This window comes from Acipenser ruthenus, chromosome 28 (assembly GCF_902713425.1).
Source record: "Acipenser ruthenus chromosome 28, fAciRut3.2 maternal haplotype, whole genome shotgun sequence".
In the NCBI taxonomy this organism is placed as follows: Eukaryota; Metazoa; Chordata; class Actinopteri; order Acipenseriformes; family Acipenseridae; genus Acipenser; species Acipenser ruthenus.
In genome coordinates this window covers 4,884,613-4,949,103 of record NC_081216.1, presented here as the reverse complement: position 1 = coordinate 4,949,103, position 64,491 = coordinate 4,884,613, and the positions used below count along the sequence as shown (strand labels likewise).

The 64,491-nt window shown below is 39.2% G+C and overlaps 1 protein-coding gene across 1 annotated transcript; it reads left to right on the top strand.

Annotated features, from left to right (window-relative positions):
- Nucleotides 1-9,027: 9,027 nt before the first annotated feature.
- kcnj19a (potassium inwardly rectifying channel subfamily J member 19a) lies at nucleotides 9,028-56,130 on the top strand. Its single transcript, XM_034057164.3, has 3 exons — nucleotides 9,028-10,138; nucleotides 39,429-39,645; nucleotides 47,790-56,130. Exons 1-3 carry the CDS (start codon nucleotides 9,473-9,475, stop codon nucleotides 48,392-48,394), a joined length of 1,488 nt encoding a protein of 495 aa, XP_033913055.1. The 5' UTR covers nucleotides 9,028-9,472; the 3' UTR covers nucleotides 48,395-56,130.
- The last annotated feature ends 8,361 nt before the right edge of the window (nucleotides 56,131-64,491 follow it).

Here is a 64,491-nt window from a genome sequence, read left to right as displayed (position 1 = left end):
AAGGTACATGAAGTGGGCAAGTACTGTCGAGTTAATACATATTGTGACAGAAAAAAAAGGCCAAAAGTTTGGAAAGTAACTGAAAACAATAATTTCATACAGTATATAAAAAGTGAAATTTATAAAGCCAGAAAAACAGAAGCCCTAATTATAAACTAGCATGAAACAACTCAGCACCATAATCTTACTTCTTTCTTCCTGGTGTTTCTTGCTGTACTGTTAGAATTACTTTATTCTTTTTTTGTTATTTACTTCAAAATAGGTCTAGAAAGTTATTTGTTTTACTTCAAGTAACAATAATTGTCAAAACTATAGGAAAACCTTTGTACGCCAGATTTACTTAAAGTATTAGTTTTTCCTCAGTTGCACCAGTTTCATTTCAAAATGATTTGACTCAGCAGCAAGATCAAACAGTTTGAAATGGGGTTCTAGAAACCAAAATTAGTTTGCTCTAACTGAAAAAAATTAATGATTGTCCAGTTTGAAGGCAGATAGATGCTGGTCTATGGTTTACCATGCTTTCACTGTGCTTACTACCAGAAAAGGCAAACAAAAAAAAGACTATGCTTACTACCATTTTCTGTGGTTTCACAAGGAGACATCCTTTTGTTAACGGCTTGATCCAAACTCTTTGCATTTGCAATAAATATAGCAATAAAGGTCGCAACCTTTGACACCCATGCAAGTCTCTTTATTGGGGGAAACTGGATTAGAGAAGGGTTGCATTGTAATGTATGATGTGTCTTTTATTGTAACACAATAGTATTGATGAGGGCATTGAGAATATCTATGAATGCAAAATGTGATTTATTTTTAAATAAATATAATATGGATTAGATATATGATTGAATATCAATTTCCAATTTCCAAGATTTAAATAATTTTTGAGGTATAAATTGTACTGTATCCAAGGAAAATGTCTGCTATGTTTAAGTGTTAGCCAATACAGAAGATAGAAATCTATGGGCATTTTTTTCCTGTGGAAAGCAGCATTATAGAAAATGAGTACAATATGGTAAAAGCAAAGTGTAGTCAAGCCTGCTGAAATCATAGTGAAAGCATGGTAAAGCATAGAAAAGCTTGGTAAACACTGTAAAAAGATTATTGAGAAAAAATTGACAATCAGGTGTTCACCAATAACATGGCAAAATATGTATTAAAACACTGTAGTGTTTATACAACAAAATGCCTATTTTGCTGTGAAACTATAGTATTGCATTGATTACAATAGTGTTCATTAATAAAATATATTTTAAATATACAGTGTACTGTATTGTACAACACATCACAATTGGTACAGGTGACACGTGTTGCTATTATTTTGCCCAATATCTGTATATCATTTTTTTACAAAGACTCAATCAGTAAACACTGTCCATTTTAAATATGCATTCATCCATGCTGTGTCTGTCTAAGTAGACACTACAAAGCTTTTTTAATATCAAGAGACTGATGACTGGTGTTATAAGCAAAAACAATTATATTTATAAATATTTTTAATCTAAGCCGTAACTATGATTTAAGAAAAATGCATGCATAAAACAATGCATTTTGTTTGTGAAAGCATTCCCGTCAAGACAGATAACCTCAGGAATGATCCCTTGATAGCATTTAAAATCAAATATATGAACTGAACTTTGAAAATGCACACTGTAATGAGCAAAAAACTAAGTATCTCAATTTAGTTTTCTCTGTAATCAGAACAAAAATGTCATTCTTATATATAAAGCTGTTCACATTCTACAGTGAAAACAGTGGGGGAAAAAAACAACTTAAAAAAACATGAAACATGAAGTGGCATTTTGATGGCTAGACAGTTCTCTTACATTTTTATGATGTTTAATATATTTCTGATTTTGTTTCCCCAAGGATTCATATACCTATAGTTCCAAGTGGTACAGCTCTGTGCTGGGTAAAATAACCGTTTGTAGCCATCACCATGGCAACTGACATCACATTGAATTAAGACCACTTCTCTTCTGCTCTTCCTTGCTAAAAGCTCTTCTGGAAGAGGTAGTGACAAAGCAGACCCTACCACTCTTCCAAATAAGGCAAAGGAACTCATCCCTAGACTATCAATTGAGAATCGGGCATCCAGTTGTGACATTCATTATCACAAGTTGAGAGCACCACAATTAACATTATACAGGGTGTTCCATAATGCAGGGATCATACGCAATATCATATATTATCATATTCAATCCCAGAGCAATGTACTTTACCTAGATTGCTCCAGTGAAAACCCAACTGTATAAATGGGTAATTGTATGTAAAAATAATGTGATATCTGTATAATGTAAAATAATGTATAATGTCAAATAATGTGATAGCTTGTAACAATTGCAAGTCGCCCTGGATAAGGGCGTCTGCTAAGAAATAAATAATAATAATAATTATCACTGTTTGTTTTGATGTATGGATTGTAGCCATCCATTATTATTATTATTATTATTATTATTATTATTATTATTATTATTATTATTATTATTATTATTATAAGTTAACAATAAAATCTTAAAATCAATTATATACTGCACAGGGAGCCACTGTAAAGAGGCCAGAACAGGGGTAATATGTTCACTTTTCCTGGTTTTAGTCAGAATTTTAGCGGCAGTATACTAAAAAAGCTGCAAACGGGATACCAATCCCAATTGCATTACAATAATCAATTCTAAATTAAATAAAGGTATGCATTACTCTCTCGGCATCAGATACAGAAATAATTGGTCTAAGTTTGGTTATATTTCTCAAATGTTAAAAAGATACTTTAGTAACTTCCCTAATATGAGTCTAAAATGATAGATCAGAATCAAAGATGACCCCCAAACTCTTCATTTCTAGTTTAAGTTTTGATGTGAGACTGCAAGGGTTGAGCTCATGTAGTCCCACATTTCCTTTTAGTTGGTTCTGTGAGCCCACTAGCATAACCTCTGTTTTATCTGAATTCAACATTAGAAGATTCTGTGACATCCAATGCTTGATGTCTGTAAGGCAAGTAGCTAATAACACCCAGGCAGTGTACAGTGGCTCTCAAAAGTATTCAGCCCCCTTGAACTTTTCCACATTTTATTGTGTTACAACATGGAATCAAAATGGATTTAATTAGGAGTTTTTGCCACTGATCAACACAAAAAAGTCCATAATGTCAAAGTGAAAAATAAAATCTACCAATTGTTCTATATTAATTACAAATACAAAACAGAAAATAATTGACTGCATAAGTATTCACCCCCTTGAGTCAATATTTGGTAGAGGCACCTTTGGCAGCAATTACAGCCATGAGTTTTGCACATCTGGACACTGCAATTCTGCACATTCTTCTTTGCAACATTGCTCAAGCTCCATCCAGTTGGATGGGGACCAGCAATTTTCAACTCTTTCCACATATTCTTCATTGGATTGAGGTCCGGGCTTTGACTGGGCCACTCCAGGACATTGACCTTTTTGTTTTTAAGCCACTCCAGTCTGGCTTTGGCTGTATGTTTGGGGTCATTGTCCTGCTGGAAGATGAATCGTCTCCCAAGTCCCAGGTCTCTTGCAGACTTCAGCAGGTTTTCCTCCAGGATTTCTCTGTACTTTGCTGCATCAATTTTGCCCTCTATCTTCACGAGCTTTACAGGCCCTGATGCAGAGAAGCATCCCCATAGCATGATGCTGCCACCACCATGCTTCACGGTAGGGATGGTGTTCTCAGGATGATGTGCGGTGTTAGGCTTGTGCCAAACATAGCGCTTAGCGTTGAGGCCAAAAAGCTCTATTTTGGTCTCATCAGACCATAGAATCTTCTTCCACTTGGTCTCAGAGTCTCCCACATGCCTTCTGGCAAACTAGCCGAGATTTGATGTGAGTTTTTTCAACAATGGCTTTCTTTTTGCCACTCTCCCATAAAGGCCAGTTTTGTGAAGCACCCGGGCTATTGTTGCCGTATGCACAGTGTCTCCCAGCTCAGTGGTTGAAGACTGTAACTCCTTTAGAGTTGCCATAGGCCTCTTGGTGGCCTCCCTGACTAGTGCCCTTCTCGCCCGGATACTCAGTTTTTGAGGATGGCCTGTTCTAGACAGATTCACAGTTGTGCCATATTCTCTCCATTTCTTAATAATGAACTTTGCTGTGCTCCGGGGGATATTCAATGCCTTGGAAAAGTTCTTATATCCTACCCCTGATTGGTGCTTTTGAAGAACCTTATTCTTCGTCTTCATGATGTAGTTTTTGTTAGGAAATGTACTAACCAACTGTGGGACCTCCCAGAGACAGGTGTATTTAACCTGAAATCATGTGAAATACCTTAATTGCACACAGGTGGACTCCATTCAACTAATTATGTGACTTCTAAAGACAATTGGTTGCACCAGAGCTTATTTAGGTGGGTCATAGCAAAGGGGGTGAATACTTATGCAATCAATTATTTTCTGTTTTATATTTGTAATTAATTTAAAACAATTTGTAGATTTTATTTTTCACTTTGACATTATGGACTTTTTTAAAATTATACTTTTATGTTGTATTTTATTTATACTTTTATGTAATTCATGAGTTTTTGTTCATGAGTGCAAACATCCGAAATGCTAACAGTATATTACATTTTAAATATTAAATATTTTAATGGTTATAGTAAAATTAAACATCCTTGTTTTAAAACTATCAACTATTAAGATGATACTGAGAGAGATTATTTGTATTTGGTTTTATTACTGTCTGTATTACTATCACAGCTCTGACTCCATTTCTTTAATGACTTAACGTAAAAAAAAAAAATAGGTTCCGTCTATTCCACTGGGATTAGAAAAAAAAATGTAGCAAAGTAGTGTTGGCAGACTGTCAATCAAAACACAAATTCCCAAATCACAGCTGACAGATTGTCTATCTGGAGGCGGGACGCAGAGCGAGCGCTCTGGCAATAGGTCAGTGTTAAGGTAACGTCATTGCTCTCTACAGAACGATATCTACTGGAAGCCATAATAGTGCACAATTGTTGTAAGTTTTTCGTTAAGTATGGAAAACTACAAAGCGGCATGTAATTCAGTATGTTAATGTAGCATTATTTCCGCAGGCTTCTTCGACTCCGTGAAGCAAAATGATTTAATTATATAGGGAGACGCAAAACTTTGGGCCCATAGCTGTACTACCAATTCACTGTATTCTCATAGATAAATTACAACTATACATGCAGTACTGGCAAAATACAACAAACGTAGCATCAATTTACGATGGCCTGTACTGGCTTGTTCACAGTCATCTTGAAATAACGTTAGAATGTTTTGTTGAAAATTAATATGTTTTTGACCAATTCACAGTTAATATTAGCGCCGGCACTGGGTGGGGGTGGGCTAAAAAAGATTGCTAAACACTTTGTGTGAGTTGGTGAAAAAAAATTGTCGTCGGAGGTTGGCTGGAGACCAGCAGCTTGCTTTCCCCATTTGAACAGAATGGCACAGACTCAGCCAGCTTACTGTCAATGGTATTTTTTTTTTTATTTAAAAGAAATATGACAACAGCACTGAACACTCAACAACACTCACCCTACCTAAAGTCGCAGGAGGGGGTACAACAGCGCTCCCAGTGCATAATAGTGGCACCAACATCACAATGTACCTCTATGAATTCCACTGCCATGATCAATGTCTAATGTGGCATCCACATGTTTGATGTGCGTCAGTTTGTTGGATGGCGGGTGGGGAACTGCATGCAGGGCAACATGAGGGGAAGTGTATATGTATGGTAAATCTTGAGACACAGGTGCATGACAGAAGGACTACCAATAGTGCTGTAATGAATGAACCTATGTCCTAGATCTAACTTTCTGTTGTAAGGAATTGCAGATGTTCAATGGCATAATACAGTCTTTTGCAAGGGAGGTAAGGATGATGGGCTGGCATTAGCATTCATAGTAACATGGATAGGGGGAATGGGAGCACTTTAAGAACAGGACACATCACTGTGAGAGGAGATTGTGGGACGTTGTAAACCAAGCACTGTCGTCTCCGCCCCTACAACTATCGCAAAGTACACTAATGTTCTAATGTTTCATACACAGCTGCATTTTTTCAATTTCTAATTCCATTACTGGAGTTGTACATTAAAAATGAAACCATTCACTGCCTAAGTGTTTTAATATCAGGACATATTAATGATACATATCATTTTCGCATTTCTATTTTTGTGTTTAAAAAACAATCAATCTGAAAAACATTCCCCATTATGCCGACTGGGCTTCCTTGGTTTTTGTTCCTATAAATTTAAATTTCTGTTTTTATCATGAACACGTCTCATTAATGTAGTGGCACCCCAGATGTTAAATAATACATAAATAAATCAATAAATAATTGACTTAGAGAGAGAGAGAGAGAGAGAGAGAGAGAGAGAGAGAGAGAGAGAGAGAGAGAGAGAGAGAGAGAGAGAGAGAGAGAGAGAGAGAGAGAGAGAGAGGAGAGAGAGAGAGAGAGAGAGAGAGAGAGAGAGAGAGAGAGAGAGAGAGAGAGAGAGAGAGAGAGAGAGAGAGAGAGAACAGGCATATATTCACCACATATGTCCTCTGGTGCATTATACACCACAAACAACAATTCAATTACAACTTAAAGTTAAACTAAAGTTCCCTTTCAATTCAAAGATGACCGCCATATTGAATACTTTTGGGATATGCCTTCTTGTCAGGTATTCGCTGAGCATTTTATACCAATAGGCCCCTCCGCGGAGTGACGTCCTTGGTCCCGCCTCACCGAGATAATAAATAGTCACTGAGCGGAGATCTCAGACAGGTAGGTAAAGTGGTGAGTATTACTCTAACCCTTTTTTCCAGTTGTGATTAACTCTTTAGAGCTTCTTCTGCGAGTTTTTGTGAGTCCCCTTGCAATTAATTGCTGGAAGTAGGCTTGCCACGTCCCAAGAATCAGAAACTCAGCAACTGAAGGCTGAGCTAATGCATACGCAACTTCGTTTCATTTAAAAAAAAAAAAAAAAAAAAAAAAAAAAACCTTTCTTCATCAGCCTACATTGCTCGGCGATTGTAGCCTACTTTGTGCCTTTGACCACATGATCTAGCGCCTCTTCTCTTTGTAGCCACACTTTTGGGGGCACCTTTTGAGGAGGTGGAGGAAGAAGAAGGAAGAGAATCATGTCACAGCAGAGGAAGAAAGAGTCACTGCAGGGACAGGGGCAGGCACTGCAAGGGGAGGGGCAGACACAGGAGGAAAACAGGACGAAAACAAGGAGCTTAGAGCTCACTGCAGGGAAAGGAGAGGGCACAGGAAGAGTTACTTGTGCACACAACTTGCCACCAGGGCTGGTTCAGGGCTGTGGCTGTAAATATGGGTGAGTCATTGGCCACCAGGTTTTCTTCAGGTTTGCTGCACAGTCAATGTTGGTTATATGATAAGAAAACGTAAAACAAAGTTTATATTTTGTCAGTTCATTCAATCACTCAAATGTGTTCAAAAGTTATATCAGTAGGTCGACCCCCCCCTTTTTTTTTTAAAGACAACCAATGCACCTTTATATGAAGGGTAACTACTCACTATAGTTTTATAATTTCTTAATTGTATTTTTTATTCTGACGTACTCCTCCACTCCAATGTCTATCCCACCAAGTCCCACCACAGTGTGCACATCCCAGGTGAACAGGATCCGTTCTTCAGTGGTGGACAGTGGAGAGCAGGGCTGGGTTCCATCAGCTTTTGTACCTTGCATCATTTTTTCTGATGGTGGTGGACCCTTGTGCATTTTCTTTTTTTTTTGGAATTTGGTCCCACACCTTCTTTTGTGGGCCAAATAAATCTGGTTTGTTTTTAAGAACTTCCTCCACCAGGAATTGTTTTCTTTCTTTTTTCTCCATGTAAAGGTACTGGGGGTTGGCTTTTTCCAAGTGTGAAGAAGACACCTCACCCCTCCGATTGCAGAGCATTCAAAATAAAACTTTGATGAAACACTCCCCATTTAAGAAAAAAAATGAAAACGCGAATTTTTCGGAAAACATTTCTAAAGCAATTCTGAACACCTACACTTTGATGAAATTCACGCTTTGTCTTGACAGTTTTTAAAACTTGTACGTTGAATGCTCTGACAGGAAATTCACTTAGTGTTCTGCATGCCACTCGACAGAAGGAAAATCAATGTTCAGCGACTAGTTTGCACAGTGAAGACCCAATAGCAACGCTGGGACGGCAGGTGGCAGCAATTCTTTCTTTTTACAGACCGTGTTCAAATAATTTTCTTCATATCCCAACTGAATATTACAAGCATTCAGATAAGTATCAAATTAATATATTTTTGTTATTTTTTTTTCTCAACGATTATATTTATTTGTGCATTTAATGCTGTATCAGTTGTGTTTCTATTTATCCACACATCAGTGAAAAGCCAAATAGTGCATTAGCAAGGTCTCCATAATAAGGTGTTTATTAAAAATAACAAGCACTACCCAAATATTTATTTTCTATTATTTTTATTCAGTAGTCGTTTAACAAACCTAACATCATGTTTTTCAAATCACACAAAATACATATTCGTTTAATTGCAGCCCCTTTTGTGTTGCGCATTCATTTTGTTTTAAAATAGAACCAATTTGTTAACTTGCCAACCACCCGTTCATTTAAAAAGGAGTCAGCGATTTTAAATGAAATGTTTTTTTTTTAAAGTTTATTTTACAATCCTTTTTACATTTCTCAGCAAGAAATTAACAAAGAAATACAAAAAATAAAATAAAAAAAACGTATTGCCATAAGCAACATCTGATACAAACGAAACAAAATGACACATTGATTATTTCTTTTTCTGGGGCGACAGCTGGTTTATTCATATTCAAAGTATTCACCGTTGTTCCTTAGCCCAGCAAGTGGTATGCTTATTATTTATAGTGTTCTATATTGTTTTCCTTTCATTTCAAGCAATGTGTTTCCATGCAATTCCCTTTCCAAAACATTGGGAGACGTAGCTTTCACAGGAGAGACGTGTTTATAGGCAGCTCTTTCTGCTGATTGGTTTGGAGGTGGTCCCTTACAAGCGACCCCCCCCCCCCCCCCCGTACCATTACAGCTCGGATGCAGAGCGGTTTCTGTGGTATTGTCATCTCTATAGTCACTGTAATCGTTCCTCTTCAGAAAGAAAGCACCCTCAATACAGAGCACAACCCGAGAAACATCTGATACAGAAGAAAGGGGAGCATTACACTACGGGTACTCCTAGAGAAACACACACACAGTCAACAAGCAGGTGATTTAAGCCTGAATCAATAATTAAAAAAAAAAAAATCTGAGTTGTGGGAAGAAGAGCTGGTGAAAAGCAGGTGGAAAAAGAAGTAACAACACTTTTACAACTGTTGTGCTATACAGACTCTGCTGATTATCTTATCCAGTTTTGCGTTCATTAAAAAAGTAATGGATGCATTGTTTTCTAAGTGGACATATTAAGTGTAAATACAAGGACACGTTTTGAACTGGTGTGGTGGGGACACCTGCTTTAAGCCCTAACAACTGAAGGGATGTCAGCCTTAAGGAGAAAATTTGGTGAAGACTACCAAGTTGTAAACACCTCCAGAGGAACGACTTACACCCCACCTGCCAAGAAGAAGCGGCAGAGGTTTGTAGATAAGAACGGCCGCTGCAACGTCCAGCACGGCAATCTCGGGGGAGAAACCAGCAGGTACCTATCTGATCTCTTCACCACCTTAGTGGACCTCAAATGGAGATGGAACCTCCTCATATTCATCCTCACTTACACTATTGCATGGCTGGTGATGGCTTCCATGTGGTGGGTTATCGCCTACATCAGAGGAGACCTATACCGAGCTCACGATGCTAGCTACACCCCGTGTGTAGCCAACGTTTACAACTTCCCCTCGGCGTTCCTCTTCTTTATCGAGACTGAAGCTACCATAGGCTACGGCTACAGATATATTACAGAGAAATGCCCCGAAGGCATCATTCTCTTTTTGTTTCAGTCTCTGCTGGGCTCCATTGTGGATGCGTTTCTCATAGGCTGCATGTTTATCAAGATGTCCCAACCTAAGAAGCGAGCAGAGACGCTGATGTTCAGCCACAATGCTGTAATCTCCCAGCGGGATGGCAAACTCTGCCTGATGTTTAGGGTTGGCAATCTGAGAAACAGTCATATGGTTTCTGCACAGATCAGATGCAAACTTATAAAGGTAAGAAGACGGTTTTCTTATTTATAAACATTTTACATATGCAAAACTATTTAGCATACAGTCATATTGTATCGTCCAACAGTGTGGAACACACAAATGCTGCTTCACATGACAGTATTTCCAGAATGGTCCACCTTACATATACAACAAAACAGACTATAATGCAAAACAGCATGCTTTATTGTATATTTAACACACACACACCCGTTTAATATGGTACAGTACAGCATTTGAGATAGTAGATGTGTAAATATGAATGCTGCATATTATAATATAAATTGTGGTCTGTTGCCATTGCTTGTCAAGTGTAAATTACTTCATTTAAAGTTACAAAACTAGAAATAAACACTGCAGGTATTCAATACATTTAAGTACAGTTGTTTTAATAGGTACCATTTTTATATTGGTTCACTATGTATACAATAGGATTTGTTTCCCTATGGTACTGCTGCATTGAAATAGAACAACATTGCAATAATACGTAGGGATGCAATGTGTTACTATATATTTTATTTTATTTAGAAAGTGAACTGGTTGCAGTCTTATTACCACTGAGCCCCAGGGTTTAGAGAATCTTGAGACAGTTTTTGTTCTGGTCATAGGGACAATAAGAAGTCACTGCTCAACACGTCATAAATCATCGCTAGGTCTGTGTAAAATGAGACAAAACTCCATGCCATTTACTCTATATTCTCATAATACTCCTCGCAATCTCCAAAATGTAATGTCTGAGTTGTTTATTTCTCATTTGGGAGTTTTAATGGGTGCTAATTACAATTTGAGAATCTAGATTCTAGCTCAATGTTGTTATTTTGAAGAGAGGTTTGATAGAATTACATTACATCTCTCTCTCTCTCATTATATATATATATATATATATATATATATATATATATATATATATATAATCGGTCCAAATAAGAATGAAATACATACACGCACACACACACATTACAACAATCTAATCATTTCTTCATGTTGAGTTCATGCCAAATAAGTGTATCAATTATTTTGAAGGGTATTCATTAAGCAGCTGAGCTCTAAATGATTCACCTGGACAATAGTGGATAGCCATAAAATTTCTGTGTAGTCCAACTATCATCTATAAAGTGGATTGTATTGACAGCGCTATGGATCTGCAGTAATGAAACGATACCGTTACAAATATTGTCTGAATTAGTTCTAGATGAATATGTTGCTTTTTTCAGTCAATAACTCGGGAAGTGGATGTGCTGTGTTTAGGTTAACAACATTCTGCATATTGCTATAAGTCAAATTAATATCCAACAGTGAGATAATATAGGTTATAAAAGGGTAACACCCCGCTGTGAGTGAATGTAGCCTATATTATGGATAATGGCTAGAACATTCAGTCTTCCCCAGAAGAAAATATTGCTACGATTTTACATTTTACAGCCAAAGCCTTCCAGTACTTCAAAGGCGGAAGGTTTTAAGTAAGGTAATTGAGATTTTTTTTTATATCGAAGTAACACATAAAAACATTATGTTATTAATGAATACCTAGTACAGTTGAACCTGAATTAACCAGAAAATCTCAGCATTTGTGTTTCCTTATTCAAGGTGCCACTTCTTTTGTATTGAATAAAAGAACATCTTGCTTGGGGTTTACCGTCTGCTAACAGCAGATTACTGCTTAGTTCAGGGGGCTGTCTATACAAGTTTGACAGGAATGTATTTATTTATTTATTATTTACAATTGACCCTAGGATTAAATTATATTATGGCGCTGCTACCCCTTATGTGACCTTTACCAAATAACAAAACATACAAGGTGTATTTTGTTATAATCATTAACAATGAATACAATTATCAATAGCTGTGAATTACTTATTTTAACATCCATTTATATACAGTCCAATATAACTGCTTCTTGTATACAGAAGTTAATAAAGCAGATTTTCCATTTGAAAAACAACGTACAAGACCAAACTTTACAAATGCTGACTGTGTGTAAATATTCCCTTGGTAACAAGCATTGCTACTTAATTATTCCATATATATTTGTATGACTGATAAAGTTTAATGTTAAACAGCCTAGTACACATATGATGTTATTGGTCAAGATATCTGTGTGTCAACATTTTATTATTTATATATTCCAAAGCCACTATTCAACATCACTTAGGGCTTGTGAAGTGTGACACACAGATATAGTATTCTAAGTATCTTGCATGGTGTTTTGATTAGATTGCTTGAAAGGGTTTGGAACTTGGAAGAAAGCAAAGCGAGATATTGTTCAATGCCAACTTCTGACCGATAGAAAGAAAACAGGGGTATTTGATAGCTGTTACCACAACCACGATTTCTATTCAAGTTCTATTCACATATACTTATCTGGTTGTAGTTTCACTACACGAAACCTAATTATGAAGTAGTCAGAATTCTTTAGATTAGTTCTACCCAATACATTATTGTTAACTGTCTGGTGTATGCCACTAATATCTTATGATGAATGGGTGGGTTCAATAGTGTTTTTTCCTCATATTAATATATCATAGTATTCTGTATCTATCCTCCCAAATATTTAGAGGGTACGCCCTAAATATTCATAGAGTACTGTAGTTATTTCAGAAATGAGTAACCCACAAGCCCATGCAGGATGGTCTATGATCATCCTCCTGAGTGGAAGTACAAAGTGTGGAAAAGAAAGTGTGTTTGACGTAAATTAAGCAGCAGAATTCTGAAAATTACTTTCCTAAGATCGATTTGCCTGATCATTCTGTCATTGTGCTTGAATGAGTGCAAGATTTGTAGCTGTGTGTTTATATAATAAGCAATGCAGAAAGTATAACAGTCTATTGTAATTTCATTAGCCTTTCCTAATTTATGCTTATAAATGTGGCTATGTGTTTTGTAAACCCTATGTTCATAGACTCCTTTAACATGGCTTATTACCATATGGTAGAGGAAAACAGTGGGGTAGGCAAGTGGGAATATGTTCAGTTTCTGCTGTATTTTGACTATACGATTTCAGTCAGTTTAAGCTGGTTCACTACAGAATGTATATTAAAAATGATCATCGCAAAAAAGAAAATAGGAGGCACTTTTTTACACAGAGAATTGTGAGCGTCTGGAACCAACTCCCCAGTAATGTTGTTGAAGCTGACACCCTGGGATCCTTCAAGAAGCTGCTTGATGAGATTCTGGGATCAATAAGATACTAACAACCAAACGAGCAAGATGGGCTGAATGGCCTCCACTTGTTTGTAAACTTTCTTATGTTCTAAAGGAAAATTATTCGGAACTGCTGTATTTGTCCCATCCCTAGTGTGTATATTGTAATGCTATAAGAATGAGCCTTCAGTAGATTCAGAGCCAAACTCAATCTTATTACACTAATAAATTATCAAAGACAATCTGCCAATTGTTAACTACGACCTACGCCGCTAAAACTAATTAATTTTTTTTAAGGAATCCCAGGGTGGAACTATTCTGTCTCTGTTTATTCGCTTCTCTCTCCGCTTCACAATAACAACAAACACTCTCAATCACTGGTCTTTAGCCCCAGTTAGTCCTGTGGTCTGTGCCTGTCTCCCATAGGCTGTTCGACCGATGTGAAACACAGTCCCTCCTACTCTAAGCGTTCCTGCACTTCACAGACCTCACAAATGTTACAATATTATTATTATTTTTTTATTATTAATATTTGGTCCAGCGGCCAGGTTCGTTATAGCCAAAGGTTCGTTATAACATACTTGCCAACTCTCCCGTATTTGCCAGGAGGGTCCCGTATTTTTTACCCTTCTCCCGGGACAAGCTTTCTCCCGTATTTTAAACTTAATATTTTGCCAAAGTAATTTTGTTTGCTAATTTTTTAAGTTCTAAATTATAGTGCTATTAGCACAATACCGGAAAATGTCTGTCATAGTTTAGGACCCAGGGGAAGCCAGTGGAAGGCAACACATGCGCGTGTCAGGGTTGGTAACATTGTCGAAGCAGCTTTAGGAGGCATGAGAGCGCCCGGGCCAGTGCTGTCTCTCGGCCTACCGCTTACAATGGCTTCCTGAGATGTAAGTCCTACTCATCAAGTATTCTTGTAAATTCCAATCCTGCTGTAATACAATACTTAATCTTTACTTTAGTGTAACTAGTGTTTTTAATTGTTACAGTCATATCTGATTAGAAGTTATCTTTTACAAAGTACAATAACACTATTTTTTATCCATCTTCAAGCATTTCAAGTTGTTTTTCATTCTGTGACACTGGAAATTATTTCAGCTTCTGTGTTTTTAATTTTAAGATTTTTATTTGCAGCGATGAGGTTAGCAGAGACATTTCCACAGCTGAAGTGTGATGTAGACAGATTGAGAGTTGAAATGATTGAGTTCCAGATAAGACAGGACAGATATCCCCAAAGAAGATTCTGAGGAGTTGTGGGAAAACAAGCAAGATTTGGCACTTGTCATCATTAACCCTTTGCGGTCCATTTATTCAGCACGTCTCTGGCATGTCAGGTCCAGTTTATTTTCACACGCACAGTTTATTTTAGACGCGCTGTTTAAAAGTATTTTTTTTTCACAGTAAAACAGGTTTAACCCTTTGCGGTCCATTGTCGGACCTGGTCCGACATTGCAATTATTCCTATCAGGTCCATTGTCGGACCCTGTCCGACATCATTATAGAAACGCAAACAACGGGTTTTAGTCGTTTTTTCTCCGGAAAAAGCCGAGAAAACCATTCACTGGCTGAGTGGGAGCTCTGCAAATGCGAAGGGTTAGTGAAGGCACTTCTTTGCATCCCTCACAGCAATGCAAGCAGTGAGAGAAATATCAGCATGGTTAGGAAGATTGTGACTGAGAACAGGATGAACCTGGATAACTCTACTGTATGTAGGAGTGGGAAAAATAGCCGAATATCCGAACAAATATTTTTTTACATGTATTCGAACACGAAAATAAATAAATTTAGTACATAATACATTGTGTATGTTTATTTTAGTACTAGGCTACTGTAATAAAATGTTATTGTCTGCTGCGAGAAATTACATTGCTGAATTAAAATTAAACCAGAAGGGAGTGATTCACCCGCTGTTAGACAGACAAAAACTTTGATCAGAACTGACCTGGAGAATCGTTTCCTTAACAATATCAATCCAACCTCTGTGCAAGTGCTAACAGTTGCATTCGATCCCCGGTTTAAAATGCTTAAGTTTCTTTCTGATGTCCAAAAAAAAAGAAACCAAAACAGAAACTGAGTCCAGATTACACGCATGCAACCCAGAGCTGGCAAACACTGCCCTACCTGGGGTTTCAGGTGCTGATTTGGGAAGTGAGACAACATCGGCATTGGCTTCCGTCAGCAACACTGATGCAATTACCACAGAAAATACCCGCTGTGGCCAACAGAAAGCAGAACACGACTACAGCAGTTTATTTGGGGACATAGGTGAGGAACCGGACACCGTGGACAACCGATCTGAGTACGATATTTTTTTGCAAGAACCCAAACTATCTGAAACAGATAGTTTTCCAACACTGTCCCAATTTGCAAGGGAAATGTTATGCATCCCGGCAACACTGACCTTGTCAAAGTTTTTTTTTTCAGCAGCCAGTAACACCGTTACAAAGAAGAGGGCCTGCCTAAGTGCAGAAGTCGTAGACGCAATTCTAATAATGTTTTTGTTTAAATGTCATAGGCAATAAATATACTTCCTGAGTATCTAAGTATACTCCCTGGCTTTTTCTAAATTTCCAAACGAATATCATAACAGATATATTTATCTCGGAAGATAAAAAAAAAATAATAATTCGTCCCACCACTAACTGTATGCGCTCTACTGTCATGCAAAATTAACTACCCTGAACCAGCACACAAATATTGTCCTTCCAGCAAAGTACTGGCTGCTCCCAAATCTGCAACCTATGCTTACAACCAGAGCCTCAAGGGCAGAGAGAATGTTTGAATTTGATGGCTAACATATTTACTCTGTAATAAAAGTTTAAATTATTTTTTTTTATTTTTTTCACAGTTATTTTAAACTATTAATTTTTTTTTCATAAAGTAAACATTATTTGAAACAGTGCAGTGCAGTCCGGGTTTGATGCTGGCTGAATAGCGACAGCTCCTGGATATTTAGCCATCTACAAAGACAAACACAGACAGTTAGCGAAACAAACAACACACTTAACACTCACTCTCCTTATTAATTATTTCTGTTCTCTCAGTGGGACCTTTCTGTAACCATAGCGAAGGAACAGATCACTGGGGCCACTTCCCGTAAATAAAATACCTAATCATGTCTCCTCCAATCCGTGACTGACACATCGCCTACCTCATTCAGGCGCTGACTTCTGGTATTGTGGCCCCGCCCCCTTCCTTGCTGACTGGCTTCCGACTGACCCTGGAATGAACTGCCCAACCATCCATTCCGGGGCGCTCTGCTCCGGCTCTATAGTGTACTTGCAGGTCGGGAGGGAGATTGTTGATTCATTCGCTCTCTGTCACAGTGATGCAATGCGATTCGTTTACTGTAGTTTAGCATTATAATTCTCAAACCTAATGAGTGATTGTGACAAAGTGGTTAGTAGTGCGCCGGTGTAGAGGTGATGCAATGCTCAGTAATAACAATCCAACAACAGTTCAATGGTGAAAATGAAGCTTTATTATTTGCTTAAATAAAGCCAAATAATAACATGGGGTTCAGTCCCGAGACAACAGTAATCACTAGAACAAGACACACACAAACACAAACACGGTCACAAGTCATAATGGTGAAGTGTACTCCGGGTTTGTTTGCTAGCTGTATAGCTACAGCTCCCGGAGTTTAGCCTTCTATAAATGACAAACGTGACAGTTTAATAGAGAGACAAAACAAAACACCAAAAACTCATGGTTTCTTTTTACAACAGTACGTCATTTACAGGTCATTGTTATACAGCGCCCTCACAGATCAGGAGGGAGATTGTTGACTAGGATTCAGTCACTCTCTGTCACATACGCGTACTAATTTGGCCAATCGGGTCGTTGAAAATGAAACGAGAACCAATGAATTTAAAGAAAATAGTATGCGTAATAAATTATCCAATTAAAAGTTGCCTTACATCTGAGACGAGCATCAACCAGTGGTTTCAGAGCATTAGAAATCGCTTTAATTCAGTGGTAACCCCACTGTAACTAATATACAGTGCATATAGTAAGTATTCACCCCCCTTGGACGTTTTCACAGTTTGTTGTGTTACAACCTGAAATCTTGATGCATCTAAATGGGATTTTTTTTTCCTTTGATTTACACAACCTACTCAACACTTTGAAGAGGCAAGAGACTTTTTATTGTGAAACAACAGTTAATGAAAAATAAAAAAAACTGAAATGTCTTGGTTAGATAAGTTTTCACGCCTCTGAGTCAATACTTGGTAGAACCACCTTTGGCAGCGATTACAGCTATCTTTTGGGGTAAGTCTCTACCGGGCTTGCACATCTGGATCGTGCAATATTCGCCCATTCTTCTTGTCAAAATTGTTAAAGCTTTGTCAAGTTGGATGGGGATTGTTGGTGGACAGCAATCGTCAAGTCTTGCCACAGATTCTCAATCAGATTCAAGTCTGGGCTTTGACTGGGCCACTCTAGGACATTCACTTTCTTGTTTTTAAGTCACTCCAGTGTCACTTTGGCTGGGTGCTTGGGGTCATTGTCCTGCTGAAAGGTGAATCTCCATCCCAGTCTTAGATCTTTTGCAGACTGAAGCAGGTTTTCCTCAAGGATTTGCCTGTATTTAGCTCCATCCATTTTGCCCTCTACCCTGACAATCTTCCCGTCCCTGCTGATGAAAAGCATCCCCATAGCATGATGCTGCCACCACCATGCTTCACAGTAGGGATGGTGTTACCTGGGTGATGTGCTGTGTTGGGTTTGCGCCAGACATAACGCTTTGCATTTAGGCCAGATAGTTCAGTTTTTGTTTAATCGGACCACAGAATCTTTTGGCACATCTTTTCAGAGTCTCCCACATGCCCTTTTTCAAATTCCAAGGGGGATTTTACATGGGCTTTTTTAGAAATGGCATCCTTCTTGCCACTCTTCCATACAGACCAGATTTGTGGAGTACCTGAGCTATTGTTGACACATGGACAGTTTCTTCCATCTCAGCCATGGAACGCTGTAGGTCTTTCAGAGTTGTCATTGGCCTCTTGCTGGCTTCTCTGACCAGTGCCCTTCTTGCCCAGCTGCTCAGTTTGGGAGGATGACCTGCTCTAAGCAGATTCTGGGTGGTGCTGTATATCTTCCACTTAATGATGGACTTGACTGTGCTCCAAGGGATATTCAGTGCTTTTGAAATCCTTTTATATCCCTCCCCTGATCTGTGCCTTTCCACAACTTTACCCCGGAGTTGTTTTGAAAGCACCTTGGTCTTCATGGTAGTATCTTTGCTTTGAATGCACTACCCAACTGTGGGACCGTACAGAGACAGGTGTATTTAATCTGAAATCATGTGAACCACTTTTATTGCACACTGATGGACTCCATTTAACTTATTGTGTGAATTCTGAAGGCAATTGGTTGCACCTGAGCTTATTTAGGAGTGTCATAGCAAAGGGGGTGAATACTTATCTAATGAAGACTTTTCAGGTTTTTATTTTTAATTGACTTGTTTTTTCTTCCCCCCCCCCCCCCTTCTGTTGTTTCACACATTGAAAGTGTTGTAGGTTGTGTAATCCCATTTAAATACATCAAGATTTCAGGTTGTAACACCACAAACTGTGAAAACGTCCAGTTGGGGGGGGGGGGGGGTACTTACTATAGGCACTGTATAATGTTAAATGTATTATTAATAGCATTTTAATTAAATTATACCTAGGCTTGCTAATTTTCGATTTTAATCTGTAAAGCTTGTTAAACGTCGAATTGCCAAAAAATGAGAGTACGACTGAAATAAATGTATATAGGATAAACGTTGGTAAAACCACTCGCTATTTTTTATTTACCAAAAAATAACAATTTAGAAATCAACTGTAGTTTGTTTAGCTTTTATACTTACTGTCTGTCCCATCTCCGTTGCACTCTGAATGGCTAGGGGTCGCTGTCAATCATCTCAGTGATCTGTTAGTGTAGTTTCACTGTCACTCTCATTTCACCCAGTTCTGAGAGATCTCGTTGACTGAAGCAGCGCCAGAATGCTCTCATTCGTTTAAATGACTGTCAGTCATCAAAGCACCAACTTTTGAAATTAGCGGGCTAAGGTGTAGGTAGGCTTTTGCTAGGTATACGGTGACAGTTACTAGTTTGATTTGAAAATGGGGCACAAGAGGAAAACAATCCCCTGACAGACATCTCCGCGGCAGGACGAAGCTGGCCCGTCTGCCTTCCCTTCCAGTGACTCCAGCTGTGCTGAAGAATAAGTGCAAGTTAGTTCTGTTCAGCTATCTAATATTTTGTTCTGTGCATATTATTTTTACTCGTAAATTTATGCTATTAAAGTCTGTGGAATACACTTTTATATGCTGCATTACCTACAGTTTATTTGAGACCATTTTTTTTATTTGTGTAGGATCTTTATCTTTAAGGTATAGCTTCGCTGTGACCAAACATTATTTCAATTAGAATGTTGGTAACCATGGTTTTGTTGCATTTTGAATATGAAAGGGGCATCGCTAAATGAGACGTTTTTTCAATGGCATAAAAGCCTTTTTTTTAGCATAAAGTTTGATTTCACCCATTCTCTGCCTGAATTGAAAATAAAGATCATAAAAAACCCAGTAAATTCTTTCTCAAATATAAATCGAATAGTAGCAAGCCTAATTGTAACAAATCATGTTTTTATTTACAATAAAGGGAAAACATAATACATGTTTTCATTTGGGCGACACAGTGTATGTTCCCTTCATTGTAAATAAAAACGTGATTTGATATAATTTAATTAAAACATAAATAAATTAATCATGGTTTTTTCAGTATTCTGTAAATATTTTGTCTAATAGTTAAAAAGTACAGTGCTTATAGGGCTGTCTTGTTTTTAAAAGATATCGACACGGACATTGTATACAAACCAATGGATTTCCATTACACGAGAGTAGATGTTAAAACTTCATGCTGATTTGAACTCGGCTCTCGCCAAGATAAGCACCAACTAAGACGTAGCTTTACAGTAAACTAATGTGATCCATATGTGTCTCCATCTATTTACGTTTCCTTCCATATGATGATGTAGATATCCTTCTGTCTGGTGTTAATGGCTGAAGTGTAATGCTGGCTCCAGGGATCAGCTTATTTTGCCTCCCTGGCGCATCAGCACACACAACGGCTGCGATGCTGGCTCCGGGGATCAACCACAGTGCGGCCTCCCCAGCGCATCAGCATGACAACCGTCTGGATTGAGCTAAGTAGGGTACACCTCTGGGGTTTTCAAGTGGGCACCTTCCATCCTCAGTGTTTCGTCGACTAGCCCACGACACCTCAAGAGGGCTCGACAGTGATTCTGGTGACCCAGCATCGCCCCCCTCCGTCCCCCACTCAACTCAGCCCAGCTTACTTACCTGTACATCAGCGTTTCTTTCTTTCTATTGTGCTTGAGATCCCCAGCCAGAATCTTTCCGTCTCAACCACAGCCACTTGCTGCTCCTCTCTGCTGCTTCAGATAAGTTCTTCACTGTGCGACGCAACTCTTGGCCACTGAATCCGACGTCTCTGAGAAGCCGGGTTGTAGAGTGTGCCACAAATCCTCGACAACCCACTTCCACTGGGTAAACCCGGACTCTCCATCCTCGCTGTTCCGCTTCAGTGGCTAGTTGAGCATACCGCAGTTTCTTCCTCTCATACGCCTCATCTACAGCATCCTCCCATGGCACTGTTAACTCTACCAGGTGAACAAGGCGTGCTGATCCAGACCACAAGACAATATCTGGTCGAAAGTTAGTGATGGCAATCTCAGGTGGAAAAATAAGCCGTTGACCAACATCTGCCAGCATTTTCCAGTCTCTAGCAGCTTCCAGTTGTCCTGGGCGAGGATTGGTTTTAACACCTTTTCTTGGTGGTTGCTCTCCTGGGCGGAGGAATGTTGTCTTTTGTGTGTAATGTTTTGATGGAACAGGTGGCAACTTATTGGTCATGTTTACGCTTGTCTTCCAATGCTAAGGCCAAACATCGCAGCACCTGGTCATGGCGCCAAGTAAACCGTCCTTGGCTAAGAGCCACCTTACATCCTGTCAAAATGTGCCTTAATGTTGCAGGTGATGAACACAAAGGACATGAGGGATCCTCTCCTACCCAGAGGTTTAGGTTCTGTGGTGATGGGAGAACATCATATGTTGACCTGATGAGGAAACTGATCCTACTCTGTTCCATTGACCATAGGTCTTGCCAGCCAATCTTGCGTTGTTCCACACTCTCCCATCTCATCCATTCTCCCTGCTTGGCCTGGGAAATGGCCTTTATACACCTCATCCTCTCCTCCTGCTTTTGCACCTTGTTGACTACCAGCTTCCTCCTTTGAGCTGGGGCTGCCTTGTGCCATGTAGGAGGAGCTGAACTGAAACCAAGACCCCCTCTTCCATGCTGAACTTGCCCCATGATATCACCAATTCGAAGGGCAGCCTTTGCATCTTCCACAGCTTTCTTTGCCGCCCACTTTCTTCCAGTTTTCAACACAGGTGCTGCCTCCCTTACGCATTTGTCGCGTGACTCTACTAATGTCATTTCCAGTCTGACCTTGGCTCACTTAAACTCCTCCGTTAGAGCAGAGACTGGTAGCTGCAATAACTTATGTGAGTTATATACAGTGTGTGTGTGTATATATATATATATATATATATATATATATATATATATATATATATATATATATATTGTAGCAACTTCATAGGCTGTGTAGAATATGCATACAGTACTTTGTAGCGGGACAGTATGTAAACAGAGACAAAATACTGTAAAGTTAATTCCAAACAGGGCGGTACCTGTTAGTGCTTTATTTACATGTCCATCCAGCATAGGATAGTCGGTGAAACAGGCAAAGGTTCATACACAATCCAGGGTTTTCAAAACAGTCCAGGTATTAAGCACACAGCAGGCAGTCAAACAATCCAAGGTCAATAACAAGTAATCCAACAATCTCAGTACTCACTTCCTGTAGCATACTACTCTCCCAACTCTTTTCCCCCTGGTACTTGCCTGGGCCTCCCTTTTTATCCCCCTGGGAACGCCCCTTTTGATGATGTGGCATTAAAACTAGTCACTTCCTGTTTGGCAGCCATCTTGCTTCCGGTATGACTGAAGCCAGAATTTGCCATCAAGACTGCCCTAATGTATCTCCCATTTTTCACCAATCCCCTCATTATATCACAATATATATATATATAAAAGAAAAAGGTAATGTAGGTAAATATGAATAATTGATAAAAAAAAAAAAATTCAAGCTGAAGAAGGACGTAGTCCAAAACATCCTGATATTATAATTTTTTTTATCAATCACTATGTAACACAATTTTTGTTCCTGGGTAGTAAGTGTTATTTCCTAATTGCTTATGCCTCAAAAGTATAGAAACTGGCTATTATTCCCCACAAACTTTGCTTTTGTGACCAGGACAGTGATATTTTGAAATTTACCTATTTCCAATGAGAAAACGGGCGAATTTGTGTCTTTTCGTTCACATAGTCAGAGAAAAACAACATATGAATCCAAATTAACATGTATTTATACTAAAGTATAATACAAAAATGACTACAAAAGATTTAGAAGTGAGTAGTTTTTCGAGATTTACGATTATACTGGAAATCACTTTCACGAATCAGCCCCCAAATGTAGTCTCCCATCATGTTCTCATTATACTGTCCTTGGTAGCGGCGTTCAAAGTCCAGTATATCCTGATGGAAGCGCTCGCCTTGCTCCTCCGAGTACGCTCCCATGTTCTCCTTGAATTTATCAAGATGAGCATCAAGGATATGGACTTTGAGGGACATCCTACAGCCCATTGTGCCGTAGTTCTTCACCAGAGTCTCAACCAGCTCCACATAGTTTTCGGCCTTGTGATTGCCCAGGAAGCCCCGAACCACTGCGACAAAGCTGTTCCAAGCCGCTTTCTCCTTACTGGTGAGCTTCTTGGGGAATTCATTGCACTCCAGGCTTTGACCTTTGCCTCAGACAGCTTAGGGAAGAAGTCTTGAAGGTACTTGAAGGCTGTCGGCTCCTTATCTAGAGCTCTGACAAATTGTTTCATAAGGCCCAATTTGATGTGCAGTGGTGGCATCAGCACCTTCCGGGGGTCCACCAGTGGCTCCCACTTGACGTTGTTCCTCCCCACAGAGAACTCGGTCCACTGTGGCCAGTCCCGCCTGTGGTAGTGCGCCTTGGTGTCCCTGCTGTCCCAAAGGCAAAGATAGCAGGGAAACTTGGTAAAACCGCCTTGGAGACCCATCAGGAATGCCACCATTTTGAAGTCTCCTATGACCTTGATGCCATCTCAGAAAAATGCAGATATGTATCCACTTAGGCAGCTGGAACTAAACTGAACTGGTGGGCTTAAGGCCCCTGTATTTATACTACTATTCATATTACTGGAAAGTTCTAGAAAGTTCTAGAAGTTACTCCAAGTTTACTCAGCACTGAATCTATCTGGAATGTTCTGGAAAATAGGTAAATTTCAAAATATCACTGTCCTGGTCACAAAAGCAAAGTTTGTGGGGAATAATAGCCATTTTCTATACTTTTGAGGCATAAGCAATTAGGAAATAACACTTACTACCCAGGAACCAAAAAAATAAATAATTTGTTACACAGTGTTATTCACATTTTTGTGTACCTACATTACCTTTTTCTTTTTGAACAATGTAATTTAGCAACCATGTTTTAGTGCCCACCTGGCAAGTCTTTTCTGTGCCTGCCTGACACACAATTTATGCAGCAATTTTGCTTCAACACACAAACAATCACTGACATCTGCCAACTTCTTCAGGCTGACCTGGAAGGAGACATGCGGAGAGCACACTGTTTGTCTGCAGCACTAAGGGTACCCGCTGCACTAACATTTTATGCCACTGGCGTGTTCCAACGTACTGTGGGTTACTGTAAAGCCATAAACGTTTACGATCAAAATATTTGCCAAATCACACCCATAAAACCTATTTTGCTCCAGAAATGTTGGCTACCTGTTGCAATATATGAAGTATGTATTTGATTTTGTGCCAAAAATGTTTGTGTTTTTTTTCTTTCATATGCGAAAAACACATAATCAAAGGCTCGCAAATATATTTTTGGCTTTACAGTATACTGCAGACATGAGCCAGTCAGCTGTGCATTGCGAGATGTACTGCAGCTTTAGTTTTAATCCATTTCCCTGTCTCTCACGAGCTACAACAAAATGTAAAGCAGGGTTTTCTTGGGAGGTATGTGTTTCCTGGTGTCCTGGGAGCCATCGATTACACACGTGCAGCTGAACGCTCCAACACAGAATAGGCACCTTTACATAAATCATAAAGGGACATATTCTGTCAACATGCAAAAAGTGTGTGATGCCAACCATCCTGGCTCCCAACATGACTCATTTAGACTCACTAATTCGCAGGTGGCAGTTGCGTTTCAGTGGGATGGCAGTCTGTCTTCTTTATTTGTGTTTCAAAATGCCATGTGGTCACTGTCGCAGATGCACAGGTCCTCTTAAAGGGCATGTTGAATCCTTATTGGTTGTGACCTTACTCCCCCCCACTGTGCTTTGATTGGCTGGGTGCATGATTCGCTATTTGATATGCATTTGCCCACGCATGAGACCCGACTTCTAAATCACGTTTTCGTGCGCTATCGCGGCAGTTCCCTAACTCTGTCATTTTTCCCATTGCGAAAGCGGCTGCGCAGATATTTGCTAAATAGGGCCCATAGTGTCAGTCATTTCTTGAGTACCCATGTGACTCAGCTTCCACAACAGAGCTTATTTTTTTCATTCCTTGAACACTTCTAAGATACCTCTGTATGTAAAACATCTGGCCTAGTTATAAAAAGTTTGCTTCAAGGAAATTATTTCTGTGTTATTTTGTTAAATATAAGAGATTCCTTGTAATTGGAGTATTTGAAGCTGTCTGAAATGCCAGAGTTCTCTTTTTAAATGTAAGAAATAAAGAACATTGTGTCTTTTACACTAAGTGTTGCGCTTTCTTACCAGTTTTATTTGAATTTTACAGTCGGTGGCAATGACCTTTGAATACACTGGAATTGGAAATATTTAAACAGCAAGCATTCCGCAAGCTGTAGCATTATTAACTGTGTATTAGCCTCTTATGCACTTTGCACTTGCAAAAAAATAATTTGTCAGTCATTTAACATGTAATGGACATAAGATCCAAAGTATCGCGATAGTATTGAATATCATGATACTGTGCATGGTATCATTTCGATGCTCCCTAAATGAGATATCACAGAACACTAGTCTGTTGTGTGTGCTTGGAAAGGGCAGACAATGTAGTGGTGGCTGAAGCTGACATTTGAAAGTAAAAATGCTTCCTTTGGAATCCGCCTTTGTTCCAAAGCATTCCCGGCACAGCTCACACTTCAGTGCCATCTGTTTGGATTGGGAGAGAGACTTCAAAAGGGAAGACTGTTGTCATGGTTTCAGAAAACTGCAGGCGAAAATCAATAATTACCTGTGTAGCAAACAAAACAAAAATTCTACTTGCTGTAGTACCTGGGCTTTCAAGGATATTCTTCATATGCTTATAACCCAGTAATTTTGCAGTTTTCCCATGCTTTTATACTCTGCATTAATCTTAATTTGACATATGTTTAAAGATGTTTACCATACCTTTCTGGGCTTTACAATGCTTACCTATGCTTATCTTTAAGTTATAATGGTTATTCTCAATGTCTTTACCTGGCTGAACTTGCTATCCGCTTGTCTTCCGAATGCTTACTGCCTTGCACTGCATAGACTTCTTCATTCCATTTAATCATAGTACAGGTGTTACAGGAAATAAGTTAGCATTTGCCTTTTTGAGCCTTTCTACACATGCGCGAATCTTAGAACTAAAGGCAAGGTTAAGACGGCACCATTTTGTCTGTGAACTTCAATTCGGAACAGACTATTATTGCGATCTTTCCAGTGTGTCTAGTAAATTGTTTATTTCTTGTGACACTGGTATATAGTGAATAGGCCTAGGTAAGATACACAACATCGATTTATTACCTTTTAAGCTCTTTAATGATCCCATGGTACTAGGTTAGCCTTGTATGCAGTCAAAATTACAATAACAGTTAAAAAGAATGAACTGGCTAATTTCCCTCTACTATATTATATTTAATTTGAAAATATTCTCCAACCCCCATAAATGGGAACAAGATAACCCTGGAAATTAGATTTTGCATATCTGAAGATTTCTCTTGTATCTTCTAATGACTGACTTCTCAGTACTTTCAAAATTAAATCAATAGAAAGTAATAGAGTCAGACTTGAATCTGACTTTCAAATGACCTGACTCAAGTTCCGGCACAAAAGTGTCCACTCGACTCCAGTCATAGTCTTTATGATAAAATAAATGAAATGATCAGTTTCGTTTTCAATAATCGCAGCCCTTCTTCTGATGAGTACAAGTCCTGCCTCTTCATGAGTGAGAGGAACACGTGACAACATAGAGACAGAGAAGAGTGTCAGCAGCATGAAGGTAAATCAGGAGTACCTGCAGTCGTCGAGTTCACAAGAACTATGGAGAAGACAAGGAGAGAAATAAGCAGCGTGCATCGCGCCAGCACTGAGAAATACCAAACTAAAATAAACTGTGTCTAAAATAATTGAAATCGTTTTTTGACTTTTTTTTTTATTATTTCATAACAAGTATCAATAAGAAATTAATTATTTGGTGGGTCAATCAATAGTTTTTTATTTAAGTAAGGTTAAAACTTAAATGTTGTAGAAAAATAGGGGTTTAGTGTTTGTTGTCTGGTTTAATGCGTATTGCTATAAAGTTATACTATGTTTTAAAAATAAAAAAATCACCGTTTTAGAAAAAAAAAAGAACAGGCAAAAAAAAGCTAAAAATTTTTTGCTAAAATAGTTAGTTGTTTTTAAAATCCAACACTACAACTTGCAAATCCAAACTTATGTACAAGCTTATAAACTTTAAATTTGCACACACATTTTAATGTAATAATGCACTGTACAAGAAATGAACACACAAAACAACCCTCTGGAGCTTTAATAATTGTATTTCTTTGTAGCCTTCTACAACCACCTTTTTTTATCTGAAAATAACAAATAGTACTTGTAACACATTATTATGCCAAACTCTTAGCCTTTCAAGATACATTTCTTTCTGTAATATTAAGCAAATTAGGTTGAGTTTACTGATTTTGAACTGGAGCATATATGTGCAAGTATGCAATGGTTTTAAAACTCTGATTTTGCCTCAGTTGCATTACTTGGATTGTTTTCCTTTGTAACTGCTGTGTTTTAAGGCCTAGAAGCAATACCGCTTGTCAAATATCAAATTAAATGCCACAATTTCCTTTCATATGTATCTGAATAAAACTATCAGGGAGTTTCACTGTTGAGAAAAAGTGAAAAACACAGACTGCCATCAGTAAAATTGTAAATAAATGGTTAAATGCATTTTTTTTGCTTTGTGGTATCCATTACTGTACATCCAAATTCAACTGAGCATAGGTAAACTTTTCCAAAATGATCCATTTTGTAACAAATTATGGGGCTAATACTTAATAGATGAATACATATATTAATTTGGCGGTAATTAGTTACCTAATAAAGATTCTGATTATAACTCTGGCTTGAAATATTCTATTTATGTAAACGTGAACACACAGCGAGTCTTGTTTATTTTTTGTGATCTAGTCTTAAGTACACTGTGGGAGGATTATGCCTCACAATTAAATGCTGCATGTTCAATCTTTGCTATAAAATTAACTAGCTTATTTCAAATGACAGACATTTTTTTTTTTTTAGAACACTGCATTGTTTCATAAATTAAGTGACTGGCAGGTGCAATCAAATAAAAAATAGTTGACTTGAGCTTTGTACTATGGATTGGTTTAAAACCAGCTTGAGCTCGGCACCCCTGCATGTTGTTGTCACTAATAATTAACTAGAATGTGTAAGGAAAATCTCTATTCGGCAGTACTCTGTTGGAAACTATTTTTCCCCATCCACAACTATATATTCAAGTACAGAGATGTTTTGTCTTCTGTCTTTAGTGAGTTCAACTGATTTGTGGTGACAAAACATAGATATATATTCATTCTGTCAACTACAAGGGCCCAATTCTTAAAGTTCTTTACAGGTGGTTATTAGCACTTTTTTCTCTATAAGGAAAAACACATCAAAGTAACCAAACTACAAATAAATAACATTTAAAGAGCAACTTGGTAAGGGTATCTTACCAAATGCATCCTTATTATTGTTAAGCACTTATAGCATGTTCTATTTCAGTCACTAAATCCTCAGAAAGGGCCATCCTCAGAAGTTAAAATCACTCCTCTGACCTCAACAGAGCTTGTATAATGCAGTCTGCCTCCCACCTGGTGCATCAGATGAACATGTCCCCCTGCAAAACTCTGCCTCTAATAGATGGAAGTAAGATATACCATATAGAACAGTGAGAAATACTAGATTTGCTCAATGTCACATTTTTTACTGGTTTATTTCTTATGTCCACTAGGACAGGGGTTCCCAAAGTTTCTTGGCTCAAAGCCCCCCACCCAACATTTAGATTTTGATACCATTAGTGAGCGAGGTTCTTCATTTTACTGGTAGAAGTACTTCTGCTTTCATTATATTCAGTGTCATTTCTCGGACATTTGAGAAACTGCTCCATAGTTACTGTACTCAGTTGTACATTGACTGAGTGCAAATGCATAAATCTGCCTGAAGAGGTAAGTGGGAACGGTATGGTTTATTTATGTAAGTGGAAGAAAATATATCAAGAACTTCTACTGAAAAAACATACATCTGCATTTTCCTTGATTTATTTATTTTAATAATAAAAAAATGATGTTATAATTATAAAGTGCATTAATATAGTTGCCTATTTTGTTCTTACAATAAACCCCTTTTGTTGTATAATGGTACACACTAGAGATGAGTCAATATACTGGTGTTGCAGTTTACTGTGGTTTAGGTTACAGTATTGATACCTTGCCTGTTACATCGCAATTATTGTAATTAAGATACACAACAGTTAATGCTATGTTCATGTTCCTGTTAACAAAGTGAATGAAAAGGTCATTTTCATATGGTCTTGCTATACATACAGTAATCTCCGCATATAGGAACACCTCCTAAGAGAACACTTTGGCTAAGAGAACACCCTTGTGGTGAAACTGATTTTTCCCATTGTAAATGCTCCACCTAAAGGAACAGGAACTTCGCTTAAAATCTAACATCTTTTTGGCACCAGTAGCAATTTGTTCACAACTGATACAGTACTGTTTTGTAATCTGATAACTCATCATCATCAAACTTAAGTTCAAATGGTTTATTCAATCTTTTCAAAACTGACTTGTCATTGCGAGAGTGTCTTGAGGAACCGCTTCGATTATCATTGCCTCGTTTTGTAATCTGATTTCCACGAATGCACCTCATCGGTACAAAGTGGCATGTAAACAAACAGCGAAACGCACCGCTGTTTCTCTTTTTACAAAAAGTCGGAAATTGTTCGAGCTCTTGAAAAAAACCTGAATCAGACACAAGTCGGCAATTCATTTGGTGTTTCCTGTTCTGGTGAGTTGCTTCACCATTCTGTTAAATCATTTTGTGCGTGTCTTGAATATTGCTCTTGTACATGTATTCATAATTAATCTAGAGCTGCTGCATTTTGTAACATGTGTAGGGGTGCTGTGTTAATTTAGTTTGATAGTTTATTAACGTTTGTTTGTTACTTTAGTTTATTAAAATACACTTGCTGTGACAGAGTGGTTGCAGAGCACAGGTGTGGTGACGTCACAGGCCAGGAAGCAGTACGGACACACAGGCAAATGCAGGTCTTAAACTGCCGTAGCAGTGTATTTAAGAACATAAGAACATAAGAAAGTTTAAAAACGAGAGGAAGCCATTCAGCCCATCTTGCTCGTTTGGTTGTTAGTAGCTTATTGATTCCAGAATCTCATCAAGCAGCTTCTTAAAGGATCCCAGGGTGTCTGCTTCAACAACATTTATTATTAAAGAATAATCAAAGTAAACCAAACAAAACAGATTCTTAAACACAAAATGAAAATGCATTCAATTGTTTACAAACCTAGACATACCAATCTATGTTCTGTCATAGAGATACACACAATATACCATATTAACACAGGGGAAAAAAAACAAACCTTAAGGTAGTCTCCTGGAACGGTACTAATTGATATTTCAGCTTGAATACATTTTATTATCATGTCAAAAGTTTGTATCTGAAAATGTTGACACTGATTATTATGATAGGCATCTTCATATATTCCTTTTTTTATTACATGTGCATTTTCCCTTGCTCGCTTCTAAGCTCTAAGAGTTTTTGTCAGTTTCAAACCCTTTTATTTCCAGACCCTTTCATGAACTGAGAGACTTGTGTTTTCTATATTTCCTAGTGTGTTCTAGACACATCCTGGCATCCTACATCCTTGCCTACCTGAAACACTGACATTTACTTCAGAGAGCTTAAGATGTGATGGCAATTGCTCAAAACATACATTATTTCCCAGAGGATATTGTTTTGTTATCTTTCTAGTCCCTAGGATATTAATTTACGATGACGGCATCTTTCAGTAACAATTGGGTAGTGTCTGAAAAAGGGCAAGATGTTGACTAATGAGACAACCTGCCAATGATTTGTCTAAACAATAAGACATTCGCTTATGCTCCTTGTTATAAAAGTAATAAAAGGTAAGGGAAAGTGGCACTGGCTGTAGGCAGGTGTTGTATGGCTGGAGACTTCTGCAATGCAGACATAACTTTCCTTGGATATCCAAGGACATTCTTTTAGTGTCAAAGTATTTGGCTGGCTGCAAAATCATTAGGCAAGCAGCTGGTTGGGCAGGAAAAAATACTGTGGGTGTACAGAATTTCACATTGCTGAGATGAAATGACATAGAGAGTACAATTTGAACGAGAGGAGGACATTTGGTCCATCAGTGCTAGTTCCTATTTGTTGATTGATACCCAAAACTGCCAAGTTGGGTCTTAAAAGATTCCAATGATTCAGCAGCAGCAACGCGACTTGGTAACACATTTAGTACATTCTCCACTGTCTGTAAAATGTGCTGTATACCCTCTGCCAATTAATTACAATTTGCTCTAGGTTAACTAGATTCATAGTTTTTTTTTTTCTTTGCAAGACAAATGTGCAGAATGCATAGGAGCATTTAAAATGAGTTTTAATGCAGGAAGCTGTTTTTGTGTTTTTCAACAGTAAATTGGACTGTAGGACTGTCTCATCTGCAGTAAAACCACACTGTAATGTGATTGTAAAATCCTTATGAGAAGCCATTGGTTATGGAACGACAGGCTCTACTGCTTTTTCTCAAAGATGAATAAAATTTAGTGTCAGTCACCGAACCTCTTGCAATGTTTCAATAATACATCTGCGTGATGAATGTGTATACTTAGCCTGTTTTAATTGGCCCTGAGGTAATACTCTGGTCTGCAGATTTGTTCTTTTTCATTGAGGAAGTTATTAAATTAGAATAAAAGATAAGGCCATGATCAGCATTTTTTCCCCAAATGGCAACTACATCTATAATAGACTACTGCATATATAAACTGTGTGCTTCATATCTTCGGTATACAAAAAAAAGAACACTAGACAGATTTGATAGGGTTTTTACTCCAAAATATTACAAAAAATTGTAATTTTACAAAACAGGCAGTAAGCTAAATAGTTCAATTAGATGATTAAAAAGTGATCCATAGGTGTTTGTAAAACACATTTTAGTTGTATTTATTTTTTTACAAGAAACAGAGCAAAATGTATTTTGAAGACCTGAGAAAATATGTGTGTGCCCTTGTGGCAATGTGCCCCGCCCCTGTGTGTATTTTTGTGTTTTATGTTGTATGTTGCGTGTGTTAATGTTGGTTGGTACACGGGATATAATGTGGGTAATGAGCATGAGTATTTAAAATGTATAATTGTATTTAGGCACAGGGATTGCACAGATTTAGTTCACATGCTGGGATTCAAGTGAATAATTAATTGGTAATTGAATCCCAGCACAATTGTATATATAGATGCACGTTTCATTCACTCGGGGGTTGTGTGTTCGTGAGTGGAGAACGGGTGAGAGAGAAGGAGAAAATAATTGCTATTGCGTGCTGGAAGCACCAGCGCGGTACTTGTTTGTGTCTGTTTGTCCACCCTGTTTGTTAGTGTCTATTCGTTTTGTTTGTCTGTTTATTTTGGCCTCAAGTGCCGTGTCCTGTTTTCTGTTTAAACCTTTTATTTTATAATAAAACACTGAGCTACGCAGCGTCTCATTCTCAAACCGAGTACTGCCTGTCTGTGTGTGATTCTTTCTGGTCTGACATCATCCCTGCAGCTAGCCTGTCACAGCCCTGTTTTAATATTCTACTCTCAACAGCGGCAGATACATGGCTTTTACAATCATTTAAAGATGGCCTTTAAAATGTATTTATTTTCAAATAAAAATACCTTTTTTTCCAGTTGAAATTCTTAAAAAAAAATCACTTCCAAAGATATTGTTTTAATACGTTTGGTGAAAAACAAAATCTTCGGTTTGAAATGTTCTTTTGTGATGTCTTTGTGTTTGCTATAGCAATCATAGCCTTTGTTGATGACGTTTATTCACCATGCCATCAAATTGCCAACAGATTTTTCTGACCAGATTTTCTAATGAAAAGCAAATGTTAAATGCAGCTAAGCAAAGACTATAATGATGTTGATAACAAAACAGGCACATTGAAATATAAAAGGATACAGTTGAGGCCTACAGTATGAGGGAGTACAGTTTTAATTGGGTCTCTTGGATTTCAAGAATATGAAAACCAACAACAGAGCATGGAAGTGTCTGTCTGTATATAGAATGCCATATGGAGCCTTATTGTAACGATTCAGTGCTGAGAATTTAGACCCAGCACCATTTATCTCATTTAAACACAAACTAATTAGACCATGCTTGACAAAAATGTCTACAAATCTGTTCAAATACAAATTCAACATATGCTACACCTATTGCATTCTATGAGAATTTAGATTTTTTATTTGCAAAATTATTATTATTATTACAGTAGAACCTCATTGATCCGCGCCCTGTTCATCCGCAACTTCAATTATCTGCGGTCCCAACGAGTTTTATATGAAATACAGTACATTATACACACACGCACACACACACACACGCACACACACACACACACATAAAGATGCATGTGTCAGTCTGAACGCTGTGGAGTTGACGCCAAACAGCAGCGCTACAGATGCGAGATTCACGTCTTGGTATGAACAGCAGAAGGATTATGTAAAATTTGTTCTCCTGAGGCAGTTACTTAGTGAAGCCCAGCAAACATATTTTGCCTCACTAAAACAAAAGTTATGATGGACTTTGTGAAGGTTCAAAAGAACGACTTGCAGCAGTGAATTGTTTACTGTTACAAAGAAAATAAATTCTGTTGGTACATATTTTGTTGAAATGTAAGATAAGTTTAAATACACAGCAGCCTTATTTATTTAGTTTTAAAAAAATAGAATTGTATTCTTTGTTTGAATTCCCAGAAAACTATCAACACTTTCCTACCATTATTTAATATTAATGTGTGGAATAAATGAGTGATAATAGAATACCTTGTGATCAGTGGCAACTCGTGGCTTGAAAAACTGGTGGGGCACCCCCCCCCACCCCCCAAAAAAAAAAAAAAACGAACTAACGAAGTGAAACCGCGCTCAAACACGATGCCTGATTTTAACCATTTTTATGTAAACATTAAGATGGCTTAATAACATTACCAGATCTTTCATCATAAACAGTTCTATGCCAGATTGTCACAATCAAGAGAGCTGCAAACAACACTTTACAGGCAAGGGTCTCTTATCGACAGATAGCTGCACCTGCACTAAACTGAGCTTTGAAATGGAAGTATCGTCACACTCTTGTGCTGTTAATAACATTCTGAACTACAGAAGAGTCGGGTTCGGTTTCTGTTGATGTCTCTGGCTTTGGTGGTTTAGATTTTTTTTGTTGTAGAAAAACTCCAAACGTTGCTGTCGTTGCGCGTGGATAAACTGAGTCCCACTGTATCATTATTAGCAGTCGTAGTGGTATAGATAAATACCGCTTGCAATAATATAGTTCTCCTTTACTGGAATTAAAAATGGGGATCACTGTATTTCTATACTTTTCATCCATTTTTCTTATCTGAGATCTTTTTTTTTCTTTTTTAAAAGTGTGAAGACGATCAGTGTGAAGACGACAACACAAAAATGTACCTTCTATGAAACCAAATAGGAAATTCCAATCAACATTCACCAGCACAGGAGGATCATTAACCTTTTTATCTTCGTCTTAATTGGCTCAAACAGCTGCAGGGGTTGTGTGTTTTAACTCAGGTCCCTGGTTGCAATTACTTCTCATACCAGGTAATTAATTTGGCTTGGCTCCGGGAACAATAGCACCTATGATGCTGAGCCATTTGGTTTGGCTCACAAAGGGTAGGTTTTAGTAAGGGGTGCGACTAGAGTTTGAAGCGTTTAAACATGTTAAAGTCTTAAACTTTGCAAAAGTTGTTGTGGTCAAAAATATTCAGAGCTTGATTAACCTTAGGGCCTCATTTATGAAGCGTTTACCGTATGCAAAACATGATTACCATTTTCAGTTCTGTTCCCGTCCTATTTACAATTCCCATTTCCATGCCTCATTTGCATTGCATTAATGATGTTCTGCTCTGTTCATTCCGCTCCACTCCTTGTGATTCCCGCTCCGGACCCCGCTCCAGACAAAAATAGACACGCTTCGCTCACATGGTATTAAAAAAGATATATAATAATAAGTAAATAAATAAACTAGCTGTTTTTTTCCCCAATCTTGTTGCCAATTGCAGATGAAAAGATGTAATGTACATTCAGAAAGGAATACTATTTAATCATCCTTATTATAATCGCATACTTTGACCCAAGTAAAAAAAAAAAAAAAAAAATCCCCAACTATGACCAGCAAAGAGTGAGTCGACGGGGCTGACGGACCACCCTGTACTAGTGTATGTACTATCCTTAAGAGTGCAGAAAATATAAACCGTGTTCACAGCACTTTATTGGTGCATAACCGTAGAACTGTATAAGAACAATAACCGCAAGCAGATGGACACACACACGGATGACGTTTCTCACATTTTTATATGACACAAATGCAGCTCCACAATCGGGAGAATATATATCATAATGAATTATAAAGTGCCACGTCAATCATGTTGAATATTATAGTGTGCACGGGGGAAGGCAGCAGTAGGGCTGGTAGGTGACGTAATCACACACAAAGACATAAGCCAGATATACGCTCCTTGCAAGTGAGCCGGCTCTTTTGTACAGCGGTATCAGCGCTATGCTTTAGTGCGAGAGATCCCGGGTTCGCGCCCGCCCTCCGCCTGTGTGTGGATTGCCTCGACCTGTGTGACGCGCCTACCTGCAGGAACCAAGATCGCTACAATATAAAAGAAAAATAAAAAGCTTTTTAAAAAAACGCAATTCAAGTCTGCAAAACATAAATGTGCCTAATTGTGGTTTGAAACTTGAAAATTAATGGTTACCATGCACAGGCATGATGAAAAATACTGTAAAGTGACTGCATCTGTATTTGTCGCCTTTTTTTTTTTTTTTTAACTCTTTTGTGCAAACATCATGGCTGAACAGATATTTAAGAAAAATAAAACCGTGCTCAGTTCTTCTCAGTGCTGTAAAGGAGCGGGCCGAAAATGTCCCCTCCAGCAACTATCCTGCTCCACTCCCCCGCTCCATATACTATTGGCTTGCTCCGCTCACTGTCTGGGTGTTCCTGTGTGTGAGACTGACAGCTGAGACCTCAGTCAGAACTGTGGCGCAGGCAGGGGGGTGTGGCCACTGGACTGCGTGTTCTGTGTGTGTGTGTGTGCGTGAGTGAGTATGATTGGTTGTTTATATTCTGTTAATGTTCGTTGTTAGGCATGCTGGACCTGCATGGTGGTGCTAGTAACCTTCATCCTAGCCCGCAAAAGGACGCTCACAGAACTGTTCCCGTAAAGCGCACAAGAGTGGAAATAACTATATGGGTGGCTCTGGTTGGCTGAGGGGCGATAACAATGTATCTGTTCATGTTTATCTGTTCAATCTGTGTTCAGCAGTGTGGAGTAGTGGTTAGGGCTCTGGACTCTTGACCGGAGGGTTGTGGGTTCAATCCCCAGTGGGGGACACTGTTGTTGTACCCTTGAGCAAGGTACTTTACCTAGATTGCTCCAGTAAAAAACCCAACTGTATAAATGGGTAATTGTATGTAAAAATATCTTGTAACAATTGTAAGTCGCCCTGGATAAGGGCGTCTGCTAAGAAATAAATAAATAAATAACTCCACCAAATAGGGGTGTTTATCCACTTTCTTATTTACCACTACAACAGTGATGCACGCAGTGTGGAGTAGTGGTTAGGGCTCTGGGCTGTTGATCAGATGGTCCTGAGTTTAATACCAGGACACTGCTGCTGTACCCAACTGTATAAATGGTATAAACCATAATTTTTATGTAAAATAACTAATTGTAAGTCTCTTTGGAAAAAATGGGTCAGCCAAATAAATACATTATTATTTTTATTATAAATAGGCGATAGCACTATAGTATAAGGAAGCTGAAATCCTTTGTTTGGTGAGTTTGGACCTGTGGACCTATACTGTGTTTTGGAGTCTGGAGTGAAGGCTTTTTTTGATTGGTTACAAACATTCCTGATATATAACATTTCTAAACGTGTTTAATCATTAATAAGGATACCATTTTGTCATGGTACAACTACAGTATGTAAAAATCAAGGTACAGTGAGGGCTAAAAATAGACAATTTTACAGAATGGTCACATCTAAGATTTGAACAAAAAAAATGTATTAATATAACATTAATATTTTAATATTTGTGCTAAATAAACATGTTTAGGAACAGGAATATGCTTACCTTTATCATTTTAACATGTATTCCTTGTTCGATATAAAAAATAATCTGAAAACTGAAATTGTATTTTTAAAATAAATGCTCTGGTTGTAAATTAAGAATTTTACAACAATATACTTTTCGTTAATGTCCCAGGTTTTGGATCATCAAGGGTATGCAGAGGTATATTTTCTGCACAGAAGGCTTCAGCTAATTTGATAGTTAAGTTTCTCCTTTACAGCTGCTCACTCTGTTTTGATGAAATTGATTGGGATATTGCTCTGCTACTTGCTTAGAATTTAATTTTGCCACTTTTTTTGTAGGTTTGTGTACCTATTCACCTTCATTTCACGTTTGCTAACTGCTTTTTTGCTAACTTTGTACTGCCGCCAATTCAAAAGACGTGTATGGCTCACTTCCTATTTTTACGCTGTATGGATATGTTAGGTTACGGATGTAACCCTGATTCCCTGAAAGAGAAGACGACCACCAACAATACTTTTGGGAAATGCCTGCCACTGGTATTTTATATCAGAGCTGCCGATAGGCCCTTCCGGGGAGTGACGTCCTCGGTCCTGCCTTCCGAGGGAACAAATAATCACTCCACAGAGCTCACTTCCTCTTTTGCGACCAATGCGACTTCGCAGGTTGGTGGTCGTTTTCTCTTTCAGGGAACCAGGGTTACATCCATAATCTAATGTTCCCTTTCAATTCAAAGACGACCACCAATAATACTTTTGGGAAAAGTATACCAAAAGTGGGGGAGCGTGAACAGAGACAGCAGGCAAGGGAGACTCGAGACTGCAAAACAACAGTTAGCGGTGCGGTGCGAGCGTGCAACCTCAAGGACCCTTGTGCCTAATGAAGAGGGCCCATGCTGTAGCCACTCCTCTGGTGGAGTGCGCTGCCACCCACCCAGGTGGGGGGAGGGCATCATTAGTATATGCAGTCGAAACTGTGTCCACAATCCAGTGAGACAGCCACTGCTTTGAGAGGGCCTGGCCCAGGGTCCTTACACCATAACAGATGAAGAGCTGGTCAGAGTGACGCAGAGCTCTCATTCTGCCAACATAACATCTCAATGCCCGAACTGAGCAGACAGAGTTTAGTCCAATCCTCCTCCGAAGAAAAAGGAGGGGGATGGAAAGCCGCTAGTTCCACTGACTGGTTTACGTGGAAAGCTGTAACCACCTTAGGGTACGTGACGATGTTTTGCATAGTGGTTAAAGAGTAAGTAGCGGGGTTCCGAACTATGTAGCGTTATACGTCCCCACGTGTTGCTACAACTGTTTGAATAACGTACCTGTAATTTTTCTTTTCATTGTTAACATCCTGACAACTTTTTACACTTCTAACTTTTAAAGTATGCTTGAAAGCTCTTTTCAAAATTGCCGCACTAGTGCACTGGGGGTTTGAGATCTGTCCTCTAAATCACAAAAAAAAAGTGTAAAAAGTTGTCAGGATGTTAACAATGAAAATAAAAATTACAGGTACGTTATTTAAACAATTGTAGCAACACGTGGGGACGTGTAACGCTATATTTTTCAGAACCCTGCTACTTACTGTTAAAGACCCTCGCTTGTGGTGTGCAGGGCCACGTGTTCACGCCCTTTGTTACACTTGCCATTCCATTCAATTCAACAGGCTGAGGTGCCAATTCATTACAAAATCCCAGTCCCCAATTGGTTTGGATTGGCAAGAGTCTGCTGTATAATGAAACCTAAATTACTCGTAACCAAAGGGACCAAACAGGTGTGCATTAATTTAAACTGTATTCTGGGTATTTTGCACATGACTGCAAAGTTACTTTGTCAAAAATACTGGAACATTTATACTGCCTTATATACTTTCTATATACAGTATGTTCCCTAAGTGTGTGCATGTCTTATCATTAAATGCACATGGTTTTCCACATGATCAACTTGCTAATGCTCATCACTCTGCAAAGGAAAGTGGCAGCCACAATATTCTCCAACTCCTCAGACATGACACGTTGCACAGCATTAGTACTGACGCTAATATTATTATCATTCACATACTTATATATTTTAAAGTCAGGACCAGAAACCTGTAGATTTGAATTGTATTTGTATTAATAAGCACCTTCTTCTGGCTTAACAGACTGCTCTAAGAACATTGAATAACTAAATCCTATTTGCACTGTTAGGTTAACAAATAAAAGGGTTAATTAGGGGCTTTTTTTAATATGCACTGGGATACACATATAGATATACTATTCACTGATTTATTCTTCTATTTATTTTTCAGTCAAGACAAACTCCCGAAGGGGAATTCCTGCCTCTGGATCAATGTGAGCTCGACGTCGGCTTTGGGACTGGGGCGGACCAACTGTTTCTCGTCTCCCCCTTAACGATCTGCCATGAAATAAATCCCAAGAGCCCCTTCTTTGATCTATCACAGAGATCTCTGGCGAGCGAGCAGTTTGAGATTGTCGTTATCCTTGAAGGCATTGTCGAGACCACGGGTAAGGCTTGATGCTTCCATGCACTTCTTATTTGGAACAGCCCATTGAAAGGGGCTCAGAAAAGGGCTGCTTCATGCCTGTGTAGTGGTAATAATGTCATTACGCACACAGACAGACGGTGACACTGATCTCCATAGGGGCAGAAGCAAATGCATTAAAAAATCAATTTCCATCATGTTTCAAACAGATATACTCCTGTTTCCTTTGTAGTCTTAAAGTCAAGTGTGGTTACATGATTGTGGGTGTTAAGTTCAAAGATATTAACTGCAGTAGCCATTCTTCTTTTGTGTTAAGGGCAACTCTTTAACAAAGCTATGTGGAGGTGTGTGTATTTACATTGAACTGGGCAGCAACCAAGGGTATGGATGAACAAATAATGTAGTGGTCCTGGGGGGTAGCCCCCACTGAACGACATATACGGCAAGCGCTACCTCCACTATTAGGAGGGTCCCGGTACAGTCTGTGTGCTACGCCTGTGCTATACTTTCGCAGGATTTATAAAATCCCATAAAGTAACCATAATCTCAAACAATAAATAGTCCTGGTTACTCATAAAGCGACTTCTTGCCAAGGTTCACAAACACTTCCTGGTTTGTAGTTGAGCGCAAGGCTTTGCTGGCTGCCTGCCAGCGGGCTAATTCTTTGTCTGACAGATCAAACTGGGCAACGCCTTCACTGAGCCACTTCACAGCACGCATCTCCCAGCGGAGCACGCATTCCTGAATGGTCGGGTGCTCTTCAGGGTCCGCCCCTCAGCCAATCAGGGACTTTGGATCTGCCAAGCTCCCAACCGAGCCTCCCTGCTCAATCGGTTGCTTGGCATTGCTTACGCAGCAACACGCATACGCCGAGAAACCAGTGACAGACCACACGCTATCACAGGGTGTTAACATGTTGTTGTTTTTTTTTTTTTGCTTCTTTTATTATTATTTATTCATTTAGCAGATGCCAAGGCGACTTACAGAGAAAAAGGGAGAATTGACCACAACATTTTGATGAGGAAAACTGAAATAAAAACCATTGTAAATTAATTAGGTGTCAGTTTTTATTTTAATTTAAAACTTCTTTTAAGCCCCCTGTCACAAAGACGGCCGGAGTGGGTGGCGTCAGACCAGAAGCAGGAAATAAACAGACAGAGATGTGTGGTTTGGTGAAGCTGAGCGAATGCTTTCGCTCAGCATTTAATAAACAGAACAGAAAATAAAAGGTTTGAAACAACAAAACACAGCACACGGCACTTGAGGCCAAAATAAATAGACAAACAAAACGGACTAGACAGTGCACAGACAGACGAACAAAACACGGTGAGCAGATTTTAACTATTATTCTTTACACAAATACCTCCGTCTCCAATCCCGTTCTCCACTCACCGAACACCCAACCCCGACTGAATGAAAATGTGCATCTATATATACTGTTGTGCTGGGATTCAATTACTAATTAATTATTCACTTAAATCCCAGCACGTGAATTAATTCTGTGCAACCCCGTGCTCACATATTACATTTAACCAGCACGTGAAGTGATTTGTGCCCTCCTCGTGCCTAAATACAAATCTACCTTTTTAAATCACACGTGAAACACAGACCCGTTTATATCCCGTGTACCAATCTATACACCAACATTAACACACGCATGCAACATACAACACATAATATGCACACAGGGGCGGGGCACATTGCCACATATACCCCCCCCCCCCCCCCCCCGTGCAAAGCACACATGGCCTCAACGGCCACCTCCCCCTTAAAAATCCAGCAGTCCAGGACAAAGTCTCGGGCTGGGAAGGGAGGCTTCAGTGGGCCCATGGCTGGCCATGCTGTCAGCACCCCTGCCGGTAGTGGCACGGCTGACAGCATGCTGGTCCATTCCTGCAGCGAAACTGCTGCTGGGGAAAGTGGTCTCCTGACGTCTCCCCCTGTCTTTGTAGCCGGTAGCTCCCTTTGGTGGGGCTCCGACCACAGTACTGCCGGCAGCGAAGAAGCTGCAGTGGGAGCAGGTCTCCGGACCTCCCCCACGATCTCCGGCAGCGAAACTGCTGCAGTGGGAGCAGGTCTCCGGACCTCCCCCACGATCTCCGGCAGCGAAACTGCTGTTGGGGTTGATGGTCTCCAGACCTCCTCCCCCTTCTTCGTGGCCGACAGCTCCCCTTTCTGGGGCTCCGGCCACCGTACTCCCTGTGGTGGAGGTACGGGAAGCAGAGACAGCTCCTGCTGTTCTGCTTCTGGCGGTGGTGGAGGCAGATGCAGCTCCTGCTCCTCTGCTCCTGGCGGTGGTGGAGGCAGAGGCAGCTCCTGCTCCTCTGCTCCTGGCGGTGGTGGAGGCAGAGGCAGCTCCTGCTCCTCTGCTCCTAGTGGAGGAAGCGGCAGCTCCTGCTGCTCTGCTCTTTGCGGTGGAGGCAGAGGCAGCTCCTGCTCCTCTGCTCCTATTGGAGGAAGCGGTGGAGGTGGCGGAGGCAGAGGCAGCTCCTGCTGCTCTGTTCCTTGCAGTGGAGGCAGAGGCCATGGGGCTGATGCTGGCCACTCAGAGGGAGGCTGTGGCGGTTGGGCTGGTGTGCGCCATGCTCCCTTCAGCAGCATACATAGAGGCTGCTGGGGGACACCAGCATCCTGCCCTTCTCCCCCCCAGAAAAATTCAGGGGGTTGAGCCTGTAACTCCTCCCCTTCTGGCTCTTGGGATGGCAGCGATGGCTCCTCCCCCTTTAGCTCTCGGGATGGCAGCAGCAGGTGAACCAACAGGTATTCTCCCTCTGCTGGCAGCTTGGGTCCTAGGGCTGTGGAAGCCCCAACTTCCCTCTCTTCGGGCTGTGGATGCACTGACTCCTCCCTTTTGGGCTGTGGACGCACCGACTCCTCCCTTTTGGGCTGTGGACGCACCGACTCCTCCCTTTTGGGCTGTGGACGCACCGACTCCTCCCTTTTGGGCTGTGGATGCACCGACTCCCCCCTCTTGGGCTGTGGACGTTCGGGCTCCCCCCACTCAGGCGTAGGACGTTCTGGCTCCTCCCACTCAGGCGTAGGACGTTCGGGCTCCTCCCACTCAGGCGTAGGACGCTCAGGCTCCTCCCGCTTGGGCTGTGGACGCTCAGGCTCCTCCCGCTTGGGCTGTGGACACTCAGGCTCCTCTCGCTCGGGCTGTGGACGCTCAGGCTCCTCCCGCTCAGGCTGTGGACGCTCTGGCTCCTCCCGCTCGGGCTGTGGACGCTCTGGCTCCTCCCGCTTGGGCTGTGGAGGCAAAACCAGCAGGCATTCTTCCTCTGCTGGTGGAGACGGGGACAGCAGGCATTCTTCCTCTGCTGGTGGACCTGCTACCTGGGCTGCTGTTCCACTTATAACTGCCTCCAGGTAGCTGAGGACCAACCCCACACCTTCCTCCCAGGTGCTTACGGTCTGTTCCCTCTCATACGCCTCCCATCGCTCTCTGTCCATAAACCGCAGGAACCGGACGGCTACTGGTATTGACTGGGCCTCCAGCCCAGCATTCTCCAGGATCCAGTCCCGCACTTTGATGGCGTCTTCTGCCATTTTTTTTCCCTCTTTTTTTTTTATCCAAAAATGCGGTTCCTGCTCTGGCCTGAGTCCACGCGTCACAAAGACGGCCGGAGTGGGTGGCGTCAGACCAGAAGCAGGAAATAAACAGACAGAGATGTGTGGTTTGGTGAAGCTGAGCGAATGCTTTCGCTCAGCATTTAATAAACAGAACAGAAAATAAAAGGTTTGAAACAACAAAACACAGCACACGGCACTTGAGGCCAAAATAAATAGACGAACAAAACGGACTAGACAGTGCACAGACAGACGAACAAAACACGGTGAGCAGATTTTAACTATTATTCTTTACACAAATACCTCTGTCTCCAATCCCGTTCTCCACTCACCGAACACCCAACCCCGACTGAATGAAAATGTGCATCTATATATACTGTTGTGCTGGGATTCAATTACTAATTAATTATTCACTTGAATCCCAGCACGTGAATTAATTCTGTGCAACCCCGTGCTCACATATTACATTTAACCAGCACGTGAAGTGATTTGTGCCCTCCTCGTGCCTAAATACAAATCTACCTTTTTAAATCACACGTGAAACACAGACCCGTTTATATCCCGTGTACCAATCTATACACCAACATTAACACACGCACGCAACATACAACACATAATATGCACACAGGGGCGGGGCACATTGCAACACCCCCCCACCCAAACAAAATTCCTAGGCGCTGAGTTTTGTTTCTGCCACTACATGTAAAAGCTGCATCTCTTTGTTGCTCATCAGTTTCTGTCACAACGGGCCAGAAACAGAACAATGTGTCATGTGCTGGCTGCCTACGTTGGTATTAACAGTGTTATGGCAGGTTATTCTAAACTCCTGTAAAAATATTGAATTAACCAAGATTTTTTCACACTTCTGCACAACAGAAACCTTTTGTTTCAACAACAGTGCAGAGATTAAAGAGACAAACATTCATTATCACTTTAAAGGGAACATTTCACACCACTTCATTTCAATTTTCCATTGAATAAAAATCCTGTAACATCAATTCAAAGTGTCTTTTGAAGAGGTTAATCAAGTTGACAAGTAAACATTCTAACTGAATATTCTATTAGTTGTTAATTCTATCAATTCATGGTCGCATGGTGTGCAGGGTTAGTCATACAGTCAGGGGAGTGCATGTTCTTTGCTGGGGATTCCACAGAGAGCATCCCATTGATTTTGGCACCCCTGCTGGCTAGGCCCCTGGTAATCTCAAGCGAACACCTGCAGGGCTGGCCTTCGTTCTTCAGAGGCCGGTAGCTTGTCAACAACCACTGCTATTCTCCTGTGTTTAAAGAGGCAATTGGCTTGGTTGTGAGATTAGAGGACACCCACTGACCTTCAATTCTTGTGATCTGTGGTGGGGAACTGGTGCGGTGAGGGAGCATAATTGTACATTCTTAATTGAGCAGAAAATCAAGGGTTAAAATAATAGGGCACTCTAAATTATCATATAAATAAATAAATATGACTGTGCTGTTGTAATATATGTTTTTCATATTAAAAATACACTCATGATATTCAAAAGCAACAGCCTGTCACTTTTCTCAAGCTTTCATTTTTTTAAATGTGTAAATAGCGTTTGAAGTATGAAAATAAATAAATCTTTCATCACGTCAGCGATCTGCATTAAAGCTCTTGAAAGTCACTTTGAATACCATAAAGTACAAACCAATGCATAATTTGTTCTGTTTATAACTCTGATTTAATATTAATACTACATTTGGCACATACCATGGTAAGTGTGGTGGATAAATATTTTATCAGATACTTTTAAATACAGATTCATGAGTCACAGCCAATCAAAATACACGGTGCTTCCAGGGCAAATCTTAGGCAGCATCTGTCATGACAGCCAAACATGTTAGTGCTTTTGTCACTGTTAACACCACAGACAGAAAAAAAAAATATGGCAGCAGTGCCCATAGTAAGTTTTACCAGCTAACCCTTGACGTTTTGCAACCCAGCATTTCAGGATGTACTGTGATTCTATTGTGTCACTTGAGATACCACCCCAGATAGATTCAATAAGCTAGAACTTCTGTCTTTTCATCTTGATCTAGATTCAGCAGAGTAGAAAGCGCTGAGATAGTACGTCAGCTAAGTTGAAATCACTTCGTATTGGACTTGGACCTCCTGATTAGGAAGCTGACACACTGTCTGCTGTGCAAAAGAGAGGCTCCTCTAGCAGAGTGGGCTGACATATCTATGTACTGTAATTACTATTCATCTCACTTAGCTACTAATGACTGACATGCTTTGTACCCAGTACCCTGGTTTAACCCTGAAGACACTTCTAAGTTAAAATGACCTAAGAAAAGACATAGAGACATCCTTAAAGTAAGGAAAGCACTCCGACACCTTTCTTTAACCTAGTGCAGTACCAGACATGAGGCAGGATTTTCAAAAGGTCGTATATGATTTTGGCATTTTCAAGTGTTCGTTATGCCTATTTCGTTATGAAATAATTGTGTTAATGTGATTTCCGAAATTGATTTCCGAAATAATGTATTTCTTGCGACTATTCCTTTGGAGTTAATTTGCACTTGGAAAAGGAGGGTTTTAATTAACGAAAGAGTATATAACTCACCTTGAAACAGAAATTGAACAGACCGCGACTGTGACGCTGACGATATAGACAGAGAGTGCACAGGACCTGAGTTAATTTATTACAGACTACCTAGATAATGCAATATTTGTAGTTTTGAAGATATTTTTTAGCTTTTTCTATACTGGTTATGAATGAGATTTAGTCACTTGTTTTAACCATTTGTTTAAACATATTTGTAATGTTGTCAGACTCCCCCTACACTTTATGTACAATGTACAAATTCACCTTCACACGTTTGTATGAATATAAAATGTTCTTATAATACTGTAAGTGGTCGGTGGCTACTTCTAATCATGTGGAGTATATTTATCATGGAGGCAAAGAAAATGCATGATTAGAGGAGTTCACCAAACAAATAATTATAAACAAATTGTGTATTGTGTTAGGTAGCTCTATCGCAATTTTAAAAGCTTAATATATATATATATATATATATATACACACATATATATATACACACACACACACACACACACATTATATATATATATATATATATATATATATATATATATATATATATATATATATATATAATGAAGTGCTACATACATGGTATACATGTATAATAACGAACAACTACAAACACCCCCCCATCCAAAAAAAAAAGGTATTTATATGTGAAGTGTTGTAAATAAATGTACATTCTGCTTGACAACATTTTAAAAGTTTACAAATTATACACAAAATAAATATTCCCAGTATTTTTCATTTCCATTTGGCTGCTGCTTGCAGGTGAGAGCGCCGTCTCGCTGTACTCTAGTAGTTTCCATAACGGCAAATTCTGCTTCCATTCATTTTTCTTGATCTTGTTAACATGCATTTTGATTAATGAGTTCCCCTTATCTAGTCATTGAGACAGGAAGTGATGTACGTGATCTGTTTTTTAAAGAAATGCGTTCATTAATGACCTCATCGACTCAATTTCAAAGCATAACATATTCATTTCATTAACAAATTTAGTTTGAAAAGCACTTGCTACTAAAGCTGTCATTACTATACCGCAAGTTTGATACAATAACACTGGTTTTATGAAAATACTTACTATGTTTACTATAATACATTAACGGCCTGATTTACAGAATGTGTTGTTGGTGTTCGTACCATTTTGTACCATATTAGTGCTTATACCCTTCTTTAGCAAAGGATTCAACCCACAAAGGTCAGTCTGTGCATTTCAATTTATGCTATTGACACGTTTTCTTAATAGCGCTCCATGAATGCATTCTGGGTGTTCCCTTGGTAATTATATAATCTGTGCAATCCATGAAGGTGTAAGACCTCAATGGAGTGTTATTAAAACCAGAAGAAGTCAGCTTTTAAAAAATGAGGTATTAACCCCATTCTTAGACACGGGAGTAGTAGCAAGAAATCTGCCATTCTTTGGTTACGTAGCATGCATCAAACAGCAAGAATTAGGGTTTTTTGATGTACATTTTCCGCAGCATATAGGAAAAAAAACAAACATTTAATTTCAGTAAATGATTAGTCACTCACAGAAAATCATACACAGCATGTAATAATACATTTCACATTACTATTGCTTGAAAGTAACAGAAATACAACTCTAAAGAAAAAAAAGGTATATGTAACTCATATAATAAACCTATAAGAGCCATTTTAAGTTAAAGCAAAGCTTTTTAAATTCAAGCTATATTATCTCAATGTGCCTATAACCTGCTGTACTGAAGGTAGCATGTGGCAATTTATTTGAAGGAGATAATAGGGTGGGAGTCCCACTATCATGTTAAAAAGGGTGGTATTAACCCAAACGAATTGGCTGATCAAACGGTCTAGAAAAATTGCCATTAGGATGTTTGTGAATTACAGCGGAAGCAAGGAGTAAAGTTTGGAGGAGTAATAAAACACACTTCCAGTCTTAAAACGTGAATCTGGCCCTAAATGTCATACCTGTAGTGCTTAAATAGTTGTTCTTCAAGGCCAATTCTTAATAGCAACACAGTTAGGATAATATCCCCTCCTTGTATTCCCACAGGAATGACGTGCCAAGCCAGGACCTCGTACACAGAAGATGAAGTCCTCTGGGGTCACCGATTCCTACCGGTCATGTCGCTGGAGGAGGGATTTTTTCGAGTGGACTACTCCCAGTTTCACATCACCTTTGAGGTCCCCAGTCCTCCCTACAGTGTAAAGGAACAAGAGGAGAAGATGGCCCTCCCTTCACCATTGACCACCCCTTCCCTTGGAAACTGCAAGAACCGGAGGGATCGGTTGTTCTCTGTAGATTGCATTGACACCATCGAGGAACAGGCCAACAAACTGCCCAGCAAGCTCCAGCGAATGAGCTCAGGGAAGGAGGATCTTCAGAAAAAGGTCCTTAGGATGAGCCCCCACAACTCCGAGAAGACCTGCAGCACAGGAGACCTTCCTCTGAAACTGCAGAGGATAAGCTCTGTTCCGAATCACAGAGATGTGGAGGAAAGACTCCATCTTAAGGCGCTCAAAGGTAATTCAGAGCCCATGACTCAGTCAACAGGAGACCTGCAACAGAAAATCCAGATCATTCAAAGCGTTGGGTCAAGACCAGAAGACAACTTGCCCCCCAAGCTTCGGAAAATGAATTCAGATCGTCTGACCTAAGCAAGGGCACAGTATTAGTAATTGATAGACTGCATACTAGACTCGCAGCCTTACAGCTATAGAAATATTTTCTGGAAACTGTGATTTATCTATGTAGTTGCTTAGCGAAATTCAAGGACCACGGTGGTAGGGGTTGTGATATGAGACAAGGGGGAGCCTGTGTAAAACTCTTTCAGCACTGTTGAACAACTTCTCCATTTACTCCTTAATGTGCATGCTGGAGATATAGACGTGTTCATCTATGGGGAAACCTTTAGGCAATCACACCCAATTGAAAGGATAAGGGACCTTGCAGTAGAGTTTTAATGGGTTTTCATTTTGTGTAACTTATTTAGAAATAAAGGCAGGTCTGCTGAGGCTTTCAGTTCTGTTTTAGTGATAGTGACAAGGCAAGTTTAACACACTTACTTTGGTGGCTGTTGTGCAGCCTGTTAAGAACACTCCAAAAAATGGATACTGAAAACACACCCAAAAAGTCTGAGTTTTACAACATGTTTTTCAAAGCATGACAGTGGCATTGCACATCATAGCCAGTAATTGCGTACAACTTTTGTAAACCTATGTGTGGTAGACATTTTGTGCTTGATTTATACACCTAATTCTTCAACCTTTTACCAACTCTGTTCATCAAAGGCCAATGTCACACATTAACAAATAGGGGCTTTGCTACTATTATTATTATTATTATTTTAAATTTATTAAATGTTATGAAAAAGTGCCATATTTCTGAGTGTTCCAGGTGATGACAAGAACGTCACAGCCTGCAGATGTACCGTCATATCATTACTTCAAGTTACAATCTTGGAATTCTAACTGCAGCTGGGTGTTCTAATACAAAAAACAAACACAGTAATCATTTTAAACCATTTTTAGGTTAACAACTAGAATACGCACCTTATCAAGCAATACCTGCTAGATAAAGTATCTTGACTTTGGTTATACTGTCACAGTGGCCAATTATCTTAAAAGATATGCCGCCTTCTGATACTAGGCTTAAAAAGCAGTTAAAGAAGCAAAATTCACTCCCAGTTGCAAGTCCTAGACAATCTTTAAGTGCAAGTATTTCAAATTTCTTCTCAAGATATTACTAAGAAAATTAAGATGGTCAAATCATAATATGGAGACCCATTCCTATCTGAAAAAAAACAATTTTTTCGACTTATGACAAGTGCTGTTTGATATTTATCAGCCTCGACAGTTATTATCTGAGCACAGATGAGTTCGTAAAAAGGGTCAGCTAATCACATATTCAATATTGATGGAAGTATTAACAGAAAAAAATCAACCAGCAGCATGCCCTTTTAGTCAATCACTAGTCTGTGCAAGCAAGACTGCTTATATTAGTATTAAAAAGAGTACGTCCCTTGGAAGTAATTCCTGCAATTATAATTAATAACTGTATTTGGACAACTTCGGAGCTATATTGCATCTCTAACGCTGTGATCACTATTAATGCATGGTTTAGTTTTACATTTGACACTTGTTTTATTATAGGATAACTATCAGTGAGTATTGTAGAAACATTGCCTACAGTGTAGCTGTTGGTTGCAATGACTTATGTGACCCACAATTGTATTTTTATAAAAGGCACAAGAACAGATGTTAGATGTTCTAAACCTACAGGCAATCATCAAGTGAAAAGGTTTGAGACCACACTGTATGGATGCCCAGCCATTTGTGAACACTGTATTAAACTTCTAAAACACATTTTGTGTGTCAAACTCATTGCACATGCCCATCCACAAATGGCTGAGCTTGTAGGATCAGTGGACAAATGCACCACCACTTTCAGAAAACATGCATGGAATAGATGACTCCCATTCTCATTTCACACATAACAACCGGTTTGACAGTATAACATTTTCGACCATTGAAACTCAAATTAACAGGTATAGAGGATATTCCATTAAGGTTCATGGAATACTGTATTTATTCCACAAATGAGGATTGTCTACAGTCACAAGTAAAAATAAAACAAAAAAACATAGCACTTCTTGTAAACTTGGTTGCTTTTCTGCAAGGAGAATCCACCCCTAACCAACACGTTATCAGCAAGCGCATAAAGGCTCTGTGGTGTTATTCTCCCATGTCGGTACTTTTGTTTTGGTCTCCACCTCCTCCGCAGGTAGCCGTCGAGCACCCATGGACGAGGTGTCTCCGGCCAAATTTATCTTTCATGGGCCATGAGCACCCATCACAGTGCATTAAATCTTCTGTAATTGCAATCATTCATTCACTGCAGATTCTCCAAGCTGAAATGAACAATCATGGAGCATTGTATTTATGTAACAAGTACAATATATGAAAAATAAAATATATTTAAAATTGTATTAAACAGCTTATTTCATAGAATTTCTTTCTTTAGATCAAGCTCTGCATCTGCTTAGAAGTGCAACGTAATTTGGAAGAGTGAGATTTTCCCACTCAGGAACGTTGAATTCAAATATGAAAAATATGAAATGGTATTTAATTGTCAGTATCAGATTTTCTTCAGACCATCATCATGCCCATTTGTAGTACATGTTCTGTGACCATGATCACCAATAGACTGTCCACCTGTTTAACCTTGACTATCCGTTGACAGCCATTAATTATAGTTGACCCATGGAATACAATTCTATTAGTAGACCAGCTAGAACCAGTTCAGGATTTACTATGGAAGAAGCTTACTCTTAACATACACCTCTGTGATCTTTTGGTCAGACTAAAAGCATTAAAAACACATTTCAAGTGACCAAAAACATACAGTGCATGAAATGCTTGGTCTGGTCAAAGGAAATGTGTTTTTTTCACACTTCACAGTAAACCTGGACTAGAGTGTTGGAAGGGAAAATAAATCCTATGACTCCCTGAAGTCCCCTGAAGTGTGATGCTTTTTTTAAGCAGTAATTTGAAACAAACATCGCAAACATCGCATTCACAGTTCACAAAATGGTTTTCTTCACTGTTAGTGCTTTGGAGATCGATGTGAAATTGGTGACATTTAGAAAACAAAAGAAACCATGAAAATGATAAAACACTAAGCATCGCACAATGTGAAGAAAACTTCAAAATGTAATTTCTTCTTGCAGGATGCTAGGGTGTTCAATTATATAAAAAGTTCAAATGAAATCAATCGAAGGCATTCAAGAGCAAAGCTAGAATGTTTCACACCTAAAACAAAGGGGCTTCTGTTTCAAGCTGTTGCCTATTACTTGCACGGTAGACTGAGCTTTTGAATAAAGTGCAGCTCGGCATGTTGTCAAGGTGATAAAGGCAGCAGGTTGATCATTGGCCAGTGTGACATTGAGATTAACAGTAAAACATCAAACATCAGGGGAACATAAAAGGCAGTATACCTCCAGCCATATATCTCCAGCCCTTTATCACACACACACACTAACAAGCAAAATGAAGAGCGGCATAAAGAAAATATGTATCTGCATATAATGTTTTTTTTTTTTTAAATCTACAGAATACAAAATTATAATTCGTTTTCTAAAAGTCTATAAATACAGAAATGTGTGTTTTCATAGGGTATTTAATAAACCCTACCAAGAATCTGCATATCTTATTATATGTGAGCCAGCAAATGAACACACAAAGTACAAGGTAGAATTTAATCCAGTTATTTTGATATATGAGATTAGATATCTTGATTATAAATGTCTAGTTCACTGAAATGCACAACTTGCTCTGCTTGTAAAACACAGGGATTCCCTACAGAAGCAAATGTGCTGTCCTAGACTGTTTCCACTTGATTAAAACCCCATTGAGCATGCTTAGGATGAATTAGGACAGTGGCCAGACAGCCATTTAACATAACACATACATTTTACCAACCATCGATTAGTTCTGCGATGTGTGAATTACAAAGTGGATATACTTGATACTGTTGGTTTAATGATTTTACATAGCGTAATTTGAAGATCCTACACAAATGGTATAGCTGTAAAATTGGTATATATTTATATTTAAAGTATACAGTAGTAGTGTAATTCTATAATGTTATATAAATCAGGGCTGTTTGATGGATATAGAAGTGGGGTATCCCCTTCATGGCTCTTAATGGGTTTGAAAAGGCTACTACGGCAATCGATAGTCTTTGGTAGACATGAGTACAATCAAATGCAAATAAACTGATGTTGTGTTTAAACATGAAACATCTTAAATGAGCTGAAACACACTGAAGTATTTTGCAGTCTGGTTATGGCTCTTTAAAATGTTATTTAATGTTATAGTGTTGTTATATATATATATATATATATATATATATATATACAGTGGAACTTCGTTTATCCACGTGCTTGAGGTCCACGGATGTGTGAAATCCGCAGATAAGTGAGGTGTCATTGTGTGTGATTAGAATGCAGAAACTAATATTTACTGGAGATGTATGCAATACAACATGGGTTCTTAAACTATGGGTCGCGGCCATAGCAAAGACAATCATTGAGTTGTGGATTTCCTATCTGCAGCAAGAAAACTTAATGCTAAAAAAGCCAGAGGCCAGAGCATGAAACTGAGCCCAGTATAGACATGCTGGCAGTACATTTCCAAGAACCTCGCTGCTCCCATTGAGACCTGTTATTACTCTCTTTGATTTGAATTTTTACTTAATTTCTATTATAGGAAAAATAAAAATAAATAAATAAATATGAACTGGATCCCGAGAAGGCAGTACTGTTTTGGGTCCTAACATAGAAACATTTAAGAACCCATGCAATACAATATATTACAAAGACAGAATAATGTTTTAAAATTAGTTTACTTTGACTGTGTTACTACTAGCAAAATCAAAAAGTGATACACCTCCAACCCTCCTAGCTTTTGTTACCAAATAATAATAATTATAATAATAATAATACAAAATAAATATAAATACTACAAAGCTACAAGATCATAAGACATTTTATAATGGGAATAAGCTATATGGCCTATCAGAGCTCACAATTTTCCTATAAACTAAGTTGTGTATGTCTAGCAGCTAGAAATATCACAAATATCACAAGGTATTCACAAGGTATTTGCATAATATTAAATGGTAGATAAGTGTTGCTAGTTTTCTGGGATTTCAAACTGAAAATACAATTCTGTTTTTTTTTTTTTTTTACTTTAAAACTAAATAAACAAGTCTGCTGTGTAATTTTAACTTTTCTTACATTTCAACAAAATACGTACCAATAGAAGTATTGTTTTTTTTTGTAACAGCTTTTTAAAACAATTCACTGCTGCAAGTCGTTCTTTTGAACCTTGATAAAGTGCACCATAATCTTTTGTTTCAGTGAGGCAAAACATGTTTGCTGAGATTCACAGAGTAACTGCCTCAGGAGAACTAATTTTACAGAATCAGCATCCTTCTACTGCTCATACCAAGAAATTAATCCACCCATCTGTAGCACTGCTGTCTTTGCGTCGATTGCGCAGGTTTTAGACTGACGCATGTGTCGTTACGTGTGTATGTGCGCTCAGCGGGTGGTAAGTCTACATTGGCAATAATGTACTGTATTTCTGAGATAAAACTCGACAGGGAACCACGGCTAATTGAAATCACGGATAAAAGAGGTTCTACTGTATATACAGTAGACTCCACGTATAAGAACACCTCCTGGGGCTCCTGAGTGGCGCATCCAGTAAAGGCGCTCCATGTGGAGTGCAGGATGCGCTCTATAGTCTGGACGTTGCGAGTTCGAGTCCAGGCTATTCCTTTGCCGGGAATTCCTCAATTGGCCGAGCGCCACCCGGGGGGAGGGAGGGTTAGGTCGGCCAGGGTGTCCTCGGCTCACCGCGCACCAGCGACCCCTGTAGTCTGGCCGGGCGCCTGTGGGCTTGCCTGTAAGCTGCCCGAGAGCTGCGTTGTCCTCCGACGCTGTAGCTCTTGGGTGGCTGCACGGTGAGTCCGCAGTGTGAAAAAAAGCGGTCGGCTGACGGCACACGCTTCGGAGGACAGCATGTGTTCGTCTTCGCCCTCCCGAGTCAGCGCAGGGGTGGTAGCGGTGAGCTGAGCCTAAAAAGAATTGGCCATTTCCAAATTGGGGAGAAAATAATAAAAATAATTGGCAACGACTAAAATTAAAAAAAAAAAAAGAACACCACCTTCTAAGAGAGCACTTTGCCTAAGGTCTGTTTCACCCTTGTGGTGAAACAGATTTATCCCATTGTAAATGCTCCAGATAAAGGAACAGGAACTTCACTTAAAATAATACTTCTTTCACCATGGGTACAGTAATATTTTGTAAAAATAACGACTTTGCGAGAGTATCTTGAGGGACACTAATTGGTTTATTAAATCTTTCCAGAACCGCTGTCATATCATTGAATTGTTTTGTATTCTGATTTCCATGAGTGCATCTCATCACTACAAAGAAGAAAATCTAAACAAACGAAAAAATGCGCCGCTGTTTCTCTTGCTACACAAAGTTGGAAAGTGTTTGAGCTCTTGAAAAAAAAACTGAATCAGACACAAGTAGCCAAGCAATTTGGTGTTTCCCATTCTGGTGAGTTGCTTCACCATTCTGTTAAATAATGTGCATGCCTTGTATATTGCTGCTGCATTTCATAACGTGTGTAGGGGTGCTATGTTAATTTAGTTTGAGAGTTTATTAACATTAAGTTAACCCTAAGCAATGGCCATTATTTTTGCCTCTGCCATTGTGATAGAGTGAAACACACCTGCCAGCTAATTTCACAGTACATTGCGATTTAAGCTTTTTGACCGTGTTGTTTTGCTTTAGTTTCATTAACGTTAGTTTGTCTACTACTTTATTATTATAGTGTATTAAGATACACTTGCCTATTGTTTTGCTTTTACTTATTCAGTTCATTTCATATGTTGATGCACGTGCGTCATGACAAGTAATACATATGTATGTATGTATGTATTTATTTATTGATTCATATTGTGTCTGGTGGCTAACTGTCTTAGAGAACATTTCAGCTATAAGAACACTTTGCTTGCTTCCCAAGGGGTGTTCTCTTAGCCAGAGACTACTGTGTGTGTATAGTGAAATATTCCACTCGTTTCAAGTTCTTTTGCACCCTTTAAAATCAGACCCAGACACAGAACGGTACTTTTTAAAGCACTTTTGTGTAGTTTTATTATTTAACTCCCACATGGTGTACTAAATTATACTAAGTTTCTAAGTAGATCTGACGGCTATGTCATTTACCGATTAAAAAAAACTCTGTTGCACAAAGAAAAAGGTTTCACACAGACTGCCCTGAACAAACATTTTCATTATTACCTATAACATGCCACTGCAATCCGCTGATATATATGATATTTCTTTTAATATAAACAGGATTGACGGGTGTATTACTTTTGCTGGTCAGTATATTTATATGCAAACACACTGTATTTGTGACATGTTTGGCAGATTTAGATAAGAACTATATTTAGAATGCATGTAAAATTGCTTACTGGCTGCATTTTCCGTACATCCTCCATGCAGATATGCATATTAAGGATGGTTACATTTTTATTTTTAGTTCAAATGTACAGTATATAGTTAATCTCCTCACATTGCACAGATCTTCTCACCATTATGTAGATATGAGGTATGGGTGCATGATTTCATTGTAATAGTTTCCAGATTTCTGTATTTATTTCTTCTTTATTAACACTATAGAATCAATCTGATGCACTCTATAAAGGGCAGCCCACTTTAATAATACAGTTGTCCATTTATAATTGTATCTTTCTGCTCAGTATCATTTGTTAATTTTTTGAAAACAATAATAAAATCTATTTCAAAGTATGTTTCCATTTCAGTTTATGATTATGCAACAAAATTTTGAAAAAAGACAGATTTGTTCAATATTATACGTACAAACACAAAGACAGACATGCAACTAAGTCTACACTTTCACAAGTGTACATCCTTGTGAAGATCACATGAAGAAAGGACAGTAGTATCAAAGCCAATTTTTATTTTTTCAAAACTCGGGAAGTTCATTTTGAGTAAGAATAAGCACCAAACAGTCAATTCCTCATTCCATTCAAAGCATGTACCGGTAACAATATGACCTTTCAACTATTGCGAGAAGGTGAGGAGGTGGGACCAGCCAAGTTGAGAGTCCATTTTGTCACATGATTTGAATTGAATGAGGAAGTCTATTCAGTCCTAGGCAGTGGCGTGCTGTGACAAAATGGACTGGGGTAGCAGAGCCCCCCCCCCCCCCCCCCCGCCTCCTTTTTTTAAGTGGCAGCTACCTGTAAGCCACAGATACCTTTCATAATTTGAATTCTGAAAGTGCCGAGTATATCCTTTCCCTTCCTGTGTCAGCTCGGGGATCTGTGGTGTATATCTCCCTTTTTTAACAATCTCCAATTTTTCAGAGAAAGTTCTCCTTGAAAAAGGATTCATAACCAAATCGACTATGATATCTCTGTTTTCTCACATTTTTTTTACTTTACTGTCAGAGCTTTGACTTTCCCATTGGTTGTTAAAGCAGGGCCTTCAAGTGAGGCAAAGAATACCTGGGAGATTTATGGCCCACCTCTGCTCACTCCTGATTGGTCGTCTGTCTAAAAAAAAGGACATTCTTCAACTCGCCTATTGGTTAAACTCACTCAAGACTTTCAGCTGAAACGGTGAATACCCTCAACTGTTTTTTTTTTCTAGCGTCTGATCGTTGTTTTAGACTTATGCGGGGGGAAATGCAGAGCTCTTATTGGCTGATCACATCCCCTTCAGGAAACCCCTAGACTCTTAAAAAACCTCTAGTAAACCCTGTAAGTCATCTTGGATAAAGGCGTCAGACAAATGAACAAATAATAATTAGAGCAGTATGTTTCATAGTATAAGCAAGCACACTATACGCAAGTGAGTGAGGCAACATAATGTCATTTGACTGACGGTTTATTTGGCACTGTCTGGTCAACAGAGAATACCTTGAAGGTCCTGACGGCATGCCACTGGTCCTAGGCAGTTAGGATTCTCCGGACAAGCTCACAGTCAAGTAAAGACAGATACAGAGAAAATGATAATAACTCAATATTGGATCAGCAGAACCCATAACCACTCAACATTATTGCAAACAAAAACAAATAAATAAAATTAATCTACTTGATCTTACTTAATATTTACCAGGCTTTAAAAATCAATCCCCTTTTTGTTTAAACTTTGTTTTATATGTGATCTAACACAGCTTTGACAGAATGTTTTAATGGGCATTGCATTTTTCAATGTTTTTCTTCTGATCAAGCAAAGTGTATTTCTTTTAACTTGCATGAACAATCAGTTGTGTGTGTTGTTGTTTAAACACTGCAGTGGGGACATATAATTCACCATAAAACAAATTAAATTCAATACGTGGGTTTGGTTAAAATTACAATTACAAGATATGAAAACATACAAATGTAACTTCTTTAGGTAACTGATATTCAGCAATTTGGAGACATCAGAAAATAGCCAGGTATTTTACCGATATCAAGTAAAAATGATTACTGATTTATTTTTGTAGCTTTTTTCCTAGACATTACCAATCCAATGTTTGTTTTTTTTATTTACTGTAACAGATCACAGTAACACTGCTGACTGCACCCGCTGGAAGGCCACAGGTTTAGTCAAAACAGAGGAGGAGTTACAAAGACAGCAAGGACAATTATTACTGACATGATAAATATGTGTAAAATTACTTCTTGTCAGTCTTGTTGGTTGCTATGATGATTGCAGATCAATGGCAGTTGTTTCAAGATGGATGTTTTCACTTTATTTTATTTTAGATCAAATCATGAAACCCTTTACCTTCATTTGAGTTGATAGCCTACTATCAGAAAGCTTTGATCTAGGAGTCAACAGCTGAATGCTAATTGAGTTCCAAGCATCCATAGGTAGTATCGTTCAACAAAAGACTGCAACAAAGGAATTTGATGTTAATGGTTATATTACTTGTAACTGTGGACCTTTTGATATTGCTTGCTATTATTTTTTTTTTTTACTAAGACCATGTTAAGCACTGGAAAATATATATTATGGTTCAAGATGTTAAAGCATTTCTAGTTTTCAAAATATTGTATGTGCTTTTTGTATTTTGAGTATTCCCCTTTAAAAAGAATGGAATGGAATGGAATGAGCAGAGTTGAGAGGTCAGAGCAGCTAGCAATAACAACTTCCTAGAAGCATGGGACGGAAAGGTCTTAAACAAAGCTAAATTCAATTAAATATACATCATGTTTATAATACAACATTGCCATATGTATTTTGCTGGAACAATCTAGAGGAATAGAAAATAGAAAAATAATCTTTTGAAAATCTAGTTGAAAATCTAGTTGCAGTTTGAGGAAAGGGCACATCACCTGTCTAATCTAAAATAGAAAGCCTTGTGATTTAATGCACATTATATTTTGTTATTCTCAGACATGTATTTGAAACTCTACATTTCACAATCATTTGACGTCATGTTAAATCCACAAGGGTTAGCTGTAAATGCCATTTCTTGTTTGCAATCATTCTGAGTGAATCTATGACTGCTTTAATGGTTTTTTTTTATTTAACCTGCTACCATCTTGCTCACAGTGTTTTGTTTTGTTTCCTTGTCCTGGTAAATCACGCGACATGTTGACCATTCAACTCTGTTAACTCAATCTGATTCTGTACTTTAAAAGGTCCCAAGAGAACCATGAACAAGATTAATGACAAATTTGTTTGACGTTGTTATTTCTTACTGATACATTTCTACATCCACCAGTGTTGTAGTGAAACAAATTATAGGGGAGTCAGGAGGGGCCGGGCCCCCTTACTTCTTTTAAGGGCCCCCTCATGTTTGTATTTTCGAAGGTGTTGGGAGAACACCACTTTACTTTATCTTTAAAATATTTGTGGTCATTGTAGAAGTGAACAGCGATTTCTGCAGTGTAAATGACAGCATACACATCCTCTTCATACCAACCAAATTGCAGGATTTATCCTCCTTTTATACAAGTGGCCATTCTCCAATTAGCACTCAATTACCTAATTGGAGAATGACCACACCTGTGATTGTTGGCAGGGACAGATTTACCCATCCCTGCCAATTTTACGTTCCCCCACACACTATTCACTTCAGCAGGGCTTCTGCCCTTCTACAGTTATGATCTGCAATAAATATACCCAATGTTTAATATTACAAAAAAATGCAATATACAAGATGTGGTATGCTTATTTCATTTTAATAAATACAGTAAGACAAGTCCAGCAGTTTCCAAAAAAACGTTTCTATCATTGACATTAAACAATATTAATCAGAAAATAATAACTACGAAGACTAATTTGAGAAGTTTCGCTGAATTTTCTGGAGAAGACTCCCTTTATCAAAGCTAAGCTCAGTCATTCTAACAATGGTGAAAGGTAACAGCGTCCTATGGTAGCTAGATAAAACTTGAAAATAATACTGTTCAAATAACTGTTACCTTTGTAAGATTCCATACCAGTTTGTCTGTGATATTAATTTGCTTAAACTGTTGCAATTTTTCAAATGTCTTCCCTGTCTACGTGTTTTGGTGTTTTTCATTGCACATCATGGGTTGGATCCGACATGATCATGATAAAGATCAGTAATCCAAGCAGGAAAATTAATATATTAAACGATGTCAATGGTAGTTAGTAATACAATATTTACTATTTAGAATAGAACAGTCTATCAATGTTAATTTGTTATTAAAGGTAAGCTTAAAGTACACATAATGCATCCAAAATACAGATTTTCATTACATGAGAGTAGATGTTAAAACTTCATGCTGATTTGAACTCGGCTCTCGCAAAGATAAGCACCAACTAAGACGTAGCTATACAGTAAACCTAATGTGATCCATCTGCATTTGCGTTTCTTTCCATCTTCTGCCGGATGTTGATGCCTGAAGTGCAAAACAAAAAGGTACAGGGCTAAACTGCCGTAGCAGTACTTATATTAAATAATAAAAAATAAACAGTTCAAAACAAAACACAAAACAAAAGGGCACATGGGCCAAAACAAAACAGACAAATAATAACTGTAATCACAAACAACGAGTACCTTTGACTTTCAGAGTTTTGGGTAGCATTCACTCTCGTTCTATATAGCTCTCTCCTAAGCTCCTCTTTTCTAATGAGCCCGGAGTGGGTCTTTTTATATTTGTGGCTGGAGCCTTAATTACCTATTAATAAATTACCTTATTTAGCCCCAGCCACAGTCCCACGGGTTTTATAAGGATGGGGTTTTAACCCCATCCACGTCAGCTACATTTTTTTTTTCGCCAGTCTCAAATAATAAATAATCATGTCGGACGACTTTTGTCCATCTGCACACAAACACAGTAATAATAATACAATAATAATAATAATAATAATAATAATACATAAATATGCACAAGGGGAGGGCACCCCGTCACACTTGCCCCCCTTTGAGTGCAGCACACATGACCCAACGGTCACCTCCCCCCTTAAAATCCCAAAAGTCCTTTTTATAGCTCAGGGGTGGGAATGGAGGCTTCCCTTGGCCTCCCAGTGGCATACTGGCAACCTCGGCCAGTAGCATGCAGTCAGCATCCCCCGGCGGAGGTATGCAGATGTCACCAGGTGATGGCAAGCAGGCGACCGCCGACGACTCCAGGCGAGCTAGTTCTGGCGACCCCAGGCGAGGCAGACTCAGTTGCCCAGGACGGTGCAGGACAGGGTAGGCGCATTCCCTCGGGAGGTAACGGCTGGAGCGGACCCTCGGGAGGCGACGGGTCTAGACCCCCTAGCAGCGGTGCTTCTGGACCCCCAGACAACGGAGGTTCCGGACCAGTAGGCAGAGGCAGCTCCAGGCCCTCCTGTAATATAAAAAGGAGAGACAACGGCAGCTGCAGGTAATCTTCCTCTGCTGGTAGAGGTAGGAACAGCAGGCAATCTTCCTCTGCTGGTGGAAGTGAAAACAGTTCCCTCTTGGGTTTCGGATTCTCGCCCCCCCCTCCCCCCCCCCCCCCTCCTGGGCGCTGGATGCTTTTGCTCCCCCTGCCTGGGTGCTGGATGACCCCTGTGGTCTGGCTGGGCGCCTGCGGGCTTGCCTGTAACCTGCCCATGGCTGCGTTGTCCTCCGATGCTGTAGCTCTGGGTGGCTCCATGGTGAGTCTGTAGCGTGTAAAAAAAGCAGGCGGCTAACGGCACATGCTTCGGAGGAAAGCGTGTGTTCGTCTTCGCCCCTCCCAAGTCAGCACAGGGGTGGTGGCGGTGAGCTGAGCTAAAAAGAATAATTGACTACTACTAAATTGGGGAGAAAATAACAAAAAAACAATTGGCGACTACTAATGGGGATTTAATAGGATGGGCAGCAGTGTGGAGTAGTGGTTAGGGCTCTGGACTCTTGACCGGAGGGTCGTGGGTTCAATCCCCAGTGGGGGACACTGCTGCTGTACTCTTGAGCAAGGTACTTTACCTAGATTCCGCCAGTAAAAAAAAAAACAACTGTATAAATGGGTAATTGTATGTAAAAAATAATGTGATATCTTGTAACAATTGTAAGTCACCCTGGATAAGGGCGTCTGCTAAGAAATTAATAATATGTATATCTTTTTAGGAGGCTGTGTGGTCCAGTGGTTAAAGAAAAGGGCTTGTAACCAGGAGGTCCCCGGTTCAAATCCCACCTCAGCCACTAACTCATTGTGTTACCCTGAGCAAGTCACTTAACCTCCTTGTGCTCTGTCTTTCGGGTGAGACGTAATTGTAAGTGACTCTGCAGCTGATGCATAGTTCACACACCCTAGTCTCTGTAAGTCGCCTTGGATAAAGGCATCTGCTAAATAAACAAATAATAATAATAATGGCTGTGGGAATCTGGATTTATAGCGTAGATAAAACAGGGCATTCATATTTTTACTGCCAACTGATGAACTGGCATCAGATTTAACCACACACAAGTCCAGTCACTCTATGTTTCAATACTCTGATAGGGTAATGCATGTGGAAACCTCACACGTGCATTCAGTGTTACAAATATATTTACAAGCACAATACACATCTACACAAATAAGTGTTCTTTTGCCATCTCCCTCCTGTAGTACAGGGCTCATCAGTGCTTCCACTCGCTCACCGGCAGTGTTGTTGTGTATGGGGTGCCTCTGTCTCTCAGCCTTCCCCCTTCCACCATGTCTCTGTCTCACCCTGTAGTGCAGTTGCCATCCCAGAGATAATAGCAACACGTTACCCTGCAGCCTGTGTATTTTGGTTTCTGTTTCTGTTTCTTTTTCTGTTTCTGTTTCATCCCGTCTCTGCCTAGACTTACATCTTCCGCCGTTCAGCCCCCTGCTATTCTACACAGACCCCTTAAGTACCCCAGGTCCTGCCTCTATCAATCCGTCACAGCCAATCACTATTCAGTTACGCTTCTGACCTTATCTGGCTTTGATATCAGCGCAACTTGGAGCACCTGTGCTTCTGCCCTTCCCAAGATGGCCGTCACAACCGTACTTTATGCTTAAGGCCAGATTTCACTCCTTTTACCTCTTATCACCCCGCTACAATGACCTTTAGTTTTTGCAATATAATTTGGGCCTACAGAGATCATTTCATACATTGAGAGAAAAAATAAATTGACAAGGGCTTTCATAATAGCTACTGACAGGTTGAATGGGCTTGGAGAGTTAAAGTGTTAAAGATATAGATTATTTTTGTTTTGATGGTATGCTTGTGTTGTGTTGCACTAATACAGGGAAATATTTTTAATCTTTTGCTGACAAAGCTGCACTGTCAGATTCCTTTTTGCTCAGCATTCCAATCTAATGTGCTGAGCGAATTCATAAAAATCAATTTCCTGTGTGCTCATCATTTCACAGAGGAAGAAATGGACCATCTTGACAAACAACATAAAAATGCGCTGCTGCTGGGAGTATTTATATCATGTGCATAACAACAAAAACTCCTTGATAAATATATTTATATGTGTGGGCACACAGTACAAAAAACAGAGGCTTCAGGAACTGTTGAGAACCTGTTTGCTTAATGCTTAAACTCTAATCTAATTACAGAGCAGCTCTTTGGGTTTTACAAATTTTAAGATTTACAGCAAAGAACATCCGATATAAAGGACAAATTACTGAAACTCCCCTTGTCTAGGATTTGTGGCTTTAAAAAAAAGGCCATTACACATAACGTACTTCTTTTTATATGTTCATTTATTTTAGTTTTATAACAGTTATATTGGTAATCTTTTCCTTTATTATACCCCCTAGGGGATTACATCTCTTTACAATAATTAGAAAACGATTGAGTGCGAACAGCCAATCAGCTTCCAGATCTAGCGGGCTTCTACTTTGCATAGATGCCCGCTGGAACGTTGAAGTGCTTAACTGTGAATTATATTTTAAATCAATCCACACATAAATATTGTCTTTTTCCCTTAACATTCTAATCTACAACTAATCTGATAACATAAAAAGCTACTTAACCTGATACTTTCTGACGCTGGTCTAGAGACAAGGGAAATCATGTCTGTGACAGGACACCGTAATGAAGGCTCAATTCGCAGATACTGGCCAGCAAATCAACAGGAAATACACAATTGGTCCACAATTCTGTCATCAGCTGGATCCACATAACACCCTGTCTCAAAATTAGCCAGTCAAACTGCCAACCCTGTTTCAGTTCTTTCCGCTCCAGCCAATCCACTCCCTGCCAGCTTGAATGACGCCCCGCCTTCAACAACAAGTTTCGAGTCCAACTCTATACTACACGGACTATTCAACAATTGTACAGTTAATTTATCTAGCAATGTCCAGATAAATTATAATAAGAAAGACTAAGACTCCAATAAATAAATATGTTTGCCAAATAATAATAATTAAAACTGTTTTCTCTACGTGTATTTTGTTTTTCTATTCTAATTATGCTAGGGACTATTTTCCTCAGCAGAAAGTTACCCGACGAAATATCAGAAGTTCAAGGTAAATATAGGTCTTAACGTTTTTTTTTAAAGAGAAAATAAAGAAATAAATCATTTTCTAATAGCGTTAGAGCCCTCTGTACAATGCAGCAGCATGATTTATATGTACAATGCAGCAGCATGATTTATTTTGTGTTACCGGTAGCCTACAGGCTAAAGTAAAAAGAAAGTGCACTAGGTATTAATTTAATTTTACTACTGTACTGTATACTGTATAGGCCTACTGCACAGATTTATATTTT

Excerpts from the sequence above, each read along its gene's own strand:
- kcnj19a (XM_034057164.3), top strand. The coding sequence starts at position 9,473 with ATGTCAGCCTTAAGGAGAAAATTTGGTGAAGACTACCAAGTTGTAAAC. Across the intron at positions 10,139-39,428 it reads TCAGATGCAAACTTATAAAG|TCAAGACAAACTCCCGAAGG; the intron begins GTAAGAAGACGG and ends TTTATTTTTCAG. Across the intron at positions 39,646-47,789 it reads AGGCATTGTCGAGACCACGG|GAATGACGTGCCAAGCCAGG; the intron begins GTAAGGCTTGAT and ends GTATTCCCACAG.